The sequence below is a fragment of the Leuresthes tenuis genome, unplaced genomic scaffold (assembly GCF_036924035.1).
Source record: "Leuresthes tenuis unplaced genomic scaffold, fLeuTen1.0.hap1 SCAF_21, whole genome shotgun sequence".
In the NCBI taxonomy this organism is placed as follows: domain Eukaryota; kingdom Metazoa; phylum Chordata; class Actinopteri; order Atheriniformes; family Atherinopsidae; genus Leuresthes; species Leuresthes tenuis.
Genome location: NW_027325375.1, coordinates 12,622,787 through 12,694,875, shown reverse-complemented (window position 1 = coordinate 12,694,875; position 72,089 = coordinate 12,622,787). Strand labels below are relative to the sequence as shown.

General features: G+C 42.6%; 6 non-coding genes across 6 annotated transcripts; 3 read left to right on the top strand and 3 right to left on the bottom strand.

Annotated features, from left to right (window-relative positions):
- Positions 1 to 16,059: 16,059 nt before the first annotated feature.
- Positions 16,060 to 16,250, top strand: LOC140280629 (U2 spliceosomal RNA). Its single transcript, XR_011909568.1, has one exon. It is a non-coding gene; the product is annotated as a U2 spliceosomal RNA (small nuclear RNA).
- A 411-nt stretch (positions 16,251 to 16,661) lies between these two features.
- LOC140280766 (U5 spliceosomal RNA) lies at positions 16,662 to 16,776 on the top strand. The gene has a single exon (XR_011909693.1). It is a non-coding gene; the product is annotated as a U5 spliceosomal RNA (small nuclear RNA).
- A 275-nt stretch (positions 16,777 to 17,051) lies between these two features.
- On the top strand, positions 17,052 to 17,239 carry LOC140280464 (U2 spliceosomal RNA). The gene has a single exon (XR_011909430.1). It is a non-coding gene; the product is annotated as a U2 spliceosomal RNA (small nuclear RNA).
- A 6,966-nt stretch (positions 17,240 to 24,205) lies between these two features.
- LOC140280553 (U2 spliceosomal RNA) lies at positions 24,206 to 24,391 on the bottom strand. Its single transcript, XR_011909506.1, has one exon. It is a non-coding gene; the product is annotated as a U2 spliceosomal RNA (small nuclear RNA).
- A 275-nt stretch (positions 24,392 to 24,666) lies between these two features.
- Positions 24,667 to 24,780, bottom strand: LOC140280729 (U5 spliceosomal RNA). The gene has a single exon (XR_011909660.1). It is a non-coding gene; the product is annotated as a U5 spliceosomal RNA (small nuclear RNA).
- A 410-nt stretch (positions 24,781 to 25,190) lies between these two features.
- LOC140280483 (U2 spliceosomal RNA) lies at positions 25,191 to 25,381 on the bottom strand. Its single transcript, XR_011909446.1, has one exon. It is a non-coding gene; the product is annotated as a U2 spliceosomal RNA (small nuclear RNA).
- Positions 25,382 to 72,089: the final 46,708 nt, after the last annotated feature.

The window sequence follows — 72,089 nt, the reverse complement described above, 5'->3', positions numbered from 1 at the left end:
GAGTTAGTGTGAGCCGCACACTTACAGACCGAGATTGCTGTAGGCAAAAGGATCACATCAAGAAGATCAGAAACCTGCTTGGAGTTCAGAATAGTTTTACCATCTGATTTAAGGAAATGCCTGTGTTTCCACAGCGCACCAAAGTCATGAACAACACCAAAAGCATATCTGGAATCTGTGTAAATAGTGACAGACTTACCAGCTGCCAACTTACAAGCTTCAGTAAGTGCAATAAGCTCAGTAGTTTGAGCAGAGAAATGTTTAGGAAGAGAACCAGACAACAAAGTGTCATGTGAAGAACATACTGCAAACCAAACACAGTTAGTACCTGTGGCTGGATCACGCAAAGCTGATCCATCTACAAAAAGAATCATGTCAGAGTTTGGAAGAGGAGTCTCTAAAAGATCAGGTCGGGGTGTACAAACTTGTTCCAAAACAGCTTCACAGTCATGAGGCTCCCCATCCTCAGGAGTCGGAAGCAAAGTAGCAGGATTCAGAACAGTACAACGTTTAACAGTGACATTTGGCATATCACAGAGGTGTATCTGAGCCAACGAGCAGTTGAAAGATGTGAAGTTTTCTGCTCGAGAAGAATAATGGCAACAGCATGAGGAACCAAAACAGTCAAATTAGCGTAGCCCACAATATCTTGGGAGGCCAGGACAGCTTTCTCTGCAGCTGCAACAACACGAAGACAACCAGGCAGGCCTGCAGCCACAGAGTCCAGTTTTGCTGAGAAATGAGCCACTGGCCTTTGCCTGCCCCATGTTCCTGCATAAGAACAGATGTCATGCTTCTCATCAACTGCCTGTATGAAAGGTTTGTGAGGATCTGGAATGCCAAGTGTTGGTGCTGTTTGAAGAGCCAGCTTAAGCTGACTAAAGGCTGATTCAGCCTCAGGAGTCCATGGAACACGATCAGCTGACTGGAGGCCTTTACCATGGATAAGAGCACCTAAGAGAGCTTCGAGAAAAGAGTAGTTAGGAATAAAGTTCCTGCAGTAAGATGTTATACCTAAGAATGACATAAGCTGTTTTTTAGTAACCGGTTTAGGAATGATCTGAACTGCAGCAACACGTTTAGGAGAAAGTGAGCGCCCATCCTTAGAAATCACATGACCCAAAAAGGTGACTTCGTCCTGTACAAACTGTAAATTAGAAAGGCTGGCTTTATGGCCATAAGAATGAAGATGTTTCAACAGATTCACTGTCTTTTTCACACTGTTGTTTAGATGGACTACATAAAAGGATGTCATCCACATACTGCAAAAGAGCAGAGCCTGTGGTTGATTGAAGTTAATCCAGACTAGCTTTGAGGGCAGCATTGTAAATAGTGGGACTTTCACAGTACCCCTGGCATAACCGGGTAAAAGTCCAAGATCTCCCTTCAAACTAAAAAGCAAACCAAAATGGGCTATCAGGGTGCACTGGCGACAAGTCAACCACTGAGAAAAACTGTGCATCTGATGTAATTTGAGACAAAATAGTGTGTGGGTTGGGCACAGTAGGAGCATGTGGCTGAACTGCAGCATTCACCGCTTGGAGGTCCTGTACAAAACGCCATTCATCTGGCTGGCCAGCATCTTTAATCTTTTTAACAGGAAACAATGGAGTAAGCACAGGTGAATTTTCAAAAGGAACAATAACGCCTGTTTTCTGAAAAGATTGAAAAACAGGTTTAATCCCTTTAATTGCTTCAGGTTTAAAAGGGTATTGTTTTTTACATGGACAAAAGTCTGATTTAGGGGTGACAATTACTGGTTCACAGCCTTTTATCAACCCCACATCATATTTGCTCTTAGCCCAAAGATCATTGGATACTTCAGCCAACATGGGTATCGAAGACAAATCTGTTTCAGATAAAAAACATGCTTCAAAATGTGATTCTGTGGTAGGAATTAAGTCCACAGTTCTTTGACAATGCATTGTACTCAAAAATGTTTTTTTGTATGCTGACAATCGTTCAGAAAACATCAAATTTGGATCAGCAGGTGAAACAGTCCACTCCATTTCTTTCTGACATGTAGCAACAAACTCTCCCACACCTTGTCACTGCCAGTGTGTACGTTTGGCCAAGGAAATGTGAGGGCGAGTACCACAAACATTAAAAAAATCGAAGTGCTCTGGAGTGAGCGACACAGCCAATAAAGTAGGCGCACATATTTTTTCACTTCTTCTCATAGTCATTGTCAGGCCCCAAAGAAATGTGTGATGTGCAGTGCAAATCAGTAGGTTGCATGAAATCAGAAAGGGGTGAAACTAACACTTTTGCTTCTTCCACTAGTTGTTGTGAAAAAGGAGAGCTGGGAAGTTTCCACTCATAAGCATATGTAAGTGCCGATGAATCAAACTGCACTGCTGTGAAAACTTTGTCAGGCTGTAACATAACCTTAACACCCTCTGGTGTAGAAGTTAAAATAATGCCTAATTTACACATGAGATCACAGCCCATCAGGTTAATGGGACACAACTCTGATAACAAAAATTGAGTGTTTGAAGGAGAGCTCATCCGGAGTGACAACACGCAATGGGCATTGTCATTTTCTCCTTCACAACCTGGCCTGATGCAGACATACAGTAAACGTGGTTTCCACTTAACTTTGGAGGACAATCAAACTCCCCTGACGTCACTACTGATGAACATAAGTTCCTATATTCTGAGAGAAATATCTTTGCTCTAGGACGGAAATAGCATGCAAAACTTTACTACGTGAATCACATTCGGCAAGCGTTTCTTCACTACACAGAGCAGGAAAAATGTGTGAGTGTGTTTGTGCTATCACCCATTAGTGGAGGCTCCGCTGCCGCGTGACGTCCAGAACCTGCCTCCCACCCTCAGTCAGTCTTTTGCCCAATTTCATCACTTTTCAGCTGTGGACAGTCCTTCTTCCAGTGTCCAGTCTGGCCACAGTAAAAACAAATATTCGGATCATAGCTCTGGCGTGGCCCATTTCGATCTCCTCTCCCACACGTCCACGTCTTCGACTTCGGCCTCGTCCTCTGTTTACACCAACTGCGTAATACATGGTCATGGTTGCCAAATGCAGCTCCTTTTCACACTTGTCCCTTTTGGTTGTCTTACGCGTCTCAACTTGGTTCTGAGCATGGCGAGCATATCGGCGAACGTCAGCCAAACGAGGACCCTCACACCATCCCACGTAAATGTTCTTTACTTCAGTGGCGACATCTGGCATGAGGCCTTTAATTATTGCATCACAGACTGTGGCCTTCTCTCAGCCAAACACCTCTGATCTCGCTTTTCATGATGTAAGGTTGGGCATTCAGACCTTGCTTCACCTGCTTTTCACCAAATATAGTCGGACATTCACACCTTCTTGCAGCCGAACACTTCCGCTCCACCTTTTAGTGTTCTATCACACCTTTTTTTTCACCGCATTTTATAGATTATGGTTGGAAATTCTCAACCACTCTCATCCGAAGACCTCTCCTTCCGCTTTTGTTAATATATTTGAACTTTAGTCGGACATTCACACCTTCTTGCAGCCGAACCACCTCCGCTCCCTGTTTTGATCATGTATGGTCTGGCAATACTACCTTTTCTTACCCGTTTGTGAGTAATTATGGCTGGACATTCACACCTACTTGCAGCCGAACACCACCTCTCCCGCTTTTGATGATGTATGGTCCGGCATTCTTACCTTTTCTAACACATTTTTCAGCAATTATGGTCGGAGATTCATACCTCCTTACAGCTGAACACCTCCGCTCCTGCATTTGATGGTGTATAGTCGGGCATTCTCACCCTTTCTCATCAGCTTTTTGCAAATTATGATCTAACATTCACACCTGCTTTTGATGATGTATAGTTGGACATTCACACCTTTTCTTACCCATTTTTCAGGAATTTTTCATTTTTCAGGAATTATGGACATTCAAACCTTCCTGCAGATGAACACCTCCTCTCCCGCTTATGATCATGTGCGGTTTGATATTCGAAAATTTTCTTTCATGTTTTCTAGCAATTATTGATGGACATTCAGACCTTCTTGCAGCTGAACACCTCCGCTCCCGCTTTTGATGGTGTATAGTCGGGCTTTCGATTATTTTCTTCCCCGTTTTTAAAAAAATTATGTTTGGACATTCAGACCTTCTTGCAGCCGAAAACCTCCGCTCCCTCTTTTGATCATACATTGTCGGGTATTTTAACCTTTTCTTACCCGCTTTTTACCAACTATGGTCGGACATTCCATTGCATGCAATACTCTCCCATGGTCCTGATTCATTACCCAAATCCCTTGGTCTCTGATGACCGCTGTGCTTGCTGACTTTCTCAAGGATGCGGTGTACAAAATCATCAGTCCCTTCACCAGGTTTCTGTTTGCAGGTGTAAATGTGGGACATATTGATTTTGGTTGGAAATTGAGTGGTGATGGCTTGACACAGTCTTTGGATGGCTGCTTCATATTGAGCGTTATCATTATGTCCTCGTTCACTGTTGGTAGGTCGCAAATCCAGTTGTAGCATACTGGCCTCTATTTTGCAGAGGTCGGTCGGTTGGAACTTTTTTGCCAATATGCGACGCAATTCAACCCCAGTCAGGCAGAATTGTGCGCAGAAATCTCGCAACTCGTCAGCAAAATGGGGTCCAGAAATCTCTGGATCTGGTAAGCATTGTTATGCTTCCATGATGTCAGTCTCAGTCCAGGGTCGATAAACCAGTAATGGTTTGAATCTGGTTTTGTTTTTTCTCACGTTTAGATCTCTGAAGTCCAGATTGTGGGTAAAGGATTTTTGTCACTTGCGTTAAAAGTTCTTGGGCAGGTACGCTGGAGAACCAAACGTCTTCCTTTTCCTCATCATCAGACCTATGTAACTGATGTTGTGAGAATGATGGAATTTCTTCCCGAGGGAGGATGGAAGAAGTCCCTTCTTCCCGAGAGCCAGAGGCTTGTGGCAGGGCTGGCTGTTGTTGTTGCAGGCGTCGTGGAGGGCAGGAGTCCAGGTCTGGATCCGGCACAGCTAATACTAAATTATTATCATCATTCCGTCATGGCATTTGTTTAACATTTTCCTTTCTTTCTCTTAATACACTTTATTTTTCCAAAATTCTATACCTTTCTTACTTCTTATTTAAACTTAATTTTCTTTTTTTTGCTTCATCTCTTTCTCATATTTGCAAAACTTTCTTATTTCTAACATACTAAAAGAACCTTCAGGTGGAAAACCTCTGGACCATATGTCTTTTTCATTTCATCATGCTCAGGTCCCCCGGTAGGGTCAAAAGTCTGAGACCTACTGTTTCCCATTCTCAGACTTGGAATGGGGAAATATATTCCTTCACTCAAAGGACTTCTCCAATGAGGACCTTAATCTGTACTCACACTTCTTCGGAGTACTTCACACTTCTTCGGACTGCTTCAAAAGTTTCACTTACCCATGAAATCTCTGTCTCACTAATGACACAACCGGGAAACCCTCTTTTATTCAAATAAAAACTAAAAAGCAGTCCTATCGTCTCAGACTATCATATTTCAAAAATGATCCCAGCGCTGGTATTCAGGAAAAGGACCTGCGAGTCCTCTCTCTCAGAAAAGGCCTTGGAGGTATGAGGCTGGAACAGCTACTTCAGTCCAGGCTGGCCATGCACTGCGATCCGGTCCAGAGACACCAGTCGAGGGATCCTGTTCGTGACGCCAAAATTGTGGTGGAAATTTAGTAACGCACAGAGTCAGTTATTTTCTTCTGAGGAGATAAGAGGCTTTAATAATAATATCTTGAAAGAGAGAACAGCACAGTACAGAATACAGAGTTGCACTGACCACTGAAGTAAAAACACACAGTTATATTGCCCGCTCATCACGTCATCTGTCTTTGGTTGATAGTTGATTGTTCTTCTAACTTTCCTCCCCAACCATCAGTTTAGGTTACCCAAAAGGAGTGTATTGCTCCATCACAAGTATGCTTCTTTCACAAACAGGGTAATATGAAGAATTTTATGCCTGAAACCTATTTAGACATGCAAAAATATGAAGGACAAAGCAGTTTTAACTTGGTTTGAGTGAAGGAATTCATTTTATAACAAAATCTGAAATTGTGTAGAACTCGTGAAAATAAGCTTATTCTCGGATTCCTAAAGGTTTAGTGTTGTTCTTTCCTATCCTGCAAAGTACAACGTTCTTTTTTGTTTAAAGCTATTTAGACATGGATAAATATGAAGGACAAAGCAGTTTTAACTTGGTTTGAGTGAAGGAATTAATTTTATATCAAAATCCGGAATTGTGTAGAACCCGTGAAAAGAAGCTTATTCTTATTACACCAGTCGCAGCAGCCCGGGCCTGACACCCACCATCACCCAGGCCCCCCCAGGCCCCTCCCAACAGGGGAAAAGCACACCCCCACACAGACCCCCTCCCCCTCACCGCACGCCCCAACACCCTAAAAAAAACAACCACCTGCGGACACCTTCGAGTTCCCAGAGCAACAAGCCCAGCACCAGGACCTGCACCAACCCACGCATACTGTGGCATGTCCAGGGCAACCCAGACCCCCCAGGCACAGGCAGGGCCCCGCCCCGGGCACAAGGCAGCGGCAAGCCACCAGGTCAAGGCCCAGCTCCACCACCCACGCCAGAGCGGCCCGGTCACCCGGTACAGAGCCAGCAGCCACCACCCCAAGGCCCCTAAGGGACCCCGCCCCACACCGCAAGACAACCCAACCCGCAAGCCCCCAAAACTGCCCTCCAAGCCCGACACACAGTCCCCCCCAGCAATGACCAACCCGGTCCCCACGACCCGAGAGACCACCAGACGCCCGAAGCCACACAGCCCCCCCCAGCACACACCCAACCGCCCAGAGCGATTTCTAAACTGGTTAATACACAGATTGTTCTTCGCTTTCCAGTTCATGAGAATAGTTTTCTTTGCTATACATAACACTGTGAGGATCATGTGTGCTAAGCTAAATTCCACGTTGATGTTGTCTAAGTCACCCAGTATGCACAGTGTGGGGCATGCAGGAATGCTACACTTTAGCCATGTTGATAGGTCCGCACAGACTTCAAGCCAGAACTTCTGGACAGGCGCACAAAACCACAAAGCGTGTGCATAATCATCAGGTGTGTTATCTGTGCAATGTGAGCAGATGTTTGAGTGTGTTAGACCCATCCTGAACATCCTTTGTCCTGTATAGTGTGTTCTATGAAGAATTTTGTATTGTATGAGCCGTAAATTAGGATTTTGAGTCATTCTGAAGGTGTTCAAACATATTTGTGGCCAGAAGCTATGACTAGAACTGATGGATAAATCTGCCTCCCATTTTGAGGACGGTAGAGACATTGTGTCATCTATCTTAGACAATAATTTATATATTTTTGATAGTAGTTTTGGGGTGCAGATGCTTAGAAATTCTGCTACCCTAATCGGGAGTTGTAAGTCTGGTTGGTGGAGGATATATTTCTTTGTTATTATAGACTTAAGTTGTTGATATTCTAGGAATTTATTGCTGCCTATCTCATGTTGTGATATGAGCTCATCAAATGAAATAAAATGTCCATTTTGGATTATATGTTCCAGATGTTTGATTCTTTTGATCTTCCAGAGAGTAAAGTTTAGCATTTTTTTGTTTTGCAGGATGTCAGGATTGTTCCAGATGGGTGTAAGCTTACACGGGACAAGTGAAGACTTTGTTATTTTAAGAAATTCCCACCAGGCTGTCAGAGAGGTGCTGATGTTAATGCTTTTGAAACATTTGTGATTTTTTACGTTTTGACTAATAAGTGGCAGGTCAGAGATTTCCAGATTATCACACAATGCTTGTTCTATATTTATCCATGTTCATCTATTGGGCTAGGTTTAAACCATTTTGATATATACCGTAACCTATTGGCTAAGGAATAGTGCTGAAAATTAGGTAAATCTAATCCACCACTGTCCTTGGTCTTCTGTAGGGTTTTTAAACTAATACGTGGTGGTTTGTTTTTCCACAGAAATTTGGAGATGCATGAATCTAGTGACTTAAACCAAGTAGCAGGTTGGTTTTATGGGGATCATTGAGAACAAATAGTTAACTTTTGGTAGTATCATCATTTTAATGGTTGTAACTCTCTCCATAAGTGATATAGGTAAGGACTTCTAACGAGAGAGATTGTCCTCTACTGTCTTTAATAATTGCACATAAATTAGCTTTGTTAGCTCTGAGAGCCTGGAGGAAATGTTTATGCCTAAATATCTAATATTTCCTGACTGTAAAGTGATCGCAGGTATATTCTGGTCCCTATAGTTAATGGGCAGAACTGTGGTCTTAGACCAATTGATAGAGTAGTCAGAAAGTGCTGAGAATTTATTTATGAGTGTGATCGTGTGAGTGAGAGACGTCTGTGAGTTCTGAAGGAAAAGTAATACATCATCAGCATAAAGACTTATTTTATGCTCAATATTTTGGGGTTGGATGTCTTTAATATTTCTATCTTGTCTGATAGCAGCTGCTAAAGGTTTGATGAAAATAGCAAAAAAGTGAGGGAGAAAGTGAGCAACCCTGTCTTGTACTTCTCTGCAGACTGAAGCTTGGAGAAGTTTGATCATTTGTCCTTACACTTGCATTTGGGGAGTCAGTTATTTTCTTGTGAGGAGATAAGAGGCTTTAATAATAATATCTTGCAAGAGAGAACAACACAGTACAGAATACAGAGTTGCTCTGACCACTGAAGCAAAAACACACAGTTATATTGCCCGCTCATCACGTCATCTGTTTTTGGGTATAATTGATTGTTCTTCTAACTTTCCTCCCCAACCATCAGTTGAGGTTACCCAGACACACTCGTAAATACCAGCCTAACCCTGTCCCCCCTAAAGTGCAGCTATCTCATTATAACAAGCCCACCATTGTAAAGAGGAATTTAAGAAAACAGGGCAGGGTGGTACCTTGCAGCTCGGTCATTTGCAGGTTATACACAGTAACACTCAATACAATGCATATAAGAATTATTTTCCATTACATTCCTCCCTTTTGATTATAATAATACCATTATATTAATCAACCCAAAAGAAACAAGGAAAATAATAACTTTATCTGTAAAACATCAGCCTGCATTTGCACACAACGTGAGTTTAAAATGCAGGCATCATAGTAATAAAGGGTCCAATGATAAACAATCAAAACATGAACAATTAAACATGATTATCTTCATCCCTCTCTAAGTCAGCGTCACTAGAGGAAAAATTTTGAAAGCAAGAAAGTTATTTGAGTCATTTGGTCTTTTTCACGTTTAGATGGACTACATAAAAGGATGTCATCCACATACTGCAAAAGAGCAGAGCCTGTGGTTGATTGAAGTTAATCCAGACTAGCTTTTAGGGCAGCATTGTAAATAGTGGGACTTTCACAGTACCCCTGGCATAACCGGGTAAAAGTCCAAGATCTCCCTTCAAACTAAAAAGCAAACCAAAATGGGCTATCAGGGTGCACTGGCGACAAGTCAACCACTGAGAAAAACTGTGCATCTGATGTAATTTGAGACAAAATAGTGTGTGGGTTGGGCACAGTAGGAGCATGTGGCTGAACTGCAGCATTCACCGCTTGGAGGTCCTGTACAAAACTGTACACATCATATTTGCTCTTAGCCCAAAGATCATTGGGCACTTCAGCCAACATGGGTATCGAAGACAAATCTGTTTCAGATAAAAAACATGCTTCAAAATGTGATTCTGTGGTAGGAATTAAGTCCACAGTTCTTTGACAATGCATTGTATTCAAAAATGTTTTTTTGTATGCTGACAATCGTTCAGAAAACATCAAATTTGGATCAGCAGGTGAAACAGTCCACTCCATTTCTTTCTGACATGTAGCAACAAACTCTCCCACACCTTGTCACTGCCAGTGTGTACGTTTGGCCAAGGAAATGTGAGGGCGAGTACCACAAACATTAAAAAAATCTAAGTGCTCTGGAGTGAGCGACACAGCCAATAAAGTAGGCGCACATATTTTTTCACTTCTTCTCATAGTCATTGTCAGGCCCCAAAGAAATGTGTGATGTGCAGTGCAAATCAGTAGGTTGCATGAAATCAGAAAGGGGTGAAACTAACACTTTTGCTTCTTCCACTAGTTGTTGTGAAAAAGGAGAGCTGGGAAGTTTCCACTCATAAGCATATGTAAGTGCCGATGAATCAAACTGCACTGCTGTGAAAACTTTGTCAGGCTGTAACATAACCTTAACACCCTCTAGTGTAGAAGTTAAAATAATGCCTAATTTACACATGAGATCACAGCCCATCAGGTTAATGGGACACAACTCTGGAGGACAATCAAACTCCCCTGACGTCACTACTTTTTTTTTTTTTTTTTTTTTTTTTTTTTTTTTTCCCTTGTCCTGTTCAGCATTATGGCAGCAGAATTGTAGTCTGAATACCTTTGATGCCAAACAGATTTGCTTTGCCAAGGGAAGTTTTATAAATGTAAAGCTCCCCTTGATGCCCATTTATTTATTTCTGTTTACAATATATGACATGTAATAGAACTGAACCGGACCGGGGGACAAGGAAAGAAGAAGAGGAAAGAAGAGGAAACAGAACAAAAATAGAAACAAAAACCAGACAACCAGCTGCTACACCTGTAAAAAACAAAACAGACAACAATCCATGGCCTCTGAGGGGAATCCAGCCTTAGCGCCACCAGGAGCACCTGAAAGCAGACAAGCAGAGAAAAAACAAACACACAAACAAACAAAAACAAGCACAAGAAGCGGTAATCGCATACAACACAGCTGTGGAGAGATGACCTGAAACCACAGGATAACACATAAACTGCTTAGCGAGCATGCTACTGGGCTAATAAATGTGTGTGTGTGTGTGCGTGAGAACATGCAACACCCATGGCACAGGATCTACATGGTAACCGTGGTTAGTTATGAGTGTATAAGTGTACAGGGCCACAATCCACAGCCCCCCCCCCAGCAATCAGAAGCAGGCAGAGAGGGCCACAAGACCCAGGCCACCAGCAGCCCCCACGGAGCACAGAACCCACGAAGCCCACCGCAGGGACAACCACGCATCCACCCAGAAGACTGCAGAGGAAGCCCCCGGACAGAGCCCCCATAAGCATAGGGCAGAGGCCCTCAGAGAGCCAGGGGCAACAGCCCACCGACCCCGCCAGGTCCCAGCCGCCCAGACATGGGCCGTGCACTGGACCCGGGCCCCAGGAGCCCGAGCGCCCCCAAACCCCCCGGCAGAGGCCCCACCCAATACCCAGGAGGGCCAAGTGCCCCAGACAGCCACGCAGTGGGTCAGCGCCTGCCCCAGCGCCCCTGGCCAAGTGCCCTGGGAGTCAAGACGTGCCCACAGGTGGGTGAAGTCGCAAGCAGCGGGGAGAGGCAACTCCGCCCCCCCATCGGGAGAAGCACAGGCAGGCCAGGCGACAGCAAGTCCCAGATCCAGGCCCAATCATCACCACACACACTTTCACGTCCCATACATCCACACATCCTCCCTCCCCTGAGGCAGACATACAGTAAACGTGGTTTCCACTTAACTTTGGAGGACAATCAAACTCCCCTGACGTCACTACTGATGAACATAAGTTCCTATATTCTGAGAGAAATATCTTTGCTCTAGGACGGAAATAGCCTGAAAAACTTTACTACGTGAATCACAGTCGGCAAGCGTTGCTTCACTACACAGAGCAGGAAAAATGTGTGAGTGTGTTTGTGCTATCACCCATAAGTGGAGGCTCCGCTGTCGCGTGACGTCCAGAACCTGCCTCCCACCCTCAGTCAGCCTTTTGCCCAATTTCATCACTTTTTAGCTGTGGACAGTCCTTCTTCCAGTGTCCAGTCTGGCCACAGTAAAAACAAATATTCGGATCATAGCTCTGGCGTGGCCCATTTCGACCTCCTCTCCCACACGTCCACGTCTTCGACTTCGGCCTCGTCCTCTGTTTACACCAACTGCGTAATACATGGTCATGGTTGCCAAATGCAGCTCCTTTTCACACTTGTCCCTTTTGGTTGTCTTACGCGTCTCAACTTGGTTCTGAGCATGGCGAGCATATCGGCGAACGTCAGCCAAACGAGGACCCTCACACCATCCCACGTAAATGTTCTTTACTTCAGTGGCGACATCTATATAATATTGTCTGGGTCCCGTTAAAACATGTATTTTTCCCATCTAATTCCTTGTTTGCTTTAAAACAAGTATTCCCCATTTTCTATCCCTTCAGTAGCCAACCAGTTTGTATGGAGTACACTGGAGCAACTTGACTGATCAGTAAAACACTGCTTTTGTTGTCACCGCAAGGCTTCCCCCGTCGGTTGTTTCACTGAGACACTACTGAGTAACTACAACTCAACACAGTTTATACACATAACATTCATATACATACTAACAAACAAACAAACAATAATTTATCGCAATTTTCTCATCTCTGTTTGAACGTACACCCAGGTAAATATTCCTGTAGTCTTCTCATACCGACTATGGACCCATTCATTGTTTAACTTCACTGTTTTGCAAATCCTAATTGAATATTACACATTGACATTGAACTTTACTGGATAAGCAGGTCTTCATTGCATTCAGCAGCCTATATGTGAGCATCTATGTGTAAGCTGTTCTTCTTTGCATTTATCAGCAGCAAGCAATTCTTCACTGCACATGCATATGTAAATAGTAAAACAATTCCAATGTGATAGCGAAACCTTCTATATCACAGTGGTTTCTAAGATCTATTTTAAGTTCTTTGCCATCAGTGAGATGACATAGTTTACAAAGTGTGTCAAATTATCACTGAAGATCTTTTCAGGAATTTCAAATCTAGAAATGAGTTATTTTACGCGTGATTTTGCTACTGAGAGTGCATCTGCTTGTGCACATGGAAATATTTCAGACCATTTGGTAAAAACCTCTGTTGTCACTGAGCAGAATCGTTTCCCTTAACATTAATTTAGTTCAATGAAATCTACACAATAATGAAATAATGAAATCCAAACAAATATGTTGAAAAAGATACACTGGCTTAGGGAATTATCTTCGTTTTGGTCTTAGATTGCCCTGTGGAATGTATTTTGCACATATTTGACCTGCTAGACAAAACTTTATTCATTTATTTATTCTAAAAAAAAAATTCAATAATTAGTAAAACCATATGCTGTAAAAACCTTGTTCATTATTGCTTCCATCCCTCCTGTTGAGACATGACATGGTCCGTGGCTCAATACTGCAGCATATTTAAACAAATTCTTTGGCAGTATGGTTTTCCTTCCGGTCATTCATACGAGTCTATTGTAGATGGCAATTGAATAACATCTAATAATGCTAAAATATTTGTAGTTTATACATTTAGCTGTGGATGTCAACATACCTGTTTTTCCAATGCTGTGTTAACACATGTACAGTTGAGAAGGCATACTGACTGTCAGTGTAAACGTTAACAACCTTTTTGTTATTTAATTTACAAGCTTCAGTTAAAGCTACCAATTCGACTGCTTGAACAGAGTAATTTTTTGGTAGTGGTTGTTTTAAGAAAACTTCAGTTTCTGTTACTACTGCAAATCCTGTAGCATTTGTGCCATCAGGGTTTTTTGCTTGACCTGTTGAATAAATGTAGTTATTTCTGCATTTTCATAACGTATATCAGTTAAGTCTGGCCTGGGTAAAACACTGATGGTTATTTCTGACATGCAATCATGAGGCTTTCCATCTGTGGGGTAGGTAGCAGTGTGGATGGATTAAGTGTAGCACATCTCTCGACAACAAGGTGTGGCTGTGAAAGAAGAACTGTTATGTAGGAGAGATGTCTGGTAAAGATATTTTGTTAAGTAACCATATCACAGCCACTGCATGAGGTACCTTAAGTGTTAATGGGTGAAATAACACCATTATTGTTGATGCCTGCACTGCCAATGGCTTCTGGCCATTGATTCAAAAGTACGATCTCGTCCCTTTTTCCCCCTTTCAGTGGACACTGGCCCCTAATTACCGCAATTCAGCAGGGGGTCTTTCATTAGGAGTACTGGACTCCCCCGTGCACGGTTTCAGCTCCGACCCTGGAAAGCGGAAAAAACGTTGAGATCTGGTTTGAGAACCCAATTGTTGAGAAAAGTCTCTCAATGAGACTCAGAGTTGCTGGAGTCAGTTAATGCAAATGTTTAATCTTGCAGCAAGTTCAAGAATGTGTGTGTGTATGGGTGTATGTGTGTGAACGTGTGTGAGTTTGTGTGTGTGAGAGTTTAAAGAACCTGTTATCCACAGGCAGGTCTTAACTAGTATGGCACAGGTCCAGCCTGTCTCATCTTTTTTGGAAGGTCCAGCGCTCGGCCGTAACCCTTCTGTCTGTTTGGACTCTCACATACATTCGGTTAATCATAGAAAAATGAGAACAAAACTTTTTAGCCCCTTAAATTCATAAAACAGACATGGTGCAGTTATTTCCATTCTAGAAAATAAGAGTAATCACCACCATTCCTATAAATTCTGGATATTCTAACAATCTGAATCTTTTTTAAATGTTCGATGAAGCCCTTTGCTGTTCTGTTTAGAGACTCAGCTGATCATAAACCAAGTTTTGCTCTTGAACCAAGCTTCTAAACTCTTCACCTTTTTCATTTCTCAGTTAGTATTCACTTTAAAACTGATTAAAAGAAAAATTAAATGAATGCCTATCAACAAATGTGGGATCTAAACTCTAGTGCTTTCTCTAAAATAATTTCTTTTCTCAATTCAGAAATGTGTGTGTGTAAGTCACAACACCCGTGACACCAAAACGGCTTTCTTTTCTCTCTTTTCTCTACACTCTGCACTGTGAGCACACACACCAAATCAGAAAGGACTGTGGGGACACAAAACCGCTCTCTCTCTTTTTTTTTTGATTGTGTGCCAGGGCGTTGTCTCACGTATTAGATTATGCTTAAGATACGAATGGGTTTATCAGTCACATCAGAATCCATACATACTGATCCTCCAATAATAAAATGGTCGGATCTTATCAAACACACTTTGTTTCTTGTGACAAGTCAGCGAAACAGCGTATACACGTCAAGACACTGAATCAAGTTTGCCACAAGAACTCATAAGTTTGCCAGTATTGCTCTGCCGTCAGCAATCATACACCCATTTTATTTTCATGAGACATGTGCAGGCACCTGTTCATCTACTGTTCTATCACTATGAATTAGTTTATCTATTATCAATAAGGATACTTCTACAACTACTATCAAAGTATGTCCGGACTTCTTATGTTGTCAGTTGCTATATATGAATAAGTGGGTTGCTACTGAAAAGCATTAAGCATGTCACACAGCCCAAACATATAACATTTCAGGACACACCACACAGTTAACAACCACAGTGAAGCGTGTCAAAGCCCAAACATGTAACATTCAACAGGACACTTACACAACACATTCAAATCAAACAGTCAGACAACATACAAGAACATATACCCCAGCCGGCATTGCTCCCTGCCTATTTTCCTACAACTCACTATGTGTGCGCACACCTTTATTCACAAACTCTTCAACTTATACTCTTTTACCGAAGCTGCTACAGCTCGATAAGCCAAATACCCTTAGATCCTATTTCGGTGAATTTGACATCTGCCTTGTATGTAACAGATTAGCGGTTTAGCAGTTTTAATTTAGTTTGAGTGAAGGAATTCATTTTATAGCAAAATCCGAAATCGTGAAACACTCATGAAAGTAAGCTTATTCTCGGATTCCTTAAACTTTAGATTTGCTCTTTCTTTTACTGCAAAGTACAACGTTGAGCAGCACTAATGAGTTGTTTCTATTTTTGGCAGGCTTTACCTTTGCGGATGAAGCCCTTTCTGTCTGTGCAAAAGAAATCTTGTTACTGTGCAGAGTGACTTCTCTGAGTAGAGTCGCCTTACTTGTTGCGACTGTGCTGATGTTCGAAGCTGGAGTGCAAAGTTGTTGCTTGAATGGTGCTCACTGGAGCGTGTGGTAGTGTAAAGTTATACCATTTAAAAGGGCTGAAGAGTGCTCAGTGCAGCGGGTGGGCGGAGGTGCAAAGTGACACTATGGCCATAAAAAGAACACCGCTACAAGTGCGCATTGTGCCAGGAAGGGCCCTCGGACGTGAACCAGTGGACAGTTATCGCTTCTCGGCCTTTTGGCTAAGATCAAGTGTAACATCTGTTCTTATCAGTTTAATGTCTGATATGTCCTCTATGCGAGGACTACATATTAAATGGATTTTTATCAATAGGAGTTGAAAAAGGAGCTTGCTCCGTTCACTCCAAGCATCGACCCGGTACTGCAGTGCAGCTGGGAACGGTGCGCTCTCCTCTGCTCTTGTGAAAAAGCAAACAGCGGTGCAGGATGGAAGTTTCAGGGAGCCTAAGATGAAACTTTCTTTTAATCTGCTGAGAAAAGAGAGTGAATGCGAAGCAGACTTTAACACGGCTCTGGGAGCGAGCCGAGTGTGGGCTAACCGGGAGAATTGCTTGAAAGAAACGCGACACCGAATGAGCAGTCAGAACAAAGCCTCAATACGGTGTTCCCGTGTTGTTTGTGGCTGCCTTGTCTTTTGCACAGAGTAAAAGACAAGGCAGCCATCGAATAGGGCCCGATTGTTCCTACTTGGTCAGCCGAGGAGCAAGGGGGGGGAGCAAGCGTCTCAACCAAGCAAAGCTCACCATGGGGAAGGTGGCTATGCCAACTAGCCTGATGCCCTGCTCCCGCAGTGATGGATAATCGTACACTGGTTTCTCTTCATAATGTACAAGTCTTTCGCCTTTTTACTAAAGACTTCCGTGGAGAGCAGCACTAATGAATTGTTTCTATTTTTGGCAGGCTTTACCTTTGCGGGAGAAGCCCTTTCTGTCTGTGCAAAAGAAATCTTGTTACTGTGCAGAGTGACTTCTCTGAGTAGAGTCGCCTTACTTGTTGCGACTGTGCCGATATTGCTTGAATGGTGCTCGCTGGAGCGTGCGGTAGTGTAAAGTTATACCATTTAAAAGGGTTGAAGAGTGCTCAGTGCAGCGGGTGGGCGGAGGTGCAAAGTGACACTATGGCCATAAAACGAACACCGCTACAAGTGCGCATTGTGCCAGGAAGGGCCCTCGGACGTGAACCAGTGGACAGATATCGCTTCTCGGCCTTTTGGCTAAGATCAAGTGTAGTATCTGTACTTATCAGTTTAATATGTGATATGTCTATGCGAGGACTACATATTAAATGGATTTTTATCAATAGGAGTTGAAAAAGGAGCTTGCTCCGTTCACTCCAAGCATCAACCCGGTACTGCAGTGCCGCTGGGAACGGTGCGCTCTCCTCTGCTCTTGTGAAAAAGCAAACAGCGGTGCAGGATGGAAGTTTCTTTTAATCTGCTGAGAAAAGAGAGTGAATGCGAAGCAGACTTTAACACGGCTCTGGGAGCAAGCCGAGTGCGGGCTAACCAGGAGAATTGCTTGAAAGAAACGCGACACCGAATGAGCGGTCAGAACAAAGCCTCAATACGGTGTTCCTGTGGTGTTTTTATAAAATGCGGTTTAAAAAAAGGTGTGAATGCCCCATAGAAAACTAAAAGGTGGAGCGGAAGTGTTCGGCTGCAAGAAGGTGTGAATGTCCGACTATATTTGGTGAAAAGCAGGTGAAGCAAGGTCTGAATGCCCAACCTTACATCATCAAAAGCGAGATCAGAGGTTTTTGGCTGCAAGAAAACGGGTAAGGTGTGAATGACCGACTAAATATCAACAAAAGTGGGGGCGGAGGTCTTCGGATGCAAGTGGGTGTGAATATCCCACCATACAAGTATGGTGGAGAGGAAGCTGTGAATGGCCGACCATAGTTTGCAAAAAGCGGGTGAGAAAAGGTGCGAATGTCCAACCATACATGATCAAAACAGGGAGCGGAGGTGTTTGGCTGCGACAAGGTGTGAATGTCCACCCATAATTAATGAAAAGCGGGCAACAAGTAGGTTCGAATGCCCAACCATACATCATCAAAAGCAGGAGTGGATGTGTTCGGCTACAAGAAGGTTTGAATGTCCGAGCATAGTTTGTAAAAAGCGGGTAAGAAAAGGTTCGAATGCCCGAACATACACCATCAAAAGAGGGAGCGGAGGTGTTCCGCTGTAAGACGGTGTGAATGTCCAACCATAGTTGGTAAAAAGTGGGTATGAAAAGGTTCGAATGCCCAAATTCGGCTGCAAAAAACTGTGTTCGGCTGCAAAAAGGTGTGAATGTTCGACTAAATTTTGTAAAAAGTGGGTAAGACAAGGTGCGAATGCCTGACAATGTATGATCAAAAGCGGTAGCGGAGGTGTTCAGCTGCAAGAAGGTCTAAATGTCCATTTTTAATTGCTAGAAAACATGAAAGAAAATTTTCGAAAATCAATCCGCACATGATCATAAGTGGGAGAGGTGTTCAGCTGCAAGAAGGTGTGAATGTCCTACCACAATTGCTGAAAAATGTGTTAGAAACGGTAAGAATGCCGGACCATACATCATCAAAAGCTAGAGAGGTGGTGTTCGGCTGCAAGTAGGTGTGAATGTCTGACTAAAGTTCAAATATATTAACAAAAGCGGGAGGAGAGGTCTTCGGATGAGTGGTTGAGAATTTCCAACCATAATCTATAAAATGCGGTGAAAAAAAAGTGTGATAGATACCTAAAAGGTGGAGCGGAAGTGTTCGGCTGCAAGAAGGTGTGAATGTTATATATATAGTTGGTGAAAAGCAGGAAAAGCAAGGTCTGAATGCCCAATCTTACATCATCAAAAGCGAGATCAGAGGTGTTTGGCGGCAAGAAAACGGGTAAGGTGTGAATGACCGACTAAATATCAACAAAAGTGGGGGCGGAGGTCTTCGGATGCAAGTGGGTGTGAATATCCCACCATACAAGTATGGTGGAGAGGAAGCTGTGAATGGCCGACCATAGTTTGCAAAAAGCGGGTGAGAAAAGGTGCGAATGTCCAACCATACATGATCAAAACAGGGAGCGGAGGTGTTTGGCTGCGACAAGGTGTGAATGTCCACCCATAATTAATGAAAAGCGGGCAACAAGTAGGTTCGAATGCCCAACCATACATCAACAAAAGCAGGAGTGGATGTGTTTGGCTACAAGAAGGTTTGAATGTCCGAGCATAGTTTGTAAAAAGCGGGTAAGAAAAGGTGCGAATGCCCGACAACGTATGATCAAAAGAGGGAGTGGAGGTTTTCGGCTACAAGAAGGTTTGAATGTACGACCATAGTTTGTAAAAAGTGGGTAATAAAAGGTGCGAATGCCCGAACATACACCATCAAAAGAGGGAGCGGAGGTGTTCTGCTGAAAGACGGTGTGAATGTCCGACCATAGTTGGTAAAAAGCGGGTAAGAAAAGGTTCGAATGCCCGAATATATACCATCAAAAGCGGAAGCGGAGGTGTTCGGCTGTAAGAAGTTGTGAACGTCCGACCAAAGTTTGTAAAAAGCAGTTAAGAAAAGGTGCGAATATCCAACCAAACATAATCAAAAGTGGGAGCAGAGCTGTTCGACTGCAAGTAGGTGTGAATGTCCACCCATAATTCCTGAAAAATGGGTAAGAAAAGGTGCGAATGCCCAACCATACATCATCAAAAGAAGAAGTGGATGTGTTCTGCTACAAGAAGGTTTGAATGTCCGACCATAGTTTGTGAAAAGTGGGTAAGAAAAAGTTTGAATGCCCGAACATACACCATCAAAAGAGGGAGCGGAGGTGTTCCGCTGTAAGACGGTGTGAATGTCCGACCATAATTGGTAAAAAGCGGGTAAGAAAAGGTTAAAATACCCGACTGTACACAATCAATAGCGGGAGCGGAGTTGTTCAGCTACAAGAAAGTGTGAAAGTCCGACCATGGTTTGTAAAACGCGGGTAAGACAAGGTGCGAATGCCCGACAATGTATGATCAAAAGAGGGAGCGGAGGTGTTCGGCTGCAAGGTCTGAATTTCCAACCATAATTTGTAAACACCGTTGAAGAAAAGCCTCGAAAGCCCGACTATACACCATCAAAAGCGGGAGCAGAGGTGTTCAGCTGCACACAATCAGGTTTTTGCAAATTATGATCTGACATTCACACATGCTTTTGATGATGTATGGTTGGGCATTCGCACCTTTTTTTACCCATTTTTCAGGAATTATGGGTGGACATTCACACCTTCTTGCAGCTGAACACCTCCTCTCCCGCATATGATCATGTGCGGTTTGATATTCGAAAATTTTCTTTCATTTTTTCTAGCAATTATTGATGGACATTCAGACCTTCTTGCAGCTGAACCCCTCTGCTGCCGCTTTTGATGGTGTATAGTCGGGCTTTCGAGCCTTTTCTTCCCCGGTTTTTACAAATTATGGTTGGAAATTCAGACCTTCTTTTAGCCGAAAACCTCCGCTCCCTCTTTTGATCATACATTGTCGGGCATTCGCACCTTTTCTTACCCGCTATTTACAAAAAATGGTCGGCCATTCACACCTTCTTGTAGCCGAACACATTCGCTCCCGCTATTGATTGTGTACAGTCGGGTATTTTAACCAACTACGGTCGGACATTCACACCTTCTTATGGCGGAACACCTCCGCTCCCTCTTTTGATGGTGTATGTTCGGGCATTCGAACCTTTTCTTACCCGCTTTTTACAAACTATGCTCGGACATTCAAACCTTCTTGTAGCCGAACACATCCAGTCCTGCTTTTGATGATGTATGGTTGGGCATTCGCACCTTTTTTTTTACCCATTTTTGAGGAATTATGGGTGGACATTCACACCTTCTTGCAGCTGAACACCTCCTCTCCCACTTATGATCATGTGCGGTTGGATATTCGAAAAATTTTTTTCATGTTTTCTAGCAATTAGTGATGGACATTCAGACCTTCTTGCAGCTGAACACCTCCGCTCCCGCTTTTGATGGTGTATAGTTGGGCTTCCGAGCCTTTTCTTCCCCGGTTTTTACAAATTATGGTTGGACATTTAGACCTTCTTGCAGCCGAAAACGTCTGTTCCCTCTTTTGATCATACATTGTCGGGCATTTGCACCTTTTCTTACCCGCTTTTTACCAATTATGGTCGGATATTCACACCTTCTTACAGCGGTAAACCTCCGCTCCCTTTTTTGATCATTTATGGTCTGGCAATACTACCTTTTCTTACCCGTTTTTGAGTAATTATGGCTGGACATTCACACCTTCTTGCAGCGAAACACCTCCGCTCCCTCTTTTGATTGTGTATGTACGGGCATTCGAACCTTTTCTTACCCGCCTTTTACAAACTATGGTCGGACATTCAAACCTTCTTGTGGCCGAACACATCCACTTCTGCTTTTGATGATGTATAGTTGGGCATTCACACCTTTTCTTACCCATTTTTCAGTAATTATTGGTGGATTTTCACACCTTCTTGTAGCCGAACAACTCCGCTTCCGCTATTGATTGTGTACAGTCGGGTTTTTTAACCTTTTCTTACCCGCTTTTTACCAACTATGGTCGGACATTCGCAGCATCTTACAGCGGAACACCTCCGCTCCCTCTTTTGATGGTGTATGTTCGGGCATTCGAACTTTTTCTTACCCACTTTTCACAAACTATGGTCGGACATTCAAACCTTCTTGTGGCCGAACACATCCACTTCTGCTTTTGATGATGTATAGTTGGGCATTCACACCTTTTCTTACCCATTTTTCAGTAATTATTGGTGGACTTTCACACCTTCTTGTAGCCCAACAACTCCGCTTCCGCTATTGATTGTGTACAGTCGGGTTTTTTTAATCTTTTATTACCCGCTTTTTACCAACTATGGTCGGACATTCGCAGCATCTTACAGCGGAACACCTCCGCTCCCTCTTTTGATGGTGTATGTTCGGGCATTCGAACTTTTTCTTACCCACTTTTTACAAACTATGGTCGGACATTCAAACCTTCTTGTAGCAGAACACATCCACTTCTTCTTTTGATGATGTATGGTTGGGCATTCGCACCTTTTCTTACCCATTTTTGAGGAATTATGGGTGGACATTCACATCTTCTTGCAGCTGAACACCTCTTCTCCCACTTATGATCATGTGCGGTTGGATATTCGAAAATTTTTTTTCATGTTTTCTAGCAATTATTGATGGACATTCAGACCTTCTTGCAGCTGAACACCTCCGCTCCCGCTTTTGATGGTGTATAGTTGGGCTTCGGAGCATTTTCTTCCCCGGTTTTTACAAATTATGATTGGACATTTAGACCTTCTTGCAGCCGAAAACCTCCGCTCCCTCTTTTGATCATACATTGTCGGGCATTTGCACCTTTTCTTACCCGCTTTTTACCAATTATGGTCGGATATTCACACCTTACAGCGGAAAACCTCCGCTCCCTTTTTTGATCATTTATGGTCTGGCAATACTACCTTTTCTTACCCGTTTTTGAGTAATTATGGCTGGACATTCACAGCTTCTTGCAGCCGAACACCTCTTCTCCCGCTTTTGATGATGAATGGTCCGGCATTCTTACCTTTTCTAACGCATTTTTCAGCAATTATTGTCGGTCATTCACACCTTTCTCATCACTTTTTTGCAAATTATGATCTGACATTCACACCTACTTGCAGCCGAACACCTCGGCTTCCGCTTTTGATGGTGTATATTTTGGTATTCGAACCTTTTCTTACCCGCTTTTTACCAACTATGGTCGGACATTCACACCTTCTTACAGCGGAACACCTCCGCTCCCTCTTTTGATGGTGTATGTTCTGGCATTCGAACCTTTTCTTACCCACTTTTTACAAACTATGCTCGGACATTCACACCTTCTTGCAGCGAAACACCTCCGCTCCCTCTTTTGATTGTGTATGTACGGGCATTCGAACCTTTTCTTACCCGCCTTTTACAAACTATGGTCGGACATTCAAACCTTCTTGTGGCCGAACACATCCACTTCTGCTTTTGATGATGTATAGTTGGGCATTCACACCTTTTCTTACCCATTTTTCAGTAATTATTGGTGGACTTTCACACCTTCTTGTAGCCGAACAACTCCGCTTCCGCTATTGATTGTGTACAGTCGGGTTTTTTAACCTTTTTTTACCCGCTTTTTACCAACTATGGTCGGACATTCGCAGCATCTTACAGCGGAACACCTCCGCTCCCTCTTTTGATGGTGTATGTTCGGGCATTCGAACTTTTTCTTACCCACTTTTTACAAACTATGGTCGGACATTCAAACCTTCTTGTAGCAGAACACATCCACTTCTTCTTTTGATGATGTATGGTTGGGCATTCGCACCTTTTCTTACCCATTTTTCAGGAATTATGGGTGGACATTCACACCTACTTGCAGTCGAACAGCTCTGCTCCCACTTTTGATTATGTTTGGTTGGATATTCGAACCTTTTCTTAACTGCTTTTTACAAACTTTGGTCGGACATTCACAACTTCTTACAGCCGAACACCTCCGCTTCCGTTTTGATGGTATATATTCGGGCATTCGAACCTTTTCTTACCCGCTTTTTACCAACTATGGTCGGACATTCACACCGTCTTTCAGCGGAACACCTCCGCTCCCTCTTTTGATGGTGTATGTTCGGGCATTCGAACCTTTTCTTACCCGCTTTTTACAAACTATGCTCGGACATTCAAACCTTCTTGTAGCCGAACACATCCACTCCTGCTTTTAATGATGTATGGTTGGGCATTCGAACCTACTTGTTGCCCGCTTTTCATTAATTATGGGTGGACATTCACACCTTGTCGCAGCAAAACACCTCCGCTCCCTGTTTTGATCATGTATGGTTGGACATTCGCACCTTTTCTCACCCGCTTTTTGCAAACTATGGTCGGCCATTCACAGCTTCCTCTCCACCATACTTTTATGGTGGGATATTCATACCCACTTGCATCCGAAGACCTCCGCCCCCACTTTTGTTGATATTTAGCCGATCATTCGCACCTTACCCGCTTTTGGCAAACTATGGCCTTCTTGCAGCCAAAAACCTCTTATCTCGCTTTTGATGATGTAAGGTTGGGCATTCAGACCTTGCTTCACCTGCTTTTCACCAAATATAGTCGGACATTCACACCTTCTTGCAGCCGAACACTTCCGCTCCACCTTTTAGTTTTCTATGGGGCATTCACACCTTTTTTTACACCGCATTTTATAAAAACACCACAAGAACACCGTATTGAGATTTTGTTCTGACCGCTCATTCGGTGTCGCGTATCTTTCAAGCAATTCTCCTGGTTAGCCCGCACTCGGCTCGCTACCAGAGCCATGTTAAAGTCTGCTTCGCATTCACTCTCTTTTCTCAGCAGATTAAAAGAAACTTCCATCCTGCACCGCTGTTTGCTTTTTCACAAGAGCAGAGGAGAGCGCACCGTTCCTTTTTCAAATCCTATTGATAAAAATCCATTTAATATGTAGTCCTTGCATAGACATATCACATATTAAACTGATAAGTACAGATACTACACTTGATCTTAGCCAAAAGGCCGAGAAGCTATATCTGTCCACTGGTTCACGTCCGAGGGCCCTTCCTGGCACAATGCGCACTTGTAGCGGTGTTCGTTTTATGGCCATAGTGTCACTTTGCACCTCCACCCACCCGCTGCACTGAGCACTCTTCAACCCTTTTAAATGGTATAACTTTACACTACCGCACGCTCCAGCGAGCACCATTCAAGCAACATCGGCACAGTCGCAACAAGTAAGGCGACTCTACTCAGAGAAGTCACTCTGCACAGTAACAAGATTTCTTTTGCACAGACAGAAAGGGCTTCACCCGCAAAGGTAAAGCCTGCCAAAAATAGAAACAATTCATTAGTGCTGCTCTCCACGGAAGTCTTTAGTAAAAGGCGAAAGACTTGTACATTATGAAGAGAAACCAGTGTACGATTATCCATCACTGCGGGAGCAGGGCATCAGGCTAGTTGGCATAGCCACCTTCCCCATGGTGAGCTTTGCTTGGTTGAGACGCTTGCTCCCCCCCTTGCTCCTCGGCTGACCAAGTAGGAACAATCGGGCCCTATTCGATGGCTGCCTTGTCTTTTACTCTGTGCAAAAGACAAGGCAGCCACAAACAACACAGGAACACCGTATTGAGGCTTTGTTCTGACTGCTCATTCGGTGTCGCGTTTCTTTCAAGCAATTGTCCCGGTTAGCCCGCACTCGGCTCGCTCCCAGAGCCGTGTTAAAGTCTGCTTCGCATTCACTCTCTTTTCTCAGCAGATTAAAAGAAAGTTTCATCTTAGGCTCCCTGAAACTTCCATCCTGCACCGCTGTTTGCTTTTTCACAAGAGCAGAGGAGAGCGCACCGTTCCCAGCTGCACTGCAGTACCGGGTCGATGCTTGGAGTGAACGGAGCAAGCTCCTTTTTCAACTCCTATTGATAAAAATCCATTTAATATGTAGTCCTCGCATAGAGGACATATCAGACATTAACCTGATAAGAACAGATACTACACTTGATCTTAGCCAAAAGGCCGAGAAGCGATAACTGTCCACTGGTTCACGTCCGAGGGCCCTTCCTGGCACAATGCGCACTTGTAGCGGTGTTCTTTTTATGGCCATAGTGTCACTTTGCACCTCCGCCCACCCGCTGCACTGAGCACTCTTCAGCCCTTTTAAATGGTATAACTTTACACTACCACACGCTCCAGCGAGCACCATTCAAGCAACAACTTTGCACTCCAGCTTCGAACATCGGCACAGTAGCAACAAGTAAGGCGACTCTACTCAGAGAAGTCACTCTGCACAGTAACAAGATTTCTTTTGCACAGACAGAAAGGGCTTCATCCGCAAAGGTAAAGCCTGCCAAAAATAGAAACAACTCATTAGTGCTGCTCAACGTTGTACTTTGCAGTAAAAGAAAGAGCAAATCTAAAGTTTCAGGAATCCGAGAATAAGCTTACTTTCATGAGTTCTTCACGATTTCGGATTTTGCTATAAAATGAATTCCTTCACTCAAACTAAATTAAAACTGCTAAACCGCTAATCTGTTACATACAAGGCAGATGTCAAATTCACCGAAATAGGATCTAAGGGTATTTGGCCAATCGAGCTGTAGCAGCTTCGGTAAAAGAGTATAAGTTGAAGAGTTTGTGAATAAAGGTGTGCGCACACATAGTGAGTTGTAGGAAAATAGGCAGGGAGCAATGCCGGCTGGGGTATATGTTCTTGTATGTTGTCTGACTGTTTGATTTGAATGTGTTGTGTAAGTGTCCTGTTGAATGTTACATGTTTGGGCTTTGACACGCTTCACTGTGGTTGTTAACTGTGTGGTGTGTCCTGAAATGTTATATGTTTGGGCTGTGTGACATGCTTAATGCTTTTCAGTAGCAACCCACTTATTCATATATAGCAACTGACAACATAAGAAGTCCGGACATACTTTGATAGTAGTTGTAGAAGTATCCTTATTGATAATAGATAAACTAATTCATAGTGATAGAACAGTAGATGAACAGGTGCCTGCACATGTCTCATGAAAATAAAATGGGTGTATGATTGCTGACGGCAGAGCAATACTGCCAAACTTATGAGTTCTTGTGGCAAACTTGATTCAGTGTCTTGACGTGTATACGCTGTTTCGCTAACTTGTCACAAGAAACAAAGTGTGTTTGATAAGATCCGACCATTTTATTACGGGAGGATCAGTATGTATGGATTCTGATGTGACTGATAAACCCATTCGTATCTTAAGCATAATCTAATACGTGAGACAACGCCCTGGCACACATTATGGACTGTCCCCACAGTCCATAATGTAGAAAAGAGAGAAAAAAGCCTTTCTGATTTGGTGTGTGTGCTCACAGTGCAGAGTGTAGAGAAAAGCCGTTTTGGTGTCACGGGTGTTGTGACTTACACACACACATTTCTGAATTGAGAAAGGAAATTATTTTAGAGAAAGCACTAGAGTTTAGATCCCACATTTGTTGATAGGCATTCATTTAATTTTTCTTTTAATCAGTTTTAAAGTGAATACTAACTGAGAAATGAAAAAGGTGAAGAGTTTAGAAGCTTGGTTCAAGAGCAAAACTTGGTTTATGATCAGCTGAGTCTCTAAACAGAACAGCAAAGGGCTTCATCGAACATTTAAAAAAGATTCAGATTGTTAGAATATCCAGAATTTATAGGAATGGTGGTGATTACTCTTATTTTCTAGAATGGAAATAACTGCACCATGTCTGTTTTATGAATTTAAGGGGCTAAAAAGTTTTGTTCTCGTTTTTCTATGATTAACCGAATGTATGTGAGAGTCCAAACAGACAGAAGGGTTACGGCCGAGCGCTGGACCTTCCAAAAAAGATGAGACAGGCTGGACCTGTGCCATACTAGTTAAGACCTGCCTGTGGATAACAGGTTCTTTAAACTCTCACACACACAAACTCACACACGTTCGCACACATACACCCATACACACACACATTCTTGAACTTGCTGCAAGATTAAACATTTGCATTAACTGACTCCAGCAACTCTGAGTCTCATTGAGAGACTTTTCTCAACAATTGGGTCCTCAAACCAGATCTCAACGTTTTTTCCGCTTTCCAGGGTCGGAGCTGAAACCGTGCACGGGGGAGTCCAGTACTCCTAATGAAAGACCCCCTGCTGAATTGCGGTAATTAGGGGCCAGTGTCCACTGAAAGGGGGAAAAAGGGACGAGATCGTACTTTTGAATCAATGGCCAGAAGCCATTGGCAGTGCAGGCATCAACAATAATGGTGTTATTTCACCCATTAACACTTAAGGTACCTCATGCAGTGGCTGTGATATGGTTACTTAACAAAATATCTTTACCAGACATCTCTCCTACATAACAGTTCTTCTTTCACAGCCACACCTTGTTGTCGAGAGATGTGCTACACTTAATCCATTCACACTGCTACCTACCCCACAGATGGAAAGCCTCATGATTGCATGTCAGAAATAACCATCAGTGTTTTACCCAGGCCAGACTTAACTGACATACGTTATGAAAATGCAGAAATAACTATATTTATTCAACAGGTCAAGCAAAAAACCCTGATGGCACAAATGCTACAGGATTTGCAGTAGTAACAGAAACTGAAGTTTTCTTAAAACAACCACTACCAAAAAATTACTCTGTTCAAGCAGTCGAATTGGTAGCTTTAACTGAAGCTTGTAAATTAAATAACAAAAAGGTTGTTAACGTTTACACTGACAGTCAGTATGCCTTCTCAACTGTACATGTGTTAACACAGCATTGGAAAAACAGGTATGTTGACATCCACAGCTAAATGTATAAACTACAAATATTTTAGCATTATTAGATGTTATTCAATTGCCATCTACAATAGACTCGTATGAATGACCGGAAGGAAAACCATACTGCCAAAGAATTTGTTTAAATATGCTGCAGTATTGAGCCACGGACCATGTCATGTCTCAACAGGAGGGATGGAAGCAATAATGAACAAGGTTTTTACAGCATATGGTTTTACTAATTATTGAATTTTTTTTTTTAGAATAAATAAATTAATAAAGTTTTGTCTAGCAGGTCAAATATGTGCAAAATACATTCCACAGGGCAATCTAAGACCAAAACGAAGATAATTCCCTAAGCCAGTGTATCTTTTTCAACATATTTGTTTGGATTTCATTATTTCATTATTGTGTAGATTTCATTGAACTAAATTAATGTTAAGGGAAACGATTCTGCTCAGTGACAACAGAGGTTTTTACCAAATGGTCTGAAATATTTCCATGTGCACAAGCAGATGCACTCTCAGTAGCAAAATCACGCGTAAAATAACTCATTTCTAGATTTGAAATTCCTGAAAAGATCTTCAGTGATAATTTGACACACTTTGTAAACTATGTCATCTCACTGATGGCAAAGAACTTAAAATAGATCTTAGAAACCACTGTGATATAGAAGGTTTCGCTAACACATTGGAATTGTTTTACTATTTACATATGCATGTGCAGTGAAGAATTGCTTGCTGCTGATAAATGCAAAGAAGAACAGCTTACACATAGATGCTCACATATAGGCTGCTGAATGCAATGAAGACCTGCTTATCCAGTAAAGTTCAATGTCAATGTGTAATATTCAATTAGGATTTGCAAAACAGTGAAGTTAAACAATGAATGGGTCCATAGTCGGTATGAGAAGACTACAGGAATATTTACCTGGGTGTACGTTCAAACAGAGATGAGAAAATTGCGATAAATTATTGTTTGTTTGTTTGTTAGTATGTATATGAATGTTATGTGTATAAACTGTGTTGAGTTGTAGTTACTCAGTAGTGTCTCAGTGAAACAACCGACGGGGGAAGCCTTGCGGTGACAACAAAAGCAGTGTTTTACTGATCAGTCAAGTTGCTCCAGTGTACTCCATACAAACTGGTTGGCTACTGAAGGGATAGAAAATGGGGAATACTCTTTTTAAAGCAAACAAGGAATTAGATGGGAAAAATACATGTTTTAACGGGACCCAGACAATATTATATAGATGTCGCCACTGAAGTAAAGAACATTTACGTGGGATGGTGTGAGGGTCCTCGTTTGGCTGACGTTCGCCGATATGCTCGCCATGCTCAGAACCAAGTTGAGACGCGTAAGACAACCAAAAGGGACAAGTGTGAAAAGGAGCTGCATTTGGCAACCATGACCATGTATTACGCAGTTGGTGTAAACAGAGGACGAGGCCGAAGTCGAAGACGTGGACGTGTGGGAGAGGAGGTCGAAATGGGCCACGCCAGAGCTATGATCCGAATATTTGTTTTTACTGTGGCCAGACTGGACACTGGAAGAAGGACTGTCCACAGCTAAAAAGTGATGAAATTGGGCAAAAGGCTGACTGAGGGTGGGAGGCAGGTTCTGGACGTCACGCGGCAGCGGAGCCTCCACTAATGGGTGATAGCACAAACACACTCACACATTCTTCCTGCTCTGTGTAGTGAAGCAACGCTTGCCGACTGTGATTCACGTAGTAAAGTTTTGCATGCTATTTCCGTCCTAGAGCAAAGATATTTCTCTCAGAATATAGGAACTTATGTTCATCAGTAGTGACGTCAGGGGAGTTTGATTGTCCTCCAAAGTTAAGTGGAAACCACGTTTACTGTATGTCTGCATCAGGCCAGGTTGTGAAGGAGAAAATGACAATGCCCATTGCGTGTTGTCACTCCCGATGAGCTCTCCTTCAAACACTCATTTTTGTTATCAGAGTTGTGTCCCATTAACCTGATGGGCTGTGATCTCATGTGTAAATTAGGCATTATTTTAACTTCTACACCAGAGGGTGTTAAGGTTATGTTACAGCCTTTTTTCACAGCAGTGCAGTTTGATTCATCGGCACTTACATATGCTTATGAGTGGAAACTTCCCAGCTCTCCTTTTTCACAACAACTAGTGGAAGAAGCAAAAGCGTTAGTTTCACCCCTTTCTGATTTCATGCAACCTACTGATTTGCACTGCACATCACACATTTCTTCGGGGCCTGACAATGACTATGAGAAGAAGTGAAAAAATATGTGCGCCTACTTTATTGACTCCAGAGCACTTTGATCTTTTTAATGTTTGTGGTACTCGCCCTCACATTTCCTTGGCCAAACGTACACACTGGCAGTGACAAGGTGTGGGAGAGTTTGTTGCTACATGTCAAAAAGAAATGGAGTGGACTGTTTCACCTGCTGATCCAAATTTGATGTTTTCTGAACGATTGTCAGCATACAAAAAAACATTTTTGAGTACAATGCATTGTCAAAGAACTGTGGACTTAATTCCTACCACAGAATCACATTTTGAAGCATGTTTTTTATCTGAAACAGATTTGTCTTCGATACCCATGTTGGCTGAAGTGCCCAATGATCTTTGGGCTAAGAGCAAATATGATGTGGGGTTGATAAAAGGCTGTGAACCAGTAATTGTCACCCCTAAATCAGACTTTTGTCCATGTAAAAAACAATACCCTTTTAAGCCTGAAGCAATTAAAGGGATTAAACCTGTTTTTCAATCTTTTCAGAAAACAGGCGTTATTGTTCCTTTTGAAAATTCACCTGTGCTTACTCCATTGTGAATCTGTTGAAACATCTTCCTTCTTATGGCCATAAAGCCAGCCTTTCTAAGTTACAGTTTGTACAGGACGAAGTCACCTTTTTGGGTCATGTGATTTCTAAGGATGGGCGCTCACTTTCTCCTAAACATGTTGCTGCAGTTCAGATCATTCCTAAACCGGTTACTAAAAAACAGCTTATGTCATTCTTAGGTATAACATCTTACTGCAGGAACTTTATTCCTAACTACTCTTTTCTCGAAGCTCTCTTAGGTGCTCTTATCCATGGTAAAGGCAGCTGCAGTTCTGACATGCAGCTCCAGTCAGCTGATCGTGTTCCATGGACTCCTGAGGCTGAATCAGCCTTTAGTCAGCTTAAGCTGGCTCTTCAAACAGCACCAACACTTGGCATTCCAGATCCTCATAAACCTTTCATACAGGCAGTTGATGAGAAGCATGGTTGTATGACATCTGTTCTTATGCAGGAACATGGGGCAGGCAAAGGCCAGTGGCTCATTTCTCAGCAAAACTGGACTCTGTGGCTGCAGGCCTGCCTGGTTGTCTTCGTACTGTTGCAGCTGCAGAGAAAGCTGTCCTGGCCTCCCAAGATATTGTGGGCTACGCTAATTTGACTGTTTTGGTTCCTCATGCTGTTGCCATTATTCTTCTCGAGCAGAAAACTTCACATCTTTCAACTGCTTGTTGGCTCAGATACACCTCTGTGCTCCGTGATATGCCAAATGTCACTGTTAAACGTTGTACTGTTCTGAATCCTGCTACTTTGCTTCCGACTCCTGAGGATGGGGAGCCTCATGACTGTGAAGCTGTTTTGGAACAAGTTTGTACACCCCGACCTGATCTTTTAGAGACTCCTCTTCCAAACTCTGACATGATTCTTTTTGTAGATGGATCAGCTTTGCGTGATCCAGCCACAGGTACTAACTGTGTTTGGTTTGCAGTATGTTCTTCACATGACACTTTGTTGTCTGGTTCTCTTCCTAAACATTTCTCTGCTCAAACTACTGAGCTTATTGCACTTACTGAAGCTTGTAAGTTGGCAGCTGGTAAGTCTGTCAGTCACTATTTACACAGATTCCAGATATGCTTTTGGTGTTGTTCATGACTTTGGTGCGCTGTGGAAACACAGGCATTTCCTTAAATCAGATGGTAAAACTATTCTGAACTCCAAGCAGGTTTCTGATCTTCTTGATGCGATCCTTTTGCCTACAGCAATCTCGGTCTGTAAGTGTACGGCTCACACTAACTCAGACGATCCTGTTGCTTGTGGCAATGCCAGAGCTGATGCTGCAGCTAAGCAAGCAGCTAATTTTTTTCCTGTTTTCGCTTCCCTCTCTTTGCAGGCAGAAGACTCCCTCACAGATCTCCATGCTTTGCAAGCTTTTGCCTCTGCAGATGAAATTTGGTCCTCTGGACGCATTTGGTCCTCTGTGGGTGCAACTCATACGGATGGTGTTTGGATGGGACCTGATGGTAAACCCTGTCTACCTAAAAATTTTTTTCCTCATTTTTCAAAATTGACACATGGGTTGAACCATGTGTCAAAAGGGGGGATGCTGAATGCACTCACTGCTCAGTGGTTCACAAAAGGGTTCAGTTCATATGCGCAAAAATACTGTCAGTCATGTATGGTTTGTGCCACACATAATGTAGGAAAGGCATTACACACATCGCAAGTTGCACACCCTCCACCAGAGAAACCTTTTGAACATTTGATGATGGATTTTGTTGAACTCACACCAGCTGAAGGAAAGAAATATGCACTAGTAATAGTGGACGTGTTTAGTAAATGGGTTGAAGTTTTCCCTGCAAAACATGCAAACAGTAATGCAGTGACTAAAGCACTGCTAAACAGAAATCATTCCTAGATGGGGCATTCCAGAGAAGATCAGCAGTGATAATGGCACACATTTTGTAAACACTGCATTGACTGAGGTTGGTAAATTCCTGGGAATAACCTTGCGCACACATTGTGCTTATCATCCACAGAGTGGAGGTGCTGTGGAAAGAGAAAATGGTACATTAAAGTCCAAGTTAGCCAAATGTTGTGAAGAAACAGGTCTGCCATGGACAAAAGCATTACCTATTGTGCTTATCTACATGAGAATGAGAATCAGAGCTCAAGTGAATCTCAGCCCATTTGAAATTTTATTTGGCAGACCTCCTAACCTGGGATTGGGACCTGTAACCAGACCCCTCCCTTCCACAACTGTTTGTGATGATGCTATGTTGTCTTACTGTCGAAACCTTTCCACTGTTCTATCTCAAGTTTCACAGGCAGTAAAAGCAGCCCTTCCAGCCACAGAAAACACACCACTCCAACCAGATGACAGGTGGTGAAGGAACTTCGTAGGAAACATTGGAAGTCCAAACGTTGGCAAGGCCCGTTCCAGGTGCTACTGGTCACTCACACAGCTGTTAAAGTTGCAGAGAGAGCAACCTGGATTCATGCCAGTCACTGTAAGAAGGTACCAGAACCAGTAGATGACTTCCACCCTGACATACATCAGCCTAACCAACACGCCCGGAAGGACAAAGATAAGAGTCAGCAGTAAAAGCTGTACTCCACCGGTGTGTTAAGTGCTAGTAACCTCTGACACCGAAGATTGAAACATCCTTACTGAGACCAGCGATGAAGATGATCATACACATGCTGTGAACCATGGAAGAAACTGTTTGTTGTTTGTATTTTCTTATTTGTAACCAGCATGTGCACATTGTATCTTGATTTCACAGGAAGCAATAATACAGGGCTGCTGTATTTCCCCACGACCCGAGAGACCACCAGACGCCCGAAGCCACACAGCCCCCCCCAGCACACACCCAACCGCCCAGAGCGACGGGACAGCAACCCACCACCACCACTATGTGATCAAGCTAATCAGAAGGGACCAGAAAGAATTAAATTCAGCCAATTGATGTTTTGAGGAAGCAGACATTGTTTCCATGCTAATATAATCTAAAAGAAAATTTCTAAACTGGTTAATACACAGATTGTTCTTCGCTTTCCAGTTCATGAGAATAGTTTTCTTTGCTATACATAACACTGTGAGGATCATGTGTGCTAAGCTAAATTCCACATTGATGTTGTCTAAGTCACCCAGTATGCACAGTGTGGGGCATGCAGGAATGCTACACTTTAGTCATGTTGATAGGTCCGCAAAGACTTCAAGCCAGAACCTCTGGACAGGCGCACAAAACCACAAAGCGTGTGCATAATCATCAGGTGTGTTATCTGTGCAATGTGAGCAGATGTTTGAGTGTGTTAGACCCATCCTGAACATCCTTTGTCCTGTATAGTGTGTTCTATGAAGAATTTTGTATTGTATGAGCTGTAAATTAGGATTTCGAGTCATTCTGAAGGTGTTCAAACATATATGTGGCCAGAAGCTATGACTAGAACTGATGGATAAATCTGCCTCCCATTTTGAGGACGGTAGAGACATTGTGTCATCTATCTTAGACAATAATTTATATATTTTTGATAGTAGTTTTGGGGTGCAGATGCTTAGAAATTCTACTACCCTAATCGGGAGTTGTAAGTCTGGTTGGTGGAGGATATATTTCTTTGTTATTATAGACTTAAGTTGTTGATATTCTAGGAATTTATTGCTGCCTATCTCATGTTGTGATATGAGCTCATCAAATGAAATAAAATGTCCATTTTGGATTATATGTTCCAGATGTTTGATTCCTTTGATCTTCCAGAGAGTAAAGTTTAGCATTTTTTTTGTTTTGCAGGATGTCAGGATTGTTCCAGATGGGTGTAAGCTTACACGGGACAAGTGAAGACTTTGTTATTTTAAGAAATTCCTACCAGGCTGTCAGAGAGGTGCTGATGTTAATGCTTTTGAAACATTTGTGATTTTTTACGTTTTGACTAATAAGTGGCAGGTCAGAGATTTCCAGATTATCACACAATGCTTGTTCTATATTTATCCATGGTTCATCTATTGGGCTAGGTTTAAACCATTTTGATATATACTGTAACCTATTGGCTAAGGAATAGTGCTGAAAATTAGGTAAATCTAATCCACCACTGTCCTTGGTCTTCTGTAGGGTTTTTAAACTAATACGTGGTGGTTTGTTTTTCCACAGAAATTTGGAGATGCATGAACCTAGTGACTTAAACCAAGTAGCAGATGGTTTTATGGGGATCATTGAGAACAAATAGTTAACTTTTGGTAGTATCATCATTTTAATGGTTGTAACTCTCCCCATAAGTGATATAGGTAAGGACTTCAAACGAGAGAGATCGTCCTCTACTGTCTTTAATAATTGCACATAATTTAGCTTTGTTAGCCCTGAGAGCCTGGAGGAAATGTTTATGCCTAAATATCTAATATTTCCTGACTGTAAAGTGATCGCAGGTATATTCTGGTCCCTATAGTTAATGGGCAGAACTATGGTCTTAGACCAATTGATAGAGTAGTCAGAAAGTGCTGAGAATTTATTTATGAGTGTGATCGTGTGAGTGAGAGACGTCTGTGAGTTCTGAAGGAAAAGTAATACATCATCAGCATAAAGACTTATTTTATGCTCAATATTTTGGGGTTGGATGCCTTTAATATTTCTATCTTGTCTGATAGCAGCTGCTAAAGGTTCGATGAAAATAGCAAAAAGTGAGGGCGAAAGAGGGCAACCCTGTCTTGTACCTCTCTGCAGACTGAAGCTTGGAGAAGTTTGATCATTTGTCCTGACACTTGCACTTGGGGAGTCAGTTATTTTCTTTTGAGGAGATAAGAGGCTTTAATAATAATATCTTGCAAGAGAGAACAACACAGTACAGAATACAGAGTTGCTCTGACCACTGAAGCAAAAACACACAGTTATATTGCCCACTCATCACGTCATCTGTTTTTGGGTATAATTGATTGTTCTTCTAACTTTCCTCCCCAACCATTAGTTGAGGTTACCCAGACACACTCGTAAATACCAGCCTAACCCTGTCCCCCCTAAAGTGCAGCTATCTCATAATAACAAGCCCACCATTGTAAAGAGGAATTTAAGAAAACAGGGCAGGGTGGTACCTTGCAGCTCGGTCATTTGCAGGTTATACACAGTAACACTCAATACAATGCATATAAGAATTATTTTCCATTACATTCCTCCCTTTTGATTATAATAATACCATTATATTAATCAACCCAAAAGAAACAAGGAAAATAATAACTTTATCTGTAAAACATCAGCCTGCATTTGCACACAACGTGAGTTTAAAATGCAGGCATCATAGTGATAAAGGGTCCAATGATAAACAATCAAAACATGAACAATTAAATATGATTATCTTCATCCCTCTCTAAGTCAGCGTCACGAGAGGAAAAATTTTGAAAGCAAAAAAGTTCTTTGAGTCATTTGAATCATTTGGTGAGATACATACAATGAGGCCTTTTACACAGGGAAAAATACAGCAGCCCTGTATTATTGCTTCCTGTGAAATCAAGATACAATGTGCACATGCTGGTTACAAATAAGAAAATACAAACAACAAACAGTTTCTTCCATGGTTCACAGCATGTGTATGATCATCTTCATCGCAGGTCTCAGTAAGGATGTTTCAATCTTCGGTGTCAGAGGTTACTAGCACTTAACACACCGGTGGAGTACAGCTTTTACTGCTGACTCTTATCTTTGTCCTTCCGGGCGTGTTGGTTAGGCTGATGTATGTCAGGGTGGAAGTCATCTACTGGTTCTGGTACCTTCTTACAGTGACTGGCATGAATCCAGGTTGCTCTCTCTGCAACTTTAACAGCTGTATGAGTGACCAGTAGCACCTGGAACGGGCCTTGCCAACGTTTGGACTTCCAATGTTTCCTGCGAAGTTCCTTCACCACCTGTCATCTGGTTGGAGTGGTGTGTTTTCTGTGGCTGGAAGGGCTGCTTTTACTGTCTGTGAAACTTGAGATAGAACAGTGGAAAGGTTTCGACAGTAAGACAACATAGCATCATCACAAACAGTTGTGGAAGGGAGGGGTCTGGTTACAGGTCCCAATCCCAGGTTAGGAGGTCTGCCAAATAAAATTTCAAATGGGCTGAGATTCACTTGAGCTCTGATTCTCATTCTCATGTAGGTAAGCACAATAGGTAATACTTTTGTCCATGGCAGACCTGTTTCTTCACAACATTTGGCTAACTTGGACTTTAATGTACCATTTTCTCTTTCCACAGCACCTCCACTCTGTGGATGATAAGCACAATGTGTGCGCAAGGTTATTCCCAGGAATTTACCAACCTCAGTCAATGCAGTGTTTACAAAATGTGTGCCATTATCACTGCTGATCTTCTCTGGAATGCCCCATCTAGGAATGATTTCTGTTTAGCAGTGCTTTAGTCACTGCATTACTGTTTGCATGTTTTGCAGGGAAAACTTCAACCCATTTACTAAACACGTCCACTATTACTAGTGCATATTTCTTTCCTTCAGCTGGTGTGAGTTCAACAAAATCCATCATCAAATGTTCAAAAGGTTTCTCTGGTGGAGGGTGTGCAACTTGCGATGTGTGTAATGCCTTTCCTACATTATGTGTGGCACAAACCATACATGACTGACAGTATTTTTGCGCATATGAACTGAACCCTTTTGTGAACCACTGAGCAGTGAGTGCATTCAGCATCCCCCCTTTTGACACATGGTCCAACCCATGTGTCAATTTTGAAAAATGAGGAAAAAAGTGTTTAGGTAGACAGGGTTTACCATCAGGTCCCATCCAAACACCATCCATATGAGTTGCACCCACAGAGGACCAAATGCGTCCAGAGGACCAAATTTCATCTGCAGAGGCAAAAGTTTGCAAAGCATGGAGATCTGTGAGGGAGTCTTCTGCCTGCAAAGAGAGGGAAGCGAAAACAGGAAAAGATTTAGCTGCTTGCTTAGCTGCAGCACCAGCTCTGGCATTGCCACAAGCAACAGGATCGTCTGAGTTAGTGTGAGCCGCACACTTACAGACCGAGATTGCTGTAGGCAAAAGGATCGCATCAAGAAGATCAGAAACCTGCTTGGAGTTAAGAATAGTTTTACCATCTGATTTAAGGAAATGCCTGTGTTTCCACAGCGCACCAAAGTCATGAACAACACCAAAAGCATATCTGGAATCTGTGTAAATAGTGACAGACTTACCAGCTGCCAACTTACAAGCTTCAGTAAGTGCAATAAGCTCAGTAGTTTGAGCAGAGAAATGTTTAGGAAGAGAACCAGACAACAAAGTGTCATGTGAAGAACATACTGCAAACCAAACACAGTTAGTACCTGTGGCTGGATCACGCAAAGCTGATCCATCTACAAAAAGAATCATGTCAGAGTTTGGAAGAGGAGTCTCTAAAAGATCAGGTCGGGGTGTACAAACTTGTTCCAAAACAGCTTCACAGTCATGAGGCTCCCCATCCTCAGGAGTCGGAAGCAAAGTAGCAGGATTCAGAACAGTACAACGTTTAACAGTGACATTTGGCATATCACAGAGGTGTATCTGAGCCAACGAGCAGTTGAAAGTTGTGAAGTTTTCTGCTCGAGAAGAATAAAGGCAACAGGATGAGGAACCAAAACAGTCAAATTAGCGTAGCCCACAATATCTTGGGAGGCCAGGACAGCTTTCTCTGCAGCTGCAACAGCACGAAGACAACCAGGCAGGCCTGCAGTCACAGAGTCCAGTTTTGCTGAGAAATGAGCCACTGGCCTTTGCCTGCCCCATGTTCCTGCATAAGAACAGATGTCATACAACCATGCTTCTCATCAACTGCCTGTATGAAAGGTTTATGAGGATCTGGAATGCCAAGTGTTGGTGCTGTTTGAAGAGCCAGCTTAAGCTGACTAAAGGCTGGAGCTGCATGTCAGAACTGCAGCTGCCTTTACCATGGATAAGAGCACCTAAGAGAGCTTCGAGAAAAGAGTAGTTAGGAATAAAGTTCCTGCAGTAAGATGTTATACCTAAGAATGACATAGCTGTTTTTTAGTAACCGGTTTAGGAATGATCTGAACTGCAGCAACATGTTTAGGAGAAAGTGAGCGCCCATCCTTAAAAATCACATGACCCAAAAAGGTGACTTCGTCCTGTACAAACTGTAACTTAGAAAGGCTGGCTTTATGGCCATAAGAAGGAAGATGTTTCAACAGATTCACTGTCTTTTTCACACTGTTGTTTAGATGGACCACATAAAAGGATGTCATCCACATACTGCAAAAGAGCAGAGCCTGTGGTTGATTGAAGTTAATCCAGACTAGCTTTGAGGGCAGCATTGTAAATAGTGGGACTTTCACAGTACCCCTGGCATAACCGGGTAAAAGTCCAAGATCTCCCTTCAAACTAAAAAGCAAACCAAAATGGGCTATCAGGGTGCACTGGCGACAAGTCAACCACTGAGAAAAACTGTGCATCTGATGTAATTTGAGACAAAATAGTGTGTGGGTTGGGCACAGTAGGAGCATGTGGCTGAACTGCAGCATTCACCGCTTGGAGGTCCTGTACAAAACGCCATTCATCTGGCTGGCCAGCATCTTTAATCTTTTTAACAGGAAACAATGGAGTAAGCACAGGTGAATTTTCAAAAGGAACAATAACGCCTGTTTTCTGAAAAGATTGAAAAACAGGTTTAATCCCTTTAATTGCTTCAGGCTTAAAAGGGTATTGTTTTTTACATGGACAAAAGTCTGATTTAGGGGTGACAATTACTGGTTCACAGCCTTTTATCAACCCCACATCATATTTGCTCTTAGCCCAAAGATCATTGGGCACTTCAGCCAACATGGGTATCGAAGACAAATCTGTTTCAGATAAAAAACATGCTTCAAAATGTGATTCTGTGGTAGGAATTAAGTCCACAGTTCTTTGACAATGCATTGTACTCAAAAATGTTTTTTTGTATGCTGACAATCGTTCAGAAAACATCAAATTTGGATCAGCAGGTGAAACAGTCCACTCCATTTCTTTCTGACATGTAGCAACAAACTCTCCCACACCTTGTCACTGCCAGTGTGTACGTTTGGCCAAGGAAATGTGAGGGCGAGTACCACAAACATTAAAAAAATCGAAGTGCTCTGGAGTGAGCGACACAGCCAATAAAGTAGGCGCACATATTTTTTCACTTCTTCTCATAGTCATTGTCAGGCCCCGAAGAAATGTGTGATGTGCAGTGCAAATCAGTACGTTGCATGAAATCAGAAAGGGGTGAAACTAACGCTTTTGCTTCTTCCACTAGTTGTTGTGAAAAAGGAGAGCTGGGAAGTTTCCACTCATAAGCATATGTAAGTGCCGATGAATCAAACTGCACTGCTGTGAAAACTTTGTCAGGCTGTAACATAACCTTAACACCCTCTGGTGTAGAAGTTAAAATAATGCCTAATTTACACATGAGATCACAGCCCATCAGGTTAATGGGACACAACTCTGATAACAAAAATGAGTGTTTGAAGGAGAGCTCATCGGGAGTGACAACACGCAATGGGCATTGTCATTTTCTCCTTCACAACCTGGCCTGAGGCAGACATACAGTAAACGTGGTTTCCACTTAACTTTGGAGGACAATCAAACTCCCCTGACGTCACTACTGATGAACATAAGTTCCTATATTCTGAAAGAAATATCTTTGCTCTAGGACGGAAATAGCATGCAAAACTTTACTACGTGAATCACAGTCGGCAAGCGTTTCTTCACTACACAGAGCAGGAAAAATGTGTGAGTGTGTTTGTGCTATCACCCATCAGTGGAGGCTCCGCTGCCGCATGACGTCCAGAACCTGCCTCCCACCCTCAGTCAGCCTTTTGCCCAATTTCATCACTTTTCAGCTGTGGACAGTCCTTCTTCCAGTGTCCAGTCTGGCCACAGTAAAAACAAATATTCGGATCATAGCTCTGGCGTGGCCCATTTCGACCTCCTCTCCCTCCTCTCTTTCAACTTCGGCCTCGTCCTCTTTTTACACCAACTGCGTAATACATGGTCATGGCTGCCAAATGCAGCTCCTTTTCACACTTGTCCCTTTTGGTTGTCTTACGCGTCTCAACTTGGTTATGAGCATGGCAAACATATCGGCGAACGTCAGCCAAACGAGGACCCTCACACCATCCCACGTAAATGTTCTTTACTTCAGTGGCGACATCTGGCATGAGGCCTTTAATTATTGCATTGCATGCAATACTCTCCCATGGTCCTGATTCATTACCCAAATCCCTTGGTCTCTGATGACCGCTGTGCTTGCTGACTTCCTCAAGGATGCGGTGTACAAAATCATCAGTCCCTTCACCGGGTTTCTGTTTGCAGGTGTATATGTGGGACATATTGATTTTGGTTTGAAATTGAGTGGTGATGGTTTGACACAGTCTTTGGATGGCTGCTTCATATTGAGCGTTATCATTATGTCCTCGTTCACTGTTGGTAGGTCGCAAATCCAGTTGTAGCATACTGGCCTCTATTTTGCAGAGGTCGGTCGGTTTGAACTTTTTTGCCAATATGCGACGCAATTCAACCCCAGTCGGGCAGATTGTGCGCAGAAATCTCGCAACTCGTCAGCAAAATGGGGTCCAGAAATCTCTGGATCTGGTAAGCATTGTTATGCTTCCATGATGTCAGTCTCAGTCCAGGGTCGATAAACCAGTAATGGTCCAGTGGGAACTGCAACTTTAACCATAGGCATGGTTTGAATCTGGTTTTGTTTTTTCTCACGTTTAGATCTCTGAAGTCCAGATTGTGGGTAAAGGATTTTTGTCACTTGCGTTAAAAGTTCTTGGGCAGGTACGCTGGAGAACCAAACGTCTTCCTTTTCCTCATCATCAGACCTATGTAACTGATGTTGTGAGAATGATGGAATTTCTTCCCGAGGGAGGATGGAAGAAGTCCCTTCTTCCCGAGAGCCAGAGGCTTGTGGCAGGGCTGGCTGTTGTTGTTGCAGGGCAGGAGTCCAGGTCTGGATCCGGCACAGCTAATACTAAATTATTATCATCATTCCGTCATGGCATTTGTTTAACATTTTCCTTTCTTTCTCTTAATACACTTTATTTTTTCCAAAATTCTATACCTTTCTTACTTCTTATATAAACTTAATTTTCTTTTTTTTGCTTCATCTCTTTCTCATATTTGATAAAACTTTTCTTCTAATTTTCTTATTTCTAACATACTAAAAGAACCTTCAGGTGGAAAACCTCTGGACCATATGTCTTTTTCATTTCATCATGCTTAGGTCCCCCGGTAGGGTCAAAAGTCTGAGTCCTACTGTTTCCCATTCTCAGACTTGGAATGGGGAAATATATTCCTTCACTCAAAGGACGTCTCCAATGAGGACCTTAATCTGTACTCACACTTCTTCGGAGTACTTCACACTTCTTCGGACTGCTTCAAAAGTTTCACTTACCCATGAAATCTCTGTCTCACTAATGACACAACCGGGAAACACTATTTTATTCAAATAAAAACTAAAAAGCAGTCCTATCGTCTCAGACTATCATATTTCAAAAATGATCCCAGCGCTGGTATTCAAGAAAAGGACCTGCCAGTCCTCTCTCTCAGAAAAGGCCTTGGAGGTATGAGGCTGGAACAGCTACTTCAGTCCAGGCTGGCCATGCACTGCGATCCGGTCCAGAGACACCAGTCGAGGGATCCTGTTCGTGACGCCAAAATTGTGGTGGAAATTTAGTAACGCACAGAGTCAGTTATTTTCTTCTGAGGAGATAAGAGGCTTTAATAATAATATCTTGAAAGAGAGAACAACACAGTACAGAATACAGAGTTGCTCTGACCACTGAAGCAAAAACACACAGTTATATTGCCCGCTCATCACGTCATCTGTCTTTGGTTGATAGTTGATTGTTCTTCTAACTTTCCTCCCCAACCATCAGTTTAGGTTACCCAAAAGGAGTGTATTGCTCCATCACAAGTATGCTTCTTTCACATACAGGGTAATATGAAGAATTTTATGCCTGAAACCTATTTAGACATGCAAAAATATGAAGGACAAAGCAGTTTTAACTTGGTTTGAGTGAAGGAATTCATTTTATATCAAAATCCGGAATTGTGTAGAACTCGTGAAAAGAAGCTTATTCTTGGATTCCTGAAAAAATTTAGTGTTGTTGTTTCCTATCCTGAAAAGTACTACGTTCGTTTTTGTTTAAAGCTATTTAGACATGGATAAATATGAAGGACAAAGCAGTTTTAACTTGGTTTGAGTGAAGGAATTCATTTTATATCAAAATCCGAAATTGTGTAGAACTCGTGAAAATAAGCTTATTCTCGGATTCCTAAAGGTTTAGTGTTGTTCTTTCCTATCCTGCAAAGTACAACGTTCTTTTTTGTTTAAAGCTATTTAGACATGGATAAATATGAAGGAAAAAGCAGTTTTAACTTGGTTTGAGTGAAGGAATTCATTTTATATCAAAATCCGGAATTGTGCATTATGTCAGCAGAATTGTAATCTGAATACCTTTATGCCAAACAGATTTGCTTTGCCAAGGGAAGTTTTATAAATGTTTATTGTTTATGTTTACAATATATAAACTAGCAGAATAATTAATTCATCCTCCTGGTCCCTCCCACCCCGGAGAGGGCAGCCAGAGACTGGCTGCAATAGGCATCCCCGCTACCTGGGACCCAACACAGGGCAGGAGGGCCTGATGTCCACCAGGCTCGGGGCCTGCAGTCACCATATTCCGGGAGCTACTGTACCCCCAGAAGGAACCCATCCCGCCCCACCCCACTCAACCCAACCCCACCCCGGAGGACCTCTACAAAAACAAACAAACAACAACAAAAATCAAACAAACAAACAAACAAATCACCCGGTCACACCAGTCGCAGCAGCGAGACCCACCATCACCCAGGCCCCCCCCCAACAGGGGAAAAGCACACCCCCACACATACCCCCTCCCCCTCACCAACACCCTAAAGAAAATAACCACCTGCAGACACCTTGGAGTTCCCAGAGCAACAAGGCCGGCACCAGGACCTGCACCAACCCACGCATATTGTGGCATGTCCAGGGCAACCCAGACCCCCCAGGCACAGGCAGGGCCCCGCCCCGGGCGCAAGGCAGCGGCAAGCCACCAGGTCCAGGCCCAGCTCCACCACACACGCCAGAGCGGCCCGGTCACCCGGTACAGAGCCAGCAGCCACCACCCCAAGGCCCCTAAGGGACCCCGCCCCACACCGCAAGACAGCCCCACCCGCAAGCCCCCAAAACTGCCCTCCAAGCCCGACACACAGTCCCCCCCAGCAATGACCAACCCGGTCCCCACGACCCGAGAGACCACCAGACGCCCGAAGCCACACAGCCCCCCCCAGCACACACCCAACCGCCCAGAGCGACGGGACAGCAACCCACCACCAACACTATGTGATCAAGCTAATCAGAGGGGACCAGAGAGAATTAAATTCAGCCAATTGATGTTTTGAGGAGGCAGACATTGTTTCCATGCTAATATAATCTAAAATTTCAAAACTGGTTAATACACAGATTGTTCTTCGCTTTCCAGTTCATGAGAATAGTTTTCTTTGCTATACATAACACTGTGAGGATCATGTGTGCTAAGCTAAATTCCACGTTGATGTTGTCTAAGTCACCCAGTATGCACAGTGTGGGGCATGCAGGAATGCTACACTTTAGCCATGTTGATAGGTCCGCACAGACTTCAAGCCAGAACTTCTGGACAGGCGCACAAAACCACAAAGCGTGTGCATAATCATCAGGTGTGTTATCTGTGCAATGTGAGCAGATGTTTGAGTGTGTTAGACCCATCCTGAACATCCTTTGTCCTGTATAGTGTGTTCTATGAAGAATTTTGTATTGTATGAGCTGTAAATTAGGATTTTGAGTCATTCTGAAGGTGTTCAAACATATTTGTGGCCAGAAGCTATGACTAGAACTGATGGATAAATCTGCCTCCCATTTTGAGGACGGTAGAGACATTGTGTCATCTATCTTAGACAATAATTTATATATTTTTGATAGTAGTTTTGGGGTGCAGATGCTTAGAAATTCTGCTCCCCTAATCGGGAGTTGTAAGTCTGGTTGGTGGAGGATATATTTCTTTGTTATTATAGACTTAAGTTGTTGATATTCTAGGAATTTATTGCTGCCTATCTCATGTTGTGATATGAGCTCATCAAATGAAATAAAATGTCCATTTTGGATTATATGTTCCAGATGTTTGATTCCTTTGATCTTCCAGAGAGTAAAGTTTAGCATTTTTTTGTTTTGCAGGATGTCAGGATTGTTCCAGATGGGTGTAAGCTTACACGGGACAAGTGAAGACTTTGTTATTTTAAGAAATTCCCACCAGGCTGTCAGAGAGGTGCTGATGTTAATGCTTTTGAAACATTTGTGATTTTTTACGTTTTGACTAATAAGTGGCAGGTCAGAGATTTCCAGATTATCACACAATGCTTGTTCTATATTTATCCATGTTCATCTATTGGGCTAGGTTTAAACCATTTTGATATATACCGTAACCTATTGGCTAAGGAATAGTGCTGAAAATTAGGTAAATCTAATCCACCACTGTCCTTGGTCTTCTGTAGGGTTTTTAAACTAATGCGTGGTGGTTTGTTTTTCCACAGAAATTTGGAGATGCATGAATCTAGTGACTTAAACCAAGTAGCAGGTTGGTTTTATGGGGATCATTGAGAACAAATAGTTAACTTTTGGTAGTATCATCATTTTAATGGTTGTAACTCTCCCCATAAGTGATATAGGTAAGGACTTCAAACGAGAGAGATCGTCCTCTACTGTCTTTAATAATTGCACATAATTTAGCTTTGTTAGCTCTGAGAGCCTGGAGGAAATGTTTATGCCTAAATATCTAATATTTCCTGACTGTAAAGTGATCGCAGGTATATTCTGGTCCCTATAGTTAATGGGCAGAACTGTGGTCTTAGACCAATTGATAGAGTAGTCAGAAAGTGCTGAGAATTTATTTATGAGTGTGATCGTGTGAGTGAGAGACGTCTGTGAGTTCTGAAGGAAAAGTAATACATCATCAGCATAAAGACTTATTTTATGCTCAATATTTTGGGGTTGGATGTCTTTAATATTTCTATCTTGTCTGATAGCAGCTGCTAAAGGTTTGATGAAAATAGCAAAAAGTGAGGGAGAAAGTGAGCAACCCTGTCTTGTACTTCTCTGCAGACTGAAGCTTGGAGAAGTTTGATCATTTGTCCTGACACTTGCATTTGGGGAGTCAGTTATTTTCTTGTGAGGAGATAAGAGACTTTAATAATAATATCTTGCAAGAGAGAACAACACAGTACAGAATACAGAGTTGCTCTGACCACTGAAGCAAAAACACACAGTTATATTGCCCGCTCATCACGTCATCTGTTTTTGGGTATAATTGATTGTTCTTTTAACTTTCCTCCCCAACCATCAGTTGAGGTTACCCAGACACACTCGTAAATACCAGCCTAACCCTGTCCCCCCTAAAGTGCAGCTATCTCATTATAACAAGCCCACCATTGTAAAGATGAATTTAAGAAAACAGGGCAGGGTGGTACCTTGCAGCTCGGTCATTTGCAGGTTATACACAGTAACACTCAATACAATGCATATAAGAATTATTTTCCATTACATTCCTCCCTTTTGATTATAATAATACCATTGTATTAATCAACCCAAAAGAAACAAGGAAAATAATAACTTTATCTGTAAAACATCAGCCTGCATTTGCACACAACGTGAGTTTAAAATGCAGGCATCATAGTAATAAAGGGTCCAATGATAAACAATCAAAACATGAACAATTAAACATGATTATCTTCATCCCTCTCTAAGTCAGCGTCACTAGAGGAAAGATTTTGAAAGCAAGAAAGTTATTTGAGTCATTTGGTCTTTTTCACACTGTTGTTTAGATGGACTACATAAAAGGATGTCATCCACATACTGCAAAAGAGCAGAGCCTGTGGTTGATTGAAGTTAATCCAGACTAGCTTTGAGGGCAGCATTGTAAATAGTGGGACTTTCACAGTACCCCTGGCATAACCGGGTAAAAGTCCAAGATCTCCCTTCAAACTAAAAAGCAAACCAAAATGGGCTATCAGGGTGCACTGGCGACAAGTCAACCACTGAGAAAAACTGTGCATCTGATGTAATTTGAGACAAAATAGTGTGTGGGTTGGGCACAGTAGGAGCATGTGGCTGAACTGCAGCATTCACCGCTTGGAGGTCCTGTACAAAACGCCATTCATCTGGCTGGCCAGCATCTTTAATCTTTTTAACAGGAAACAATGGAGTAAGCACAGGTGAATTTTCAAAAGGAACAATAACGCCTGTTTTCTGAAAAGATTGAAAAACAGGTTTAATCCCTTTAATTGCTTCAGGCTTAAAAGGGTATTGTTTTTTACATGGACAAAAGTCTGATTTAGGGGTGACAATTACTGGTTCACAGCCTTTTATCAACCCCACATCATATTTGCTCTTAGCCCAAAGATCATTGGGCACTTCAGCCAACATGGGTATCGAAGACAAATCTGTTTCAGATAAAAAACATGCTTCAAAATGTGATTCTGTGGTAGGAATTAAGTCCACAGTTCTTTGACAATGCATTGTACTCAAAAATGTTTTTTTGTATGCTGACAATCGTTCAGAAAACATCAAATTTGGATCAGCAGGTGAAACAGTCCACTCCATTTCTTTCTGACATTTAGCAACAAACTCTCCCACACCTTGTCACTGCCAGTGTGTACGTTTGGCCAAGGAAATGTGAGGGCGAGTACCACAAACATTAAAAAAATCGAAGTGCTCTGGAGTGAGCGACACAGCCAATAAAGTAGGCGCACATATTTTTTCACTTCTTCTCATAGTCATTGTCAGGCCCCAAAGAAATGTGTGATGTGCAGTGCAAATCAGTAGGTTGCATGAAATCAGAAAGGGGTGAAACTAACGCTTTTGCTTCTTCCACTAGTTGTTGTGAAAAAGGAGAGCTGGGAAGTTTCCACTCATAAGCATATGTAAGTGCCGATGAATCAAACTGCACTGCTGTGAAAACTTTGTCAGGCTGTAACATAACCTTAACACCCTCTGGTGTAGAAGTTAAAATAATGCCTAATTTACACATGAGATCACAGCCCATCAGGTTAATGGGACACAACTCTGATAACAAAAATGAGTGTTTGAAGGAGAGCTCATCGGGAGTGACAACACGCAATGAGCATTGTCATTTTCTCCTTCACAACCTGGCCTGATGCAGACATACAGTAAACGTGGTTTCCACTTAACTTTGGAGGACAATCAAACTCCCCTGACGTCACTACTGATGAACATAAGTTCCTATATTCTGAGAGAAATATCTTTGCTCTAGGACGGAAATAGCATGCAAAACTTTACTACGTGAATCACAGTCGGCAAGCGTTGCTTCACTACACAGAGCAGGAAAAATGTGTGAGTGTGTTTGTGCTATCACCCATTAGTGGACGCTCCGCTGCCGCGTGACGTCCAGAACCTGCCTCCCACCCTCAGTCAGCCTTTTGCCCAATTTCATCACTTTTTAGCTGTGGACAGTCCTTCTTCCAGTGTCCAGTCTGGCCACAGTAAAAACAAATATTCGGATCATAGCTCTGGCGTGGCCCATTTCGACCTCCTCTCCCACACGTCCACGTCTTCGACTTCGATTCTCTCTTTTCTACATTATGGACTGTGGGGACACAAAACCGCTCTCTCTTTTTTTTTTTGATTGTGTGCCAGGGCGTTGTCTCACGTATTAGATTATGCTTACGATACGAATGGGTTTATCAGTCACATCAGAATCCATACATACTGATCCTCCCGTAATAAAATGGTCGGATCTTATCAAACACACTTTGTTTCTTGTGACAATCAAGTCAGCGAAACAGCGTATACACGTCAAGACACTGAATCAAGTTTGCCACAAGAACTCATAAGTTTGGCAGTATTGCTCTGCCGTCAGCAATCATACACCCATTATTTTCGTGAGACATGTGCAGGCACCTGTTCATCTACTGTTCTATCACTATGAATTAGTTTATCTATTATCAATAAGGATACTTCTACAACTACTATCAAAGTATGTCCAGACTTCTTATGTTGTCAGTTGCTATATATGAATAAGTGGGTAGCTACTGACAAGCATTAAGCATGTCACACAGCCCAAACATATAACATTTCAGGACACACCACACAGTTAACAACCACAGTGAAGTGTCAAAGCCCAAACATGTAACATTCAACAGGACACTTACACAACACCCGTGACACCAAAACGGCTTTCTTTTCTCTACACTCTGCACTATGAGCACACACACCAAATCAGAAAGGCTTTTTTCTCTCTTTTCTACATTATGGACTGTGGGGACACAAAACCGCTCTCTCTCTTTTTTTTTTTTTTATCGTGTGCCAGGGCGTTGTCTCACGTATTAGATTATGCTTAAGATACGAATGGGTTTATCAGTCACATCAGAATCCATACATACTGATCCTCCCGTAATAAAATGGTCGGATCTTATCAAACACACTTTGTTTCTTGTGACAAGTCAGCGAAACAGCGTATACACGTCAAGACACTGAATCAAGTTTGCCACAAGAACTCATAAGTTTGGCAGTATTGCTCTGCCGTCAGCAATCATACACCCATTTTATTTTCATGAGACATGTGCACAAAGCCTGTTCAGCTGCAAGAAGGTCTAAATGTCCATCAATAATTGCTAGAAAACATGAAAGAAAATTTTCGAAAATCAAACCACACATGATCATAAGTGGGAGAGGAGGTGTTCAGCTGCAAGAAGGTGTGAATGTCCACCCATAATACCTGAAAAATGGGTAAAAAAAAGGTGCGAATGCCCAACCATACATCATCAAAAGCAGGAGTGCATGTGTTCGGCTACAAGAAGGTGTGAACGTCCAACCAAAGTTTGTAAAAAGCAGTTAAGAAAAGGTTCGAATATCCAACCATACATAATCAAAAGCGGGAGCAGAGCTGTTCGACTGCAAGTAGGTGTGAATGTCAGATCATAATTTGCAAAAAGCTGATGAGAAAGGGTGAGAATGCCCGACTATACACCATCAAATGCGGGAGCGGAGTTGTTCGGCTGTGAGTAGGTATGAATCTCCGACCATAATTGCTGAAAAATGTGTTAGAAAAGGTAAGAATGCCGGTCCATACATCATCAAAAGCGAGAGAGGTTGTGTTCGGCTGCAAGTAGGTGTGAATGTCCAGCCATAATTACTCACAAACGGGTAAGAAAAGGTAGTATTGCCAGACCATATATGATCAAAACAGGGAGCGGAGGTGGTTCAGCTGCAAGGTGTGAATGTCTGACTAAAGTTTATAAAAAGCGGGTAAGACAAGGTGCGAATGCCTGACAATGTATGATCAAATGAGGGAGCGGAGGTTTTCGTCTGCAAGGTCTGAATGTACAACCATAATTTGTAAAAACCGGGGAAGAAAAGGCTCGAAAGCCCGACTATACACCATCAAAAGCGGGAGCGGAGGTGTTCGGCTGCAAGTAGGTGTGAATGTTCGACCATAATTTGTAAAAAGCGGGTAAGAAAAGGTTTGAATGCCCGACTATATATTAACAAAAGCAGGAGGAGAGGTCTTCGGATAAGAGTGGGTGAGAATTTCCAACCATAATCAATAAAATGCGGTGAAAAAAAAGGTGTGAATACCCCATAGAACACTAAAAGGTGGAGCAGAAGTGTTCGGCTGCAAGAAGGTGTGACTGTTCGACTATATTTGGTGAAAAGCAGGTGAAGCAAGGTCTGAATGCCCAACCTTACATCATCAAAAACGAGATCAGAGGTGTTTGGCTGCAAGAAGGCCATAGTTTGCCAAAAGTGGGTAAGCTGCGAATGACCGACTAAATATCAACAAAAGTGGGGGCGGAGGTCTTCGGATGCAAGTGGGTGTGAATATCCCACCATACAAGTATGGTGGAGAGAAAGCTGTGAATGGCCGACCATAGTAAAAAGCGGGTGAGAAAAGGTGCGAATGTCCAATCATACATGATCAAAACAGGGAGCGGAGGTGTTTGGCTGCGACAAGGTGTGTATGTCCACCCATAATTAATGAAAAGCGGGCAACAAGTAGGTTTGAATACCCATCATCAAAAGCAGGAGTGGATGTGTTCGGCTACAAGAAGGTTTGAATGTCTGACCATAGTTTGTAAAAAGCGGGTAAGAAAAGGTTCGAGTGCCCGAACATACACCATCAAAAGAGGGAGCGGAGGTGTTCCGCTGTAAGACGGTGTGAATGTCCAACAATAGTTGGTAAAAAGCGGGTAAGAAAAGGTTAAAATACCCGACTGTAGACAATCAATAGCGGGAGCGGAGTTGTTCGGCTACAAGAAGGTGTGAAAATCCGACCATGGTTTGTAAAAAGCGGGTAAGAAAAGGTTCGAATGCCCGAATATATACCATCAAAAGCGGAAGCGGAGGTGTTCGGCTGCAAGAAGGTGTGAACGTCCAACCAAAGTTTGTAAAAAGCAGTGAAGAAAAGTTTCGAATATCCAACCAAACATAATCAAAAGCGGGAGCAGAGCTGTTCGACTGCAAGTAGGTGTGAATGTCAGATCATAATTTGCAAAAAGCTGATGAGAAAGGGTGAGAATGCCCGACTATACACCATCAAATGCGGGAGCGGAAGTGTTCGGCTGTGAGTAGGTGTGAATGTCAAACCATAATTGCTGAAAAATGTGTTAGAAAAGACTAGAATGCCGGACCATACATCATCAAAAGCGGGAAAAGTGGTGTTCGGCTGCAAGTAGGTGTGAATGTCCAGCCATAATTACTCACAAACCGGTAAGAAAAGGTAGTATTGCCAGACCATACATTATCAAAACAGGGAGCGGAGGTGGTTCAGCTGCAAGGTGTGAATGTCTGACTAAAGTTTATAAAAAGCGGGTAAGACAAGGTGCGAATGCCTGACAATGTATGATCAAATGAGGGAGCGGAGGTTTTCGGCTGCAAGGTCTGAATGTACAACCATAATTTGTAAAAACCGGGGAAGAAAATGCTCGAAAGCCCGACTATACACCATCAAAAGCGGGAGCGGAGGTGTTCGGCTGCAAGTAGGTGTGAATGTTCGACCATAATTTGTAAAAAGCGGGTAAGAAAAGGTTTGAATGCCCGACTATATATTAAAAAAAGCAGGAGGAGAGGTCTTCGGATAAGAGTGGGTGAGAATTTCCAACCATAATCAATAAAATGCGGTGAAAAAAAAGGTGTGAATACCCCATAGAACACTAAAAGGTGGAGCAGAAGTGTTCGGCTGCAAGAAGGTGTGACTGTTCGACTATATTTGGTGAAAAGCAGGTGAAGCAAGGTCTGAATGCCCAACCTTACATCATCAAAAACGAGATCAGAGGTGTTTGGCTGCAAGAAGGCCATAGTTTGCCAAAAGCGGGTAAGCTGCGAATGACCGACTAAATATCAACAAAAGTGGGGGCGGAGGTCTTCGGATGCAAGTGGGTGTGAATATCCCACCATACAAGTATGGTGGAGAGAAAGCTGTGAATGGCCGACCATAGTAAAAAGCGGGTGAGAAAAGGTGCGAATGTCCAATCATACATGATCAAAACAGGGAGCGGAGGTGTTTGGCTGCGACAAGGTGTGTATGTCCACCCATAATTAATGAAAAGCGGGCAACAAGTAGGTTTGAATACCCATCATCAAATGCAGGAGTGGATGTGTTCGGCTACAAGAAGGTTTGAATGTCTGACCATAGTTTGTAAAAAGCGGGTAAGAAAAGGTTCGAGTGCCCGAACATACACCATCAAAAGAGGGAGCGGAGGTGTTCCGCTGTAAGACGGTGTGAATGTCCAACAATAGTTGGTAAAAAGCGGGTAAGAAAAGGTTAAAATACCCGACTGTACACAATCAATAGCGGGAGCGGAGTTGTTCGGCTACAAGAAGGTGTGAAAGTCCGACCATGGTTTGTAAAAAGCGGGTAAGAAAAGGTGCGAATGCCCGACAATGTATGATCAAAAGAGGGAGTGGAGGTTTTCGGCTGCAAGAAGGTCTGAATGTCCAACCATAATTTGTAAAAACCGGGGAAGAAAAGGCTCGAAAGCCCGACTATACACCATCAAAAGTGGGAGCGGAGGTGTTCAGCTTCAAGACGGTCTGAATGTCCATCAATAATTGCTAGAAAACATGTAAGAAAATTTTCGAATATCAAACTGCACATGATCATAAGCAGGAGAGGTGTTCAGCTGCAAGAAGGTGTGAATGTCTACCCATAATTACTGAAAAATGGGTAAGAAAAGGTGCGAATGCCTAACCATACATCATCAAAAGAGGGAGCGGAGGTGTTCCGCTGTAAGACGGTGTGAATGTCCGACCATAGATGGTAAAAAGCGGGTAAGAAAAGGTTAAATTACCCGACTGTACACAATCAAAAGAGGGAGCGGAGTTGTTCAGCTAAGAGAAGGTGTGAAAGTCCGACCTTGGTTTGTAAGAAGCGGGTAAGAAAAGGTTCGTATGCCCGAATATACACCATCAAAAGCGGAAGCGGAGGTGTTCGGCTGCAAGATATTGTGAACGTCCGGCCAAAGTTTGTAAAAAGCAGTTAAGAAAAGGTTCGAATATCTAACCAAACATAAGAATGAGTCTTTTCCGCTGTAGAATGCCCGACTATAGACCATCAAATGCGGGAGCGGAGGTGTTCGGCTCTGAGTAGGTGTGTGAACGTCCAACCAAAATATGTAAAAAGAAGTTAAGAAAAGGTTCGAATATCCAACCAAACATAATCAAAAGCGGGAGCAGAGCTGTTCGACTGCAAGTAGGTGTGAATTTCAGATCATAATTTGCAAAAAGCTGATGAGAAAGGGTGAGAATGCCCGACTATACACCATCAAATGCGGGAGCGGAGTTGTTCGGCTGTGAGTAGGTGTGAATCTCCGACCATAATTGCTGAAAAATGTGTTAGAAAAGGTAAGAATGCCGGTCCATACATCATCAAAAGCGAGAGAGGTTGTGTTCGGCTGCAAGTAGGTGTGAATGTCCAGCCATAATTACTCACAAACGGGTAAGAAAAGGTAGTATTGCCAGACCATATATGATCAAAACAGGGAGCGGAGGTGGTTCAGCTGCAAGAAGGTTTGAATGTTCGACTAAAGTTTGTAAAAAGCTGGTAAGACAAGGAGCGATGTCCCGACATTGTATGATCAAAAGCGGGAGCGGATGTGTCCAGCTGTGAGTAGGTGTGAATGTCCGACCATAATTGCTGAAAAATGTGTTAGAAAAGGTAAGAATACTGGACCATACATCATCAAAAGCGGGAGAGGTGGTGTTCGGCTGCAAGAAGGTGTGAAAGTCCGACAATGGTTTGTAAAAAGCGGGTAATAAAAGGTTCGAATGCCCGAATATACATCATCAAAAGCGGAAGCGGAGGTGTTCGGATGCAAGAAGGTGTGAACGTCCAACCAAAGTTTGTAAAAAGCAGTGAAAAGCGAGAAAAAGCTTTTCGTGAGTTCTGCATGATTTGGGATTTTGCTTATAAAATGCATTACTTCACTCAAACTATGTTAAAACTGATTTGTCCTTCATATTTACCATGTCTAGAAAGATTTAAACAAAAAAACAACGTTGTACTTTGCAGTAAAAGAAAGAGCAAATCTAAAGTTTCAGGAATCCAAGTATAAGCCTGCTTTCATGAGTTCTGCACGATTTCGGATTTTGCTATAAAATGAATTGCTTCGCTCAAACCAAGTTAAAACTGCTTTGTCCTTCCATATTCATCAATGTCTAGATCGACTTCAACAAAGAAAAACATTGGACTTTGCAGTAGAAGAAGTTGAAATCCATCTACACATTGATAAATATGAAGGACAAAGCAGTTCCCACTTGCCCATAAGAAAATAAGCTTATTCTCGGATTCCTGATCCTTCAGTTTTGCTCTTTCTTCTACTGCAAAATACAATGTTGTTCTTTGTTGAAGTCGATCTAGACATTGATAAATATGAATGAAAAAGCAGTTTTAACTTGGTTTGAGTGAATGAATTCATTTTATACATAAAATCCGAAATCGTGCAGAACTCATGAAAATAAGCTTATTCTCGGATTCCTAAAACTTTTGATTGGCTCTTTCTTTTACTGCAAAGTACAACGTTGTTTTTTTGTTTAAATCTATCGAGACATTGATAAATATGAAGGTAAAAGCCGTTTTAACATAGTTTGAGTGAAGGAATTGATTTTATAGATAAAATCCCAAATCATGCAGAACGTATGAAAAGAAGCTTATTCTCGGATTCCTGATCCTTCAGTTTTGCTCTTTCTTCTACTGCAAAATACAATGTTGTTCTTTGTTGAAGTCGATCTAGACATTGATAAATATGAAGGACAAAGCAGTGTTAACTTAGTTTGCGTGAAGAAATTCATTTTATACATAAAATCCGAAATCGTGCAGAACTCATGAAAATAAGCTTATTCTCGGATTCCTAAAACTTTTGATTTGCACTTTCTTTTACTGCAAAGTACAACGTTGTTTTTTGTTGAAATCTATCTAGACATTGATAAATACCAGCCGAAACTCTGCTGCCGCTTTTGATAATTTATGGTTGGGCATTCTTACCTTTTCTTACCCGCTTTTTACAAATTATGATCTTACATTCACACCTACTTGCAGTCGAACACCTTCTCATCCACTTATGATCATGTGCGGTTGGGCTTTCGCACCTTTTCTTACCCATTTTTCAGTAATTATGGGTGGACATTCAGACCTTCTTGCAGCCGAAAACCTCCGCTCCTCTTTTGATCATATATTGTCGGGCAATAGTACCTTTTCTTACCCGTTTGTGAGTAATTATGGCTGGACATTCACACCTTCTTGCAGCCGAACACAACCTCTCCCGCTTTTGATGATATATGGTCCGGCATTTTTACCTTTTCTAACACATTTTTCAGCAATTATGGTCGGACATTCACACCTACTCACAGACGAACACCTCCGCTCCCACATTTGATAGTGTATAGTCGGGCATTCTCACCCTTTCTCATCAGCTTTTTGCAAATTATGATCTGATATTCACACCTACTCGAAGTCGAACAGCTCTGCTCCCGCTTTTGATTATGTTTGGTTGGATATTCGAACATTTTCTTAATGCTTTTTACAAACTTTGTGTTCGGCTACAAGAAGGTGTGAACGTCCAACCAAAATATGTAAAAAGAAGTTAAGAAAAGGTTCGAATATCCAACCAAACATAATCAAAAGCGGGAGCAGAGCTGTTCGACTGCAAGTAGGTGTGAATGTCAGATCATAATTTGCAAAAAGCTGATGAGAAAGGGTGAGAATGCCCGACTATACATCATCAAATGCGGGAGCGGAGTTGTTCAGCTGTGAGTAGGTGTGAATCTCCGACCATAATTGCTGAAAAATGTGTTAGAAAAGGTAAAAATGCCGGTCCATACATCATCAAAAGCGAGAGGGGTTGTGTTCGGCTGCAAGTAGGTGTGAATGTCCAGCCATAATTACTCACAAACGGGTAAGAAAAGGTAGTATTGCCAGACCATATATGATCAAAACAGGGAGCGGAGGTGGTTCAGCTGCAAGAAGGTTTGAATGTCCGACTAAAGTTCAAATATATTAAAGAAAGCGGGAGGAGAGGTCTTCGGATGAGAGTGGTTGAAAATTTCCGACCATAATGTATAAAATGCGGTGAAAAAAAGGTGTGATAAACACTAAAAGGTGGAGCGGAAGTGTTCGGCTGCAAGAAGGTTAATGTCCGACTATATTTGGTGAAAAGCAGGTGAAGCAAGGTCTGAATGCCAAACCTTACATCATCAAATGCGAGATCAGAGGTGTTTGGCTGCAAGAAGGCCATAGTTTGCCAAAAGCGGGTAAGGTGCGAATGTCCGACTAAATATCAACAAAATTTGGGGCAGAGGTCTTCGGATGCAAGTGGGTGTGAATATCCAACCATACAAGTATGGTGGAGAGGAAGCTGTGAATAGCCGACCATAGTTTGGAAAAAGCGGGTAAGAAAAGGTTTGAATACCCGAACATACACCATCAAAAGAGGGAGCGGAGGTGTTCCGCTGTACGAAGGTGTGAATGTCCGACCATAGTTGGTAAAAAGCGGGTAAGAAAAGGTTAAAATACCCGACTGTACACAATCAATAGCGGGAGCGGATGTGTTCGGCTACAAGAAGGTGTGAAAGTCCGACCATGGTTTGTAAAAAGCGGGTAAGAAAAGGTGCGAATGTCCGACAATGTATGATCAAAAGAGAGAGCGGAGGTTTTCGGATACAAGAAGGTTTGAATGTCCCACCATAATTTGTAAAAACCGGGGAAGAAAAGGCTCGAAAGCCCGACTATACACCATCAAAAGCGGGAGCGGAGGTGTTCGGCTGCAAGTAGGTGTGAATGTTCGACCATAATTTGTAAAAAGCGGGTAAGAAAAGGTTTGAATGCCCGACTATATATTAACAAAAGCAGGAGGAGAGGTCTTCGGATAAGAGTGGGTGAGAATTTCCAACCATAATCAATAAAATAAGGTGAAAAAAAAGGTGTGAATACCCCATAGAACACTAAAAGGTGGAGCAGAAGTGTTCGGCTGCAAGAAAGGTGTGACTGTTCGACTATATTTGGTGAAAAGCAGGTGAAGCAAGGTCTGAATGCCCAACCTTACATCATCAAAAACGAGATCAGAGGTGTTTGGCTGAAAGAAGGCCATAGTTTGCCAAAAGCGGGTAAGCTGCGAATGACCGACTAAATATCAACAAAAGTGGGGGCGGAGGTCTTCGGATGCAGGTGGGTGTGAATATCCCACCATACAAGTATGGTGGAGAGGAAGCTGTGAATGGCCGACCATAGTAAAAGGCGGGTGAAAGAAGGTGCGAATGTCAAACCATACATAATCAACTATACACCACTATACACCAACCGACTATACACCATCAAAAGTGGGAGCGGAGGTGTTCAGCTGCAAGACGGTCTGAATGTCCATCAATAATTGCTAGAAAACATGAAAGAAAATTTTCGAATATCAAACTGCACATGATCATAAGCGGGAGAGGAGGTGTTCAGCTGCAAGAAGGTGTGAATGTCTACCCATAATTACTGAAAAATGGGTAAGAAAAGGTGCGAATGCCTAACCATACATCATCAAAAGAGGGAGCGGAGGTGTTCCGCTGTAAGACGGTGTGAATGTGCGACCATAGATGGTAAAAAGCGGGTAAGAAAAGGTTAAATTACCCGACTGTACACAATCAAAAGAGGGAGCGGAGTTGTTCAGCTAAGAGAAGGTGTGAATGTCCACCTCTCCCGATTTTGATGATGTATGGACCGGCATTTTTACCTTTTCTAACACATTTTTCAGCAATTATGGTTGGAGATTCACACCTACTCACAGCCGAACAACTCCGCTCCCGCATTTGATGGTGTATAGTCGGGCATTCTCACCCTTTCTCATCAGCTTTTTGCAAATTATGATCTGACATTCACACCTACTTCCAGTCGAACAGCTCTGCTCCCGCTTCTGATTATGTTTGGTTAGATATTCGGACCTTTTCTTAACTGCTTTTTACAAACTTTGGTCGGACGTTCACAATATCTTGCAGCCGAACACCTCCGCTTCCGCTTTTGATGGTGTATATTCGGGCATACGAACCTTTTCTTACCCGCTTTTTACAAACCAAGGTCGGACTTTCACACCTTCTCTTAGCTGAACAACTCCGCTCCCTCTTTTGATTGTGTACAGTCGGGTAAATTAACCTTTTCTTACCCGCTTTTTACCATCTATGGTCGGACATTCACACCGTCTTACAGCGGAACACCTCCGCTCCCTCTTTTGATGATGTATGGTTAGGCATTCGCACCTTTTCTTACCCATTTTTCAGTAATTATGGGTAGACATTCACACCTTCTTGCAGCTGAACACCTCCTCTCCCGCTTATGATCATGTGCAGTTTGATATTCGAACATTTTCTTTCATGTTTTCTAGCAATTATTGATGGACATTCAGACCGTCTTGCAGCTGAAAACCTCCGCTCCCACTTTTGATGGTGTATAGTCGGGCTTTCGAGCCTTTTCTTCCCCGGTTTTTACAAATTATGGTTGGACATTCAGACCTTCTTGCAGCCGAAAACCTCCACTCCCTCTTTTGATCATACATTGTCGGGCATTCGCACCTTTTCTTACCCGCTTTTTACAAACCATGGTCGGACTTTCACACCTTTTAGTAGCCGAACAACTCCGCTCCCGCTATTGATTGTGTACAGTCGGGTATTTTAACCTTTTCTTACCCGCTTTTTACCAACTATGGTTGGACATTCACACCTTCTTACAGCAGAACACCTCCGCTCCCTGTTTTGATTATGTATGGTTTGACATTCGCACCTTCTCTCACCCGCCTTTTACTATGGTCGGCCATTCACAGCTTCCTCTCCACCATACTTGTATGGTGGGATATTCACACCCACCTGCATCCGAAGACCTCCGCCCCCACTTTTGTTGATATTTAGTCGGTCATTCGTACCTTACCCGCTTTTGGCAAACTATGGCCTTCTTGCAGCCAAACACCTCTGATCTCGCTTTTGATGATGTAAGGTTGGGCATTCAGACCTTGCTTCACCTGCTTTTCACCAAATATAGTCGGACATTCACACCCACTTGCATCCGAAGACCTCCGCCCCAAATTTTGTTGATATTTAGTCGGACATTCGCACCTTACCCGCTTTTGGCAAACTATGGCCTTCTTGCAGCCAAACACCTCTGATCTCGCTTTTGATGATGTAAGGTTGGGCATTCAGACCTTGCTTCACCTGCTTTTCACCAAATATAGTCGGACATTCACACCTTCTTGCAGCCGAACACTTCCGCTCCACCTTTTAGTGTTCTATCACACCTTTTTTTCACCGCATTTTATACATTATGGTTGGAAATTTTCAACCACTCTCATCCGAAGACCTCTCCTCCCGCTTTTGTTAATATATTTGAACTTTAGTCGGGCATTCAAACCTTCTTGCAGCTGAACCACCTCCGCTCCCTGTTTTGATCATATATGGTCTGGCAATACTACCTTTTCTTACCCGTTTGTGAGTAATTATGGCTGGACATTCACACCTACTTGCAGCCGAACACAACCTCTCTCGCTTTTGATGATGTATGGACCGGCATTCTTACCTTTTCTAACACATTTTTCAGCAATTATGGTCGGAGATTCACACCTACTCACAGCCGAACAACTCCGCTCCCGCATTTGATGGTGTATAGTCGGGCATTCTCACCCTTTCTCATCAGCTTTTTGCAAATTATGATCTGACATTCACACCTACTTGCAGTCGAACAGCTCTGCTCCCGCTTTTGATTATGTATGGTTGGATATTCGAACCTTTTCTTAACTGCTTTTTACAAACTTTGGTTGGACGTTCACACCTTCTTGTAGCCGAACACATGCACTCCTGCTTTTGATGATGTATGGGTGGACATTCACACCTTCTTGCAGCTGAACACCACCTCTCCCAATTTTGATTATGTATGGACCGGCATTTTTACCTTTTCTAACACATTTTTCAGCAATTATGGTTGGAGATTCACACCTACTCACAGCCGAACAACTCCGCTTCCGCTTTTGATGGTGTATATTCGGGCATACGAACCTTTTCTTACCCGCTTTTTACAAACCAAGGTCAGACTTTCACACCTTCTCTTAGCTGAACAACTCCGCTCCCTCTTTTGATTGTGTACAGTCGGGTAATTTAACCTTTTCTTACCCGCTTTTTACCATCTATGGTCGGACATTCACACCGTCTTACAGCGGAACACCTCCGCTCCCTCTTTTGATGATGTATGGTTAGGCATTTGCACCTTTTCTTACCCATTTTTCAGTAATTATGGGTAGACATTCACACCTTCTTGCAGCTGAACACCTCCTCTCCCGCATATGATCATGTGCAGTTTGATATTCGAAAATTTTCTTTCATGTTTTCTAGCAATTATTGATGGACATTCAGACCGTCTTGCAGCTGAACACCTCCGCTCCCACTTTTGATGGTGTATAGTCGGGCTTTCGAGCCTTTTCTTCCCCGGTTTTTACAAATTATGGTTGGACATTCAGACCTTCTTGCAGCCGAAAACCTCCACTCCCTCTTTTGATCATACATTGTCGGGCATTTGCACCTTTTCTTACCCGCTTTTTACAAACCATGGTCGGACTTTCACACCTTTTAGTAGCCGAACAACTCCGCTCCCGCTTTTGATTGTGTACAGTCGGGTATTTTAACCTTTTCTTACCTGCTTTTTACCAACTATGGTTGGACATTCACACCTTCTTACAGCAGAACACCTCCGCTCCCTGTTTTGATTATGTATGGTTTGACATTCGCACCTTCTCTCACCCGCCTTTTACTATGGTCGGCCATTCACAGCTTCCTCTCCACCATACTTGTATGGTGGGATATTCACACCCACCTGCATCCGAAGACCTCCGCCCCCACTTTTGTTGATATTTAGTCGGTCATTCGCACCTTACCCGCTTTTGGCAAACTATGGCCTTCTTGCAGCCAAACACCTCTGATCTCGCTTTTGATGATGTAAGGTTGGGCATTCAGACCTTGCTTCACCTGCTTTTCACCAAATATAGTCGGACATTCACACCCACTTGCATCCGAAGACCTCCGCCCCAAATTTTGTTGATATTTAGTCGGACATTCGCACCTTACCCGCTTTTGGCAAACTATGGCCTTCTTGCAGCCAAACACCTCTGATCTCGCTTTTGATGATGTAAGGTTGGGCATTCAGACCTTGCTTCACCTGCTTTTCACCAAATATAGTCGGACATTCACACCTTCTTGCAGCCGAACACTTCCGCTCCACCTTTTAGTGTTCTATCACACCTTTTTTTCACCGCATTTTATACATTATGGTTGGAAATTTTCAACCACTCTCATCCGAAGACCTCTCCTCCCGCTTTTGTTAATATATTTGAACTTTAGTCGGACATTCAAACCTTCTTGCAGCTGAACCACCTCCGCTCCCTGTTTTGATCATATATGGTCTGGCAATACTACCTTTTCTTACCCGTTTGTGAGTAATTATGGCTGGACATTCACACCTACTTGCAGCCGAACACAACCTCTCTCGCTTTTGATGATGTATGGACCGGCATTCTTACCTTTTCTAACACATTTTTCAGCAATTATGGTCGGAGATTCACACCTACTCACAGCCGAACAACTCCGCTCCCGCATTTGATGGTGTATAGTCGGGCATTCTCACCCTTTCTCATCAGCTTTTTGCAAATTATGATCTGACATTCACACCTACTTGCAGTCGAACAGCTCTGCTCCCGCTTTTGATTATGTATGGTTGGATATTCGAACCTTTTCTTAACTGCTTTTTACAAACTTTGGTTGGACGTTCACACCTTCTTGTAGCCGAACACATGCACTCCTGCTTTTGATGATGTATGGGTGGACATTCACACCTTCTTGCAGCTGAACACCACCTCTCCCAATTTTGATTATGTATGGACCGGCATTTTTACCTTTTCTAACACATTTTTCAGCAATTATGGTTGGAGATTCACACCTACTCACAGCCGAACAACTCCGCTTCCGCTTTTGATGGTGTATATTCGGGCATACGAACCTTTTCTTACCCGCTTTTTACAAACCAAGGTCAGACTTTCACACCTTCTCTTAGCTGAACAACTCCGCTCCCTCTTTTGATTGTGTACAGTCGGGTAATTTAACCTTTTCTTACCCGCTTTTTACCATCTATGGTCGGACATTCACACCGTCTTACAGCGGAACACCTCCGCTCCCTCTTTTGATGATGTATGGTTAGGCATTTGCACCTTTTCTTACCCATTTTTCAGTAATTATGGGTAGACATTCACACCTTCTTGCAGCTGAACACCTCCTCTCCCGCATATGATCATGTGCAGTTTGATATTCGAAAATTTTCTTTCATGTTTTCTAGCAATTATTGATGGACATTCAGACCGTCTTGCAGCTGAACACCTCCGCTCCCACTTTTGATGGTGTATAGTCGGGCTTTCGAGCCTTTTCTTCCCCGGTTTTTACAAATTATGGTTGGACATTCAGACCTTCTTGCAGCCGAAAACCTCCACTCCCTCTTTTGATCATACATTGTCGGGCATTTGCACCTTTTCTTACCCGCTTTTTACAAACCATGGTCGGACTTTCACACCTTTTAGTAGCCGAACAACTCCGCTCCCGCTTTTGATTGTGTACAGTCGGGTATTTTAACCTTTTCTTACCTGCTTTTTACCAACTATGGTTGGACATTCACACCTTCTTACAGCAGAACACCTCCGCTCCCTGTTTTGATTATGTATGGTTTGACATTCGCACCTTCTCTCACCCGCCTTTTACTATGGTCGGCCATTCACAGCTTCCTCTCCACCATACTTGTATGGTGGGATATTCACACCCACCTGCATCCGAAGACCTCCGCCCCCACTTTTGTTGATATTTAGTCGGTCATTCGCACCTTACCCGCTTTTGGCAAACTATGGCCTTCTTGCAGCCAAACACCTCTGATCTCGCTTTTGATGATGTAAGGTTGGGCATTCAGACCTTGCTTCACCTGCTTTTCACCAAATATAGTCGGACATTCACACCCACTTGCATCCGAAGACCTCCGCCCCAAATTTTGTTGATATTTAGTCGGACATTCGCACCTTACCCGCTTTTGGCAAACTATGGCCTTCTTGCAGCCAAACACCTCTGATCTCGCTTTTGATGATGTAAGGTTGGGCATTCAGACCTTGCTTCACCTGCTTTTCACCAAATATAGTCGGACATTCACACCTTCTTGCAGCCGAACACTTCCGCTCCACCTTTTAGTGTTCTATCACACCTTTTTTTCACCGCATTTTATACATTATGGTTGGAAATTTTCAACCACTCTCATCCGAAGACCTCTCCTCCCGCTTTTGTTAATATATTTGAACTTTAGTCGGACATTCAAACCTTCTTGCAGCTGAACCACCTCCGCTCCCTGTTTTGATCATATATGGTCTGGCAATACTACCTTTTCTTACCCGTTTGTGAGTAATTATGGCTGGACATTCACACCTACTTGCAGCCGAACACAACCTCTCTCGCTTTTGATGATGTATGGACCGGCATTCTTACCTTTTCTAACACATTTTTCAGCAATTATGGTCGGAGATTCACACCTACTCACAGCCGAACAACTCCGCTCCCGCATTTGATGGTGTATAGTCGGGCATTCTCACCCTTTCTCATCAGCTTTTTGCAAATTATGATCTGACATTCACACCTACTTGCAGTCGAACAGCTCTGCTCCCGCTTTTGATTATGTATGGTTGGATATTCGAACCTTTTCTTAACTGCTTTTTACAAACTTTGGTTGGACGTTCACACCTTCTTGTAGCCGAACACATGCACTCCTGCTTTTGATGATGTATGGTTGGGCATTCGCACCTTTTTTTTTACCCATTTTTCAGGTATTATGGGTGGACATTCACACCTTCTTGCAGCTGAACACCTCCTCTCCCACTTATGATCATGTGTGGTTTGATTTTCGAAAATTTTCTTTCATGTTTTCTAGCAATTATTGATGGACATTTAGACCTTCTTGCAGCTGAACACCACCTCTCCCGATTTTGATTATGTATGGACCGGCATTTTTACCTTTTCTAACACATTTTTCAGCAATTATGGTTGGAGATTCACACCTACTCACAGCCGAACAACTCCGCTACCGCATTTAATGGTGTATAGTCGGGCATTCTCACCCTTTCTCATCAGCTTTTTGCAAATTATGATCTGACATTCACACCTACTTGCAGTCGAAAAGCTCTGCTCCCGCTTTTGATTATGTATGGTTGGATATTCGAACCTTTTCTTAACTGCTTTTTACAAACTTTGGTTGGACGTTCACACCTTCTTGTAGCCGAACACATGCACTCCTGCTTTTGATGATGTATGGTTGGGCATTCGCACCTTTTTTTTTACCCATTTTTCAGGTATTATGGGTGGACATTCACACCTTCTTGCAGCTGAACACCTCCTCTCCCACTTATGATCATGTGTGGTTTGATTTTCAAAAATTTTCTTTCATGTTTTCTAGCAATTATTGATGGACATTTAGACCTTCTTGCAGCTGAACACCACCTCTCCCGATTTTGATTATGTATGGACCGGCATTTTTACCTTTTCTAACACATTTTTCAGCAATTATGGTTGGAGATTCACACCTACTCACAGCCGAACAACTCCGCTACCGCATTTGATGGTGTATAGTCGGGCATTCTCACCCTTTCTCATCAGCTTTTTGCAAATTATGATCTGACATTCACACCTACTTCCAGTCGAACAGCTCTGCTCCCGCTTTTGATTATGTTTGGTTAGATATTCGAACCTTTTCTTAACTGCTTTTTACAAACTTTGGTCGGACGTTCACAATATCTTGCAGCCGAACACCTCCGCTTCCGCTTTTGATGGTGTATATTCGGGCATACGAACCTTTTCTTACCCGCTTTTTACAAACCAAGGTCGGACTTTCACACCTTCTCTTAGCTGAACAACTCCGCTCCCTCTTTTGATTGTGTACAGTCGGGTAATTTAACCTTTTCTTACCCGCTTTTTACCATCTATGGTCGGACATTCACACCGTCTTACAGCGGAACACCTCCGCTCCCTCTTTTGATGATGTATGGTTAGGCATTCGCACCTTTTCTTACCCATTTTTCAGTAATTATGGGTAGACATTCACACCTTCTTGCAGCTGAACACCTCCTCTCCCGCTTATGATCATGTGCAGTTTGATATTCGAAAATTTTCTTTCATGTTTTCTAGCAATTATTGATGGACATTCAGACCGTCTTGCAGCTGAACACCTCCGCTCCCACTTTTGATGGTGTATAGTCGGGCTTTCGAGCCTTTTCTTCCCCGGTTTTTACAAATTATGGTTGGACATTCAGACCTTCTTGCAGCCGAAAACCTCCACTCCCTCTTTTGATCATACATTGTCGGGCATTCGCACCTTTTCTTACCCGGTTTTTACAAACCATGGTCGGACTTTCACACCTTTTAGTAGCCGAACAACTCCGCTCCCGCTATTGATTGTGTACAGTCGGGTATTTTAACCTTTTCTTACCCGCTTTTTACCAACTATGGTTGGACATTCACACCTTCTTACAGCAGAACACCTCCGCTACCTGTTTTGATTATGTATGGTTTGACATTCGCACCTTCTCTCACCCGCCTTTTACTATGGTCGGCCATTCACAGCTTCCTCTCCACCATACTTGTATGGTGGGATATTCACACCCACTTGCATCCGAAGACCTCCGCCCCCACTTTTGTTGATATTTAGTCGGTCATTCGCACCTTACCCGCTTTTGGCAAACTATGGCCTTCTTGCAGCCAAACACCTCTGATCTCGCTTTTGATGATGTAAGGTTGGGCATTCAGACCTTGCTTCACCTGCTTTTCACCAAATATAGTCGGACATTCACACCCACTTGCATCCGAAGACCTCCGCCCCAAATTTTGTTGATATTTAGTCGGACATTCGCACCTTACCCGCTTTTGGCAAACTATGGCCTTCTTGCAGCCAAACCCCTCTGATCTCGCTTTTGATGATGTAAGGTTGGGCATTCAGACCTTGCTTCACCTGCTTTTCACCAAATATAGTCGGACATTCACACCTTCTTGCAGCCGAACACTTCCGCTCCACCTTTTAGTGTTCTATCACACCTTTTTTTCACCGCATTTTATACATTATGGTTGGAAATTTTCAACCACTCTCATCCGAAGACCTCTCCTCCCGCTTTTGTTAATATATTTGAACTTTAGTCGGACATTCAAACCTTCTTGCAGCTGAACCACCTCCGCTCCCTGTTTTGATCATATATGGTCTGGCAATACTACCTTTTCTTACCCGTTTGTGAGTAATTATGGCTGGACATTCACACCTACTTGCAGCCGAACACAACCTCTCTCGCTTTTGATGATGTATGGACCAGCATTCTTACCTTTTCTAACACATTTTTCAGCAATTATGGTCGGAGATTCACACCTACTCACAGCCGAACAACTCCGCTCCCGCATTTGATGGTGTATAGTCGGGCATTCTCACCCTTTCTCATCAGCTTTTTGCAAATTATGATCTGACATTCACACCTACTTGCAGTCGAACAGCTCTGCTCCCGCTTTTGATTATGTATGGTTGGATATTCGAACCTTTTCTTAACTGCTTTTTACAAACTTTGGTTGGACGTTCACACCTTCTTGTAGCCGAACACATGCACTCCTGCTTTTGATGATGTATGGTTGGGCATTCGCACCTTTTTTTTACCCATTTTTCAGGTATTATGGGTGGACATTCACACCTTCTTGCAGCTGAACACCTCCTCTCCCACTTATGATCATGTGTGGTTTGATTTTCGAAAATTTTCTTTCATGTTTTCTAGCAATTATTGATGGACATTTAGACCTTCTTGCAGCTGAACAGGCTTTGTGCACATGTCTCATGAAAATAAAATGGGTGTATGATTGCTGACGGCAGAGCAATACTGCCAAACTTATGAGTTCTTGTGGCAAACTTGATTCAGTGTCTTGACGTGTATACGCTGTTTCGCTGACTTGTCACAAGAAACAAAGTGTGTTTGATAAGATCCGACCATTTTATTACGGGAGGATCAGTATGTATGGATTCTGATGTGACTGATAAACCCATTCGTATCTTAAGCATAATCTAATACGTGAGACAACGCCCTGGCACACAATCAAAAAAAAAAATAGAGAGAGAGCGGTTTTGTGTCCCCACAGTCCATAATGTAGAAAAGAGAGAAAAAAGCCTTTCTGATTTGGTGTGTGTGCTCACAGTGCAGAGTGTAGAGAAAAGAGAGAAAAGAAAGCCGTTTTGGTGTCACGGGTGTTGTGACTTATACACACACATTTCTGAATTGAGAAAGGAAATTATTTTAGAGAAAGCACTAGAGTTTAGATCCCACATTTGTTGATAGGCATTCATTTAATTTTTCTTTTAATCAGTTTTAAAGTGAATACTAACTGAGAAATGAAAAAGGTGAAGAGTTTAGAAGCTTGGTTCAAGAGCAAAACTTGGTTTATGATCAGCTGAGTCTCTAAACAGAACAGCAAAGGGCTTCATCGAACATTTAAAAAAGATTCAGATTGTTAGAATATCCAGAATTTATAGGAATGGTGGTGATTACTCTTATTTTCTAGAATGGAAATAACTGCACCATGTCTGTTTTATGAATTTAAGGGGCTAAAACGTTTTGTTCTCGTTTTTCTATGATTAACCGAATGTATGTGAGAGTCCAAACAGACAGAAGGGTTACGGCCGAGCGCTGGACCTTCCAAAAAAGATGAGACAGGCTGGACCTGTGCCATACTAGTTAAGACTGGCCTGTGGATAACAGGTTCTTTAAACTCTCACACACACAAACTCACACACGTTCGCACACATACACCCATACACACACACATTCTTGAACTTGCTGCAAGATTAAACATTTGCATTAACTGACTCCAGCAACTCTGAGTCTCATTGAGAGACTTTTCTCAACAATTGGGTCCTCAAACCAGATCTCAACGTTTTTTCCGCTTTCCAGGGTCGGAGCTGAAACCGTGCACGGGGGAGTCCAGTACTCCTAATGAAAGACCCCCTGCTGAATTGCGGTAATTAGGGGCCAGTGTCCACTGAAAGGGGGAAACAGGGACGAGATCGTACTTTTGAATCAATGGCCAGAAGCCATTGGCAGTGCAGGCATCAACAATAATGGTGTTATTTCACCCATTAACACTTAAGGTACCTCATGCAGTGGCTGTGATATGGTTACTTAACAAAATATCTTTACCAGACATCTCTCCTACATAACAGTTCTTCTTTCACAGCCACACCTTGTTGTCGAGAGATGTGCTACACTTAATCCATCCACACTGCTACCTACCCCACAGATGGAAAGCCTCATGATTGCATGTCAGAAATAACCATCAGTGTTTTACCCAGGCCAGACTTAACTGATATACGTTATGAAAATGCAGAAATAACTATATTTATTCAACAGGTCAAGCAAAAAACCCTGATGGCACAAATGCTACAGGATTTGCAGTAGTAACAGAAACTGAAGTTTTCTTAAAACAACCACTACCAAAAAATTACTCTGTTCAAGCAGTCGAATTGGTAGCTTTACTGAAGCTTGTAAATTAAATAACAAAAAGGTTGTTAACGTTTACACTGACAGTCAGTATGCCTTCTCAACTGTACATGTGTTAACACAGCATTGGAAAAACAGGTATGTTGACATCCACAGCTAAATGTATAAACTACAAATATTTTAGCATTATTAGATGTTATTCAATTGCCATCTACAATAGACTCGTATGAATGACCGGAAGGAAAACCATACTGCCAAAGAATTTGTTTAAATATGCTGCAGTATTGAGCCACGGACCATGTCATGTCTCAACAGGAGGGATGGAAGCAATAATGAACAAGGTTTTTACAGCATATGGTTTTACTAATTATTGAATTTTTTTTTTAGAATAAATAAATGAATAAAGTTTTGTCTAGCAGGTCAAATATGTGCAAAATACATTCCACAGGGCAATCTAAGACCAAAACGAAGATAATTCCCTAAGCCAGTGTATCTTTTTCAACATATTTGTTTGTATTTCATTATTTCATTATTGTGTAGATTTCATTGAACTAAATTAATGTTAAGGGAAACGATTCTGCTCAGTGACAACAGAGGTTTTTACCAAATGGTCTGAAATATTTCCATGTGCACAAGCAGATGCACTCTCAGTAGCAAAATCACGCGTAAAATAACTCATTTCTAGATTTGAAATTCCTGAAAAGATCTTCAGTGATAATTTGACACACTTTGTAAACTATGTCATCTCACTGATGGCAAAGAACTTAAAATAGATCTTAGAAACCACTGTGATATAGAAGGTTTCGCTAACACATTGGAATTGTTTTACTATTTACATATGCATGTGCAGTGAAGAATTGCTTGCTGCTGATAAATGCAAAGAAGAACAGCTTACACATAGATGCTCACATATAGGCTGCTGAATGCAATGAAGACCTGCTTATCCAGTAAAGTTCAATGTCAATGTGTAATATTCAATTAGGATTTGCAAAACAGTGAAGTTAAACAATGAATGGGTCCATAGTCGGTATGAGAAGACTACAGGAATATTTACCTGGGTGTACGTTCAAACAGAGATGAGAAAATTGCGATAAATTATTGTTTGTTTGTTTGTTAGTATGTATATGAATGTTATGTGTATAAACTGTGTTGAGTTGTAGTTACTCAGTAGTGTCTCAGTGAAACAACCGACGGGGGAAGCCTTGCGGTGACAACAAAAGCAGTGTTTTACTGATCAGTCAAGTTGCTCCAGTGTACTCCATACAAACTGGTTGGCTACTGAAGGGATAGAAAATGGGGAATACTTGTTTTAAAGCAAACAAGGAATTAGATGGGAAAAATACATGTTTTAACGGGACCCAGACAATATTATATAGATGTCGCCACTGAAGTAAAGAACATTTACGTGGGATGGTGTGAGGGTCCTCGTTTGGCTGACGTTCGCCGATATGCTCGCCATGCTCAGAACCAAGTTGAGACGCGTAAGACAACCAAAAGGGACAAGTGTGAAAAGGAGCTGCATTTGGCAACCATGACCATGTATTACGCAGTTGGTGTAAACAGAGGACGAGGCCGAAGTCGAAGACGTGGACGTGTGGGAGAGGAGGTCGAAATGGGCCACGCCAGAGCTATGATCCGAATATTTGTTTTTACTGTGGCCAGACTGGACACTGGAAGAAGGACTGTCCACAGCTAAAAAGTGATGAAATTGGGCAAAAGGCTGACTGAGGGTGGGAGGCAGGTTCTGGACGTCACGCGGCAGCGGAGCCTTCACTAATGGGTGATAGCACAAACACACTCACACATTTTTCCTGCTCTGTGTAGTGAAGCAACGCTTGCCGACTGTGATTCACGTAGTAAAGTTTTGCATGCTATTTCCGTCCTAGAGCAAAGATATTTCTCTCAGAATATAGGAACTTATGTTCATCAGTAGTGACGTCAGGGGAGTTTGATTGTCCTCCAAAGTTAAGTGGAAACCACGTTTACTGTATGTCTGCATCAGGCCAGGTTGTGAAGGAGAAAATGACAATGCCCATTGCGTGTTGTCACTCCCGATGAGCTCTCCTTCAAACACTCATTTTTGTTATCAGAGTTGTGTCCCATTAACCTGATGGGCTGTGATCTCATGTGTAAATTAGGCATTATTTTAACTTCTACACCAGAGGGTGTTAAGGTTATGTTACAGCCTGACAAAGTTTTCACAGCAGTGCAGTTTGATTCATCGGCACTTACATATGCTTATGAGTGGAAACTTCCCAGCTCTCCTTTTTCACAACAACTAGTGGAAGAAGCAAAAGCGTTAGTTTCACCCCTTTCTGATTTCATGCAACCTACTGATTTGCACTGCACATCACACATTTCTTTGGGGCCTGACGATGACTATGAGAAGAAGTGAAAAAATATGTGCGCCTACTTTATTGGCTGTGTCGCTCACTCCAGAGCACTTCGATTTTTTTATGTTTGTGGTACTCGCCCTCACATTTCCTTGGCCAAACGTACACACTGGCAGTGACAAGGTGTGGGAGAGTTTGTTGCTAAATGTCAGAAAGAAATGGAGTGGACTGTTTCACCTGCTGATCCAAATTTGATGTTTTCTGAACGATTGTCAGCATACAAAAAAACATTTTTGAGTACAATGCATTGTCAAAGAACTGTGGACTTAATTCCTATCACAGAATCACATTTTGAAGCATGTTTTTTATCTGAAACAGATTTGTCTTCGATACCCATGTTGGCTGAAGTGCCCAATGATCTTTGGGCTGAGAGCAAATATGATGTGGGGTTGATAAAAGGCTGTGAACCAGTAATTGTCACCCCTAAATCAGACTTTTGTCCATGTAAAAAACAATACCCTTTTAAGCCTGAAGCAATTAAAGGGATTAAACCTGTTTTTCAATCTTTTCAGAAAACAGGCGTTATTGTTCCTTTTGAAAATTCACCTGTGCTTACTCCATTGTTTCCTGTTAAAAAGATTAAAGATGCTGGCCAGCCAGATGAATGGCGTTTTGTACAGGACCTCCAAGCGGTGAATGCTGCAGTTCAGCCACATGCTCCTACTGTGCCCAACCCACACACTATTTTGTCTCAAATTACATCAGATGCACAGTTTTTCTCAGT